The sequence below is a fragment of the Anomaloglossus baeobatrachus genome, chromosome 5 (genome assembly GCF_048569485.1).
Source record: "Anomaloglossus baeobatrachus isolate aAnoBae1 chromosome 5, aAnoBae1.hap1, whole genome shotgun sequence".
Taxonomy (NCBI): Eukaryota; Metazoa; Chordata; class Amphibia; order Anura; family Aromobatidae; genus Anomaloglossus; species Anomaloglossus baeobatrachus.
The window spans coordinates 513047610-513111955 of record NC_134357.1 but is presented as its reverse complement, the minus strand read 5'-3'; the positions used below and the strand labels follow the sequence as shown (position 1 = coordinate 513111955).

The 64346-nt window shown below is 46.9% G+C and overlaps 1 protein-coding gene across 1 annotated transcript; it reads left to right on the top strand.

Moving 5' to 3' along the window:
* The first annotated feature begins 16125 nt into the window (after window positions 1-16125).
* On the top strand, window positions 16126-31606 carry LOC142312016 (uncharacterized). The gene is made up of 7 exons (XM_075350887.1): window positions 16126-16163; window positions 16563-16707; window positions 16837-17016; window positions 17099-17222; window positions 17306-17403; window positions 24793-24883; window positions 29271-31606. The coding sequence occupies exons 2-7, from the start codon at window positions 16630-16632 to the stop codon at window positions 30605-30607; spliced, it is 1908 nt and encodes a 635-aa protein (XP_075207002.1). The 5' UTR covers window positions 16126-16163; window positions 16563-16629; the 3' UTR covers window positions 30608-31606.
* The last annotated feature ends 32740 nt before the right edge of the window (window positions 31607-64346 follow it).

Below are 64346 nucleotides of genomic sequence, written 5' to 3'. Positions count from 1 at the left end.
GGAGACCCCTCTCTGACACCATCTACTGGATCACCAAGCCGCTTGAACTGCGTATCGGTGCTCTGCACACCGAGAACATCGCTCTCTACGTCCTCCCGCATATGTCACATCAAATCCTGCTGGGCCTTCCCTGGTTGCGGACACACGAGCCTTCAGTCAGCTGGGGCACTGGCGATATCACTCGATGGGGCTCTTCTTGCCATGAGAAGTGTCTGAAGACCATACAACCTATCCGGCGACCTCCGGCCCCCGAGTCCCTACCGGGACTGCCTTCAGCCTATTGGTCCTTCGTAGACGTCTTTGATAAGAAGGAGTCCGAAGTACTTCCGCCACATCGTCCTTACGATTGTGCCATTGACCTGCTCCCAGGAACTACACCACCTCGAGGACGGATATATCCACTGTCTCCAGCCGAAACAAGGGCCATGTCTACGTACATCACAGAGAGCCTGGCTAAGGGATTCATTCGGAGATCCTCCTCTCCTGCTGGAGCAGGCTTCTTCTTCGTAAAGAAGAAAGAGGGCGACCTACGCCCATGTATAGACTACCGGGGATTGAACCTAATCACCGTAAAGAACAAGTACCCCCTGCCGCTCATCCCCGAATTGTTTGATCGGCTCAGAGGAGCTCGTGTGTTCACCAAGTTGGATCTTCGGGGTGCCTACAACCTGGTCCGTATCCGCTCAGGGGATGAATGGAAGACCGCGTTCAACACTCGCGATGGGCATTATGAATACTGCGTGATGCCTTTCGGCCTGTGTAACGCACCAGCAGTCTTCCAAGAATTAGTGAACGATGTGTTCCGGGACCTTCTCTACGTCTGTGTGGTGGTGTATCTGGATGACATCCTTGTCTTCTCTCCGGACCTCCAGACCCACCGAGAGAACGTGCAACTGGTTCTACAAAGACTGAGAGAGAACCGTCTGTACGCCAAGTACGAGAAGTGTGTCTTCGAACAGTCTTCTCTCCCCTTCCTAGGGTACCTCATCACCGATACCGGACTGCAGATGGATCCAAAGAAGGTCTCTTCCGTTCTCGACTGGCCTCCTCCTTCTGGACTGAAGGCAATCCAACGCTTTCTGGGATTCGCCAACTATTACCGCCAGTTCATTCCTCACTTCTCGGCTCTGACTGCTCCTCTCTCCGCCTTGACCAAGAAGGGGGCTAATCCAAAGGACTGGTCACCTGCGGCCAACGCCACGTTTGGCTCTCTAAAGCGAGCCTTTGCCTCCTCTCCTGTACTCCACCGTCCAGAGTTAAACCGCCAGTTCACCTTGGAGGTGGATGCCTCCTCCTCGGGAGCCGGAGCAGTGCTCATGCAGAAGTCCTCCTCCGGGAAGATGGTGACTTGCGGTTTCTTCTCCAAGAGCTTCTCCGCGCCTGAACGCAACTACACCATCGGTGACCGAGAGCTCTTGGCGGTCAAACTGGCTCTGGAAGAATGGCGCTATCTTCTGGAAGGAGCAGTGTACCCCGTCATTATTTACACGGACCACAAAAACCTGGAATACCTGCGGACTGCTCAGCGACTGAACCTACGGCAAGCCAGGTGGTCCTTGTTCTTTGCCCGGTTCGACTTCCAGCTTCACTTCCGACCCGCGAACAAGAATGTACGCGCTGATGCCTTGTCTAGGTCTTTCATGCCCATGGAGCAGGAGGAAGAGGCATCTCAACCCATCATCTGTCCAAGTAAGATTATTCCAGTGGCTCCTGTCACCCTGGCCCAGATACCGCCTGGGAAGACCTATGTCTCTGAGACTGACAGGCAAAAAGTGTTACACTGGGGCCATGCCTCGAAAACAGCCGGTCATGCAGGTCAGAAGAAAACATGGAGTGCGATCGTGCGTCATTACTGGTGGCCATCCCTTCGCACGGACGTCGCCTCTTTTGTCTCTGCCTGCTCCTCCTGTGCCAGGAACAAGACTCCGAAACACCTGCCATATGGCCGTCTTCTGCCTCTGCCCATACCCTCAGTTCCGTGGCAACACATAGCGATGGACTTTATTACGGACTTGCCATTGTCCTCCGGACACACAGTCATATGGGTCGTGGTGGATCGGTTCTCTAAAATGGCCCATTTCGTTCCTATGGCTGGACTGCCCTCTGCCCAGGAACTCGCGGACGCCTATATACAACACATCTTCCGCTTGCATGGCTTTCCATCACACATCGTGTCCGATAGAGGAACTCAGTTCACCTCCCGCTTCTGGAGGGCTCTCTGTAAGCATCTGGGAGTGACTCTGGACTTTTCTTCGGCCTACCATCCTCAGTCGAACGGCCAAGTAGAACGGGTCAATCAGATTTTGACTTCTTTCTTACGTCACTACGTCAACGCCCATCATGACGATTGGTCCACGCTTCTTCCTTGGGCTGAATTCTCCCATAATCACCACGTCAGTGAGTCCTCCTCCAGTTCTCCCTTCCATGTCGTCTACGGACTTCAGCCGTCTGTCCCATTGCCTGTATCCTCTTCCTCGGACATCCCTGCTGCTGATGCAGTACTCCGTGACTTTGCCTCCATTTGGGACTCAGTTAAGGCGTCCCTTGCACGTGCATCCCTGCGGATGAAGAGACACGCAGACAAGAGACGTCTGGATCCTCCGTGTTTCTCCCCGGGAGATCTCGTCTGGCTTGCTTCCAAGTACATCCGACTGAAGATACCATCCTACAAGCTGGGACCTCGTTACATCAGACCGTTTAAAGTCCTCGGCAAGATCAATGAGGTCTCCTACAAACTGCAGCTCCCGGCCACGATGAGGATACCCAACTCCTTCCACGTCTCTCTGCTCAAGCCGGTTGTCCTTGGTCCCTTCTCCGCTGCCGCCAGTCCGGCTCCTCCTCCTATTGCTGAGGACGACATCTATGCGGTAAGGGATATCGTGGCCATGAAGACCGTACGAGGTCGACAGTTCTTCCTGGTGGACTGGGAAGGGTATGGCCCTGAGGATAGGTCCTGGGAGCCCAGGGAGAACGTGGGCACTCCTCTGATCCGTGCCTTCCTGTCCCGGTTGCGGGGAGGGGGGCGTGGGGGGGGTACTGTCACGCTCCCCGGGTCCTCTGCTCCGCTCCCCGGGTCCCCTGCTCCGCTCCCCGGGTCCTCTGCTCCGCTCCCCGGCTCACCTGCCACGCTCCCTGCTCTCCAGCCTCCAGTGCCCGCGCTTCCCAGGCCTCCTGGTCCCCGCTCCCGGCGCCCGTCGGCTTCCCAGTCCATGGCCGGCTCTGCTGCGTCCTCCTCTCAGCTTCCTGTGTTGGCTTCTGGCACCCGGGCCGCGCGCATGCGCATTAGGGCGCGCGCGCGGTCACTGACCCTTTCTTAAAGGGCCAGTGTCCACTGACAGGAAATGATGCACACAGGTACAGGGTATATAGGGGGTTAATGTCCAAGGGAGCGGGGCCTGTTCTTCGTGTTTTCCCAAGCTAGGAGTCAGGTCTCCTTGTGTTCTGTGAGATACTTACCTCTCTGTCTTCTAGAGCCGATCCTGCATCGCCATCCGGTCCTGCTGTGTCTCGAACCCCGAACGCTGCCCATCTGCCATCCTGACAGTCCGTACCATCTCGGATCCCTGCGGTGACCCGTCATCTCGCTCCAACGGTTCCGGACCCCGCCTGACATCATCACGGCTTCCGAACCTGAGCTCCGTCACCCGGACCACCATCAGTGACCTCGTGGTCCCAGGGACTTCTCCATTGTCTTCCAGTGCACGGACTGTTCTGCTACCTAAAGTGCTCCGGCTACCGGACTCCTTTCCCTCATCAGGGAGTTCGGCCCAGTGGATCCACCTCCTGGGTCTGCCCGTCCATCTGGCCCTAACAGAGGCCAACTGCTCCTCTTCCAGGACATCTGGCTTTCCTAAATAAAGGACACCTGGGTTCGGGAGCTAGTATCTACAGGTTACAAGATCAATTTCACCTTTCTTCCTTCAAGACATTTCCTACAATCACGCATTCTCAAATACGTGGCCCAAAATCGGGCCTTGTCTCAGGTTATCGCAGGGCCTCGTGATGCAGGAGTCATCGTTCCAGTTCCCACCGGACAATGTTACAAAGGTTTTTTCTCAAATTTTTCATGGTTGCCAAAAAGGAAGGCTCAGCCCGTCCTATTTTAGACCTCAAGACGCTAAACAGAGCAGTGTGGACTTGCCCCTTTCACAGGGAATCTCTAAGATCCATGGTTGCGTCCATGGAACTGGGAGAACTCCTCCTGGCCTCCATCAATATACAAGACGCCTACTTGCACATTCCAATCTGCAAGACTCACCAGAGGATTGGCAAGGAGCACTTCCAATTTACAGCTCTCCCCTTTGGCCTAGCCACGGCACCTCGAGTCATGGCGGCTTCATCCCAGAGGTATTGTAGTCATCCCATACCTGGACGACCTACTCTTAAAAAGGACAGTCATTTCTTGCCTGCTCAGAGAGTGTGCAAATCTGCTTGGACACTCTCTCGAGGTTGGGATGGCTCATCAACCGCCAAAAGTCATCTCTACTCCCATCTCATTGTCTTGTCTTTTTGGGCATAGTCCTAGACACTTCTTGTGCCCGGGTGTTTCTCCCAGCGGAGAAACGGACCTCCCTGAAACAGGGCATTCAGGTCCTCTGGCGCACGTGCCACCTTCCTCTGCAGTTCGGGATGAGGATTTTGGGGAAGATGGTGGCAGCAATGGAAGCCGTCCCATTCGCTCAATTCTACCTTCGCCCTCTTCAGCTGGCTCTCCTTTCAGCGTGAGAATGGAACCTGGCATCCCTTGATCGCCCAGTTTTTCTTTCCCAGAGGGTGATTCACTCCCTCTTCTGGGGGACCCATCACTCCTCGCTCTCCCAGTGGAGATCCTTCCTCCCGAAGTGTCACGACAGATGCCAGCCTGAAAGGTTGGGGAGCTGCGTTCATTCATCACATGATTCAAGGTCGCTGGTCTCTTCCAGAACACTCCCTTCTGATCAACATTCTGGAGATAAGGGCCATATTTCTGGCTCTTCTAGCGTTCCTTCCACTTTTCTCGGGTCTTCTGGTTCGGATTCATCCAACAACGCCACTGCAGTGGCATACATAAATTATCAGGGAGGGACTCGCAGCCTGGCAGCGATGGAAGAGGTCTCCAAGATTCTTCATTGGGCAGAGAAGCACGCCTCTGTCATCACCGCGGTTCACATCCCAGGAGTAGAAAACTGGGCCGCGGACTTCCTAAGCCGACAGGGTCTGGCTGCAGGAGAGTGGTTCCTCCACGACGAGATAGTCCAGCAGATCTGTCACAGGTGGGGTCTCCGGATGTGGATCTCATGGCATCTCGTCAAAATGACAAGGTTCACACCTTCATAGCCCGCTCCCGTGAACCGCAGGCAATAAGCTACAATGCCCTGGTCCTGCCGTGGTCCCAGTTTCAGCTCCCTTATATATTTCCTCCGCTGCACCTCATTCCGAGGGTGGTCAAGGCGGAGGGAATCTCGGTGATACTAGCCAGATTAACCCAGGAGGGCCTGGTATTCTGAACTTGTCCAGCTATTAGGCGACACTCTCTGGTGGCTTCCTGACCGCCCAGATCTTCTGTCGCAGGGTCCGATTTGCCATTAGAACGCCGCTCAGCTACGTTTGATGGCGTGGCTGTTGAATCCTGGATCCTAGCCAGGACCAGTCTCCCTTCCCAGGTCATTTCCACTTGTTGAATGATAGAAAGCCCTCCTCGGCTCGCATTTTTCATAGAACCAGGAGATCGTTTCTCTCCTGGTGCGAACATGAAATCGCCGCTTACCTTTTCCTTTTCCAACATCGTGACCTTTTTGCAGGTAGTGATTCGGGGCTAGCTCTCAGTACCCTCAAGGAACAGGTCTCCGCCCTTTCATTTTTTTTTGGTTTTTTTTTCCAGAAGCAGCTAGCGACTCTGTCGCAGATTCGTACCTTTCTTCAGGGGGTAACCCATCTGGTTCCCCCCTATCGTCAGCCCCTAGATCCATGGGACCTCAATCTGGTTTTAGGAGTCCTTCTACAAGCGCCTTTGAACCACTGCAAGAAATCTCGCTCTCTTTGCTCTCCTTGAAAGTCGCATTTTTAGTTACTATCACGTCGGTGAGGCGAGTTTCGGAATTGGTGGCTCTCTCCTACCGGGTTCCCTACCTGGTTTTTCACCAGGACAAGGTTGTTCTCCGGCCCTCACCGTCATTCCTTCCAAAGGTAGTTTTTCCTTTTCTTCTAAATGAAGAAATAGTCCTGCCTTCATTCTGCCCTGCTCCGGTTCATTCATTTGAGAAGTCCCTACATAATCTAGATCTTGTCAGGGCTCTGAGGATCTATATCTCTCTAACTGCGCCATTCCGCAAGTCAGACGCGCTCTTTGTTCTTCCTGAGGGGCACAGAAAGGGTGATTCAGCCTCGAAATCCATGATTAACCATTGGCTATCCGAAAGGTGTACAGGGTCAAAAGGGTCACCCTTCCAGCAGGGGTAAAAGCTCACTCCACCTGAGCGGTGGGAGTTTCTTAGGCTGTTCACCATCAAACTTCGGCGGCTGAACTTTGCAAGGGCGCTACCTGGTCCAGCATCCACACGTTCACCAGGATCTACAGAGTGCATACGTAGGCATCTGCGGATGCTGCCCTGGGGAGACATGTCTTACAGGCGGCGGTGGCTCACCTCTGACTCAGAGGGATCCCGCTTTTCAGTTATTACCTACCTTTTATTGTTAAGGGTCAGTTAGTTTTTCTGACCTTACCAGATGTTAATGGTTTGGTTCCCACCCAGAGACTGCTTTAGGACGTCCCATGGTCCTGTGTCCTCCAATAAAGGCGAGAGAGAAAGTAAGATGTTTGCGTACTCACCGTATGCACCGGATGCAACGCAAGGCCATGCAGCACAATACGGTGCTAATGCAAGTCTATGCAGGAAAAAACGCAATCGGCGGCAAAAAAAAGGTTGCGTTTTTTCTGCAGAGCGCCGTATTGTGCCGCTCAGCAAAATCCGGATGTGTGAAAGCAGCCTTACTTCCTGGTCAGTCACAGGGTGTATACTGCAGAGGAGAAGCTAACTTTTTTTCTTAGTTTTGCCCAGTGTCAACCTCCTGGCAACAACAGCATACACCCATGGTCCTGTGTCCCCCAATGAAGGCTCAGAGAAAAAGATTTTACGGTGAGTACACAAAAATATTACTTTACTTTTGCCTTTTGACCAACCCTTTCACATGACTAAGGAATTCAATAAGCAGCCAATCAATTTACCATGAATTTAAGTTCTCCAAATCCACTGATTGCCCTGTACAGTCGAGTATGACACTCTCAGGTCTCCTAACACTGTATCCAACTCCTTTTAAGATTTAAGATGTTTAGCATGAAAATCCCCTTAGTAAAGTCAAAGTGACATCATCATGCATGGCTGTGGGTGATCAGATGGTAACTGATGGTAACAATTTGTCACGCTAGCTATTGGGAAATACCAAGCAAACAGGGAAAAAAGAGGAGAGGAAAGGGGAGGGGGAGATGGGGAGATGGGGACTACTAATAAATCCTTCCACTGACCCCTGTCTCTTCTAACACCTCTACATAGGTTGCGCACCTATGTGCCAAGCAGTATACCTGGCCCTGGCTGGCCCCTAACTAGGCTTTATGTAATGGACAGGTGGGTATCACGCTAGGTACAGAGGAGTACCAATTGAATGGCGAAAGAGAAGGTAAACTCTGCACCTTGGGAAGGAAGAGATGGTGACCCCAAAACAAAACCTACCGCTGGTCCCTTTGGTCCCTCACCACCCTAGATACGATACCTGACCCTAGAGCTTGGCCTAGATAGAGAACGGGTGGGATGAGCTCTTTGTAAACTCCACTAAATACTAAAGAAGACAAAGGGCGCACACACATGGAAAAAAGCGCAATGACAACTTATCTCCAGATACCTTAGGAAGAAGACCAGCAAAGAGCAGCAACAATCCTGCAGATGAATGCAAGCCACCTGCTTGCATCCAGAGCTTATAAAGGAACTGAATATCACCAGCACAAGTCCAGGGAAAATGAGAACATTTAAAGCCAAGGGGAAATACAGATTATTAGCAGCTGAAGGGAAGGGAAGCTTCGCAAGGTCCTAGAGGGAAACAAATGAAAACCCTGCAGAGGAGATATCTAGCACACTGAATACTAACAGGAGGAATAATAGACAGTCAGGGACCATTTTGCGCAGCCAAATGCTATGACCTTCTATTGCCGTGACACACCTCGTGACAGCAGGATGAGCTCTAGTCAACCCAACTAAGTACTAAAGAATACACAGGGAAAACAAACAGTTGAAAGCAAACAAATAATTTATGTCCAAGATGACTTAAGGCTGCTTCACATGCTTCAATTTCTCGTGCGATCGCATTTGTGATCGCACCAGCCCCCATCGTTTGTGCGATATGGGCAATTTGTTGCCTGTGTCGCACAAAGCCGTAAACCCCTGTCACACGAACTTACCTTCCAAACGACCTCGCTGTGGGCGGATAACATCCACTTCCTGAAGGGGAGGGACATTCAGCGTCACCGCGACGTCACACAGAGCCCGGCAAATAGTAGCGCAGGGGCGGAGATGAGCGGGACGTAAACATCTTGCCCACCTCCTTCCTTCCGCATTGCCAGCGCAACGCAGGTAAGCTGCAGTTCAGCGTTCCCGGGGTGTCACACGGAGCGATGTGTGCTGCACCGGGAACGATGAACAACCGGCGCAGAGAAGGACGTGCGATTTTTAGAAAATGAGCGACGTGTCAACGAGCAACGATAAGGTGACTATTTTTGCTCGTTAACAGACGCTCGTAGCTGTCACACGCTACGATATGTCAAACGGCGCCGGATGTGCATCACTTACGACGTGACCCCGTCGACATATCGTTTGATATATCATAGTGTGTAAAGCCCGCTTAAGGTAGAGGAACAGCAACACATATGGTTTCTCCACATGATTACAAGGCAACTGCTTGCAATCAGGACCAAAAGGAAACAACTCTGTCACCAGCAACATACCAAGGGGAAATGCAGGTATATAAATACACAGATGGTGAGGAATAATGATTAGCAGCTGAAAGGAAAAGATCTGCGCAGAGTCCTAAAGGGGAAAGCATAAACCCATAACAGAGAAGACACACACAACTCCATTAACACTACAGATGAAAGGATGGAATATCAAGGAGCCTTTTGTGTAGCCAAACTCAACGACCTTCTGCAGCCAGTCACCACAAAGTTGTCTGTCAACTTTGACACACCCTTGACATATAACACTGTGTGTTATAGAATGGTTGGTGTTTTTGGCTGTTTATATCTTAATATCTCTTTTTTTAGGTCATCAACATTGCTTACATATCCGCCTTGTATGAGAAAATACAACCACTTATGCTAATTTATACTGATGGCGAATTATATGATCATTGTCTCTATGTATCTGCCAGATATATACTCTTTTTCCCTTTTAAATGGTATAGGGATATATATGTGTGCCTTTCTTCTAATTAAAATGGTGGTGCTCGATATACAGTAGATGTATGTATAGTCTATAGATTAGATTATAACGCTGCTGTGTACCTGTACGCGCTTTACATACATTGGCATCACTGTCCCCATTGGGGCTCACAATCTAAGATCCCTATCTGTATGTCTTTGGAGTGTGGGAGGAAACCGGAGAACCCGGAGAAAACCCACACAAACACGGGGAGAACATACAAACTCCTTGAAGATGTTGTCTTTGGTGGGATTTGAACCCAAGACCCTAGCACTGCAAGACTACAGTGCTAACCACTGAGCCACCGTGCCGCTCATGTTGTATCTCTAAGGGTCCATGTATCTGTCTCAGATGATGTCCTGAATCATCTGATCAGTGACGCAGCAGCCGGGTTGGCGTCTGGGTGGTGCCATGGCAATGTGCGCGTCGTAAATGGTGCTGTGCTTTGATTGGACGCATCTGGTATTTAAACTTCCCTCTCCGGTCTTTGGCCATGCTCCCTGACGAAGGTCTCTTTGTAGCCGAAACACGTGTCGGGTGCTGGACCGTGGTGATCCTCTGCTATATGCTGCAACAAATTGTGCCTTGTCTGCTTAAGGTGCATATGTGTGTGCCTTAAGCGGGCTTTACACGCTACGATTTCGCTACAGCGATCTCGTTGGGGTCACGGATTTTGTGACGCACATCCGGCCGCTGTAACAATGTCGTAGCGTGTGACTCCTAGGAGCGATTTTGGATCGTTGCAAAAACATCCAAAATCGCTCCTCGTTGACATGGGGGTCCGCTGCCAGTTATCGCTGCTGTCGCAGGGGCGAAGTTGTTCCTCGTTCCTGCGGCAGTGCACATCGCTACATGTGACGCCGCAGGAACGAGGATCATCTCCTTACCTGCCTCCGGCCACAATGCGGAAGGAAGGAGGTGGGCGGGATGTTACGTCCCGCTCATCTCCGCCCCTCCGCTTTCATTGGGCGGCCGCTTAGTGACATCGCTGTGACGCCGAACGGACCGCCCCCTTAGAAAGGAGGCGGTACGCCGGTCACAGCGACGTCACTATGCAGGTAAGTATGTGTGATGGGGGTGCCAGATTTTGTGCACGACGGGCAGCGATATGCCCGTTTCGCACAAACGATGGGGGTGGGTCGCATGCTAGCGATATCGGGCCGGATATCTCAGCATGTTAAGCCACCCTTAATGGATTCCTATTATGGTTTCCATTACGGTATAATGAATGGCTAATTGGGCTTTGTGTTTATGACCATGGGGTTCGGTATATTGTGATCTTTGGTTTGAAAATGCCTTTAGTGACCCCTAGTGGTACAATATTGTAGTGTAGCACGAGCAGAATGGTTTATGGTTTATATTAGATGTGATCCCGGTATTAAGCATTTTTTTGATTTGAATAGATACATAGGTATGTTGCTAAACCAATTAATTTAATATATTATACATATTTTAATATTTTCCAATTCTAATAAAAATCTTTTGATATTGTAAACTATATGGGCATTTGGTCGTTTTTTTCTTTTCTGAATTACTTAGTTGTTTGCGATTTGCCCTGTGTGATTAGTCCCTACATGCCGTCATATGTGATAATTAGTGTACAATTATATTGGCTATGCGATAGAGATGCATGTTGTTTCACTGCAAACCTTTATTTACAGTCATCTATATGCAAAGTTCTAGAAAGACACTCACCACTGACTTGTTCAGGATTCTGCTCATTGAATTTAGAGACCAGACCGCCCCTCAGCCACCAATGGGCAAAAATAAGTCCAAAAAGAGAATTTGTCCGATAATTCCATAAAATCTTCAATTTATTATAAATTCATAAAATCCATATTAATGGTCAAGGGAGGTAGTCCAAGTTAACGCGTTTTGACCTGTTGTGGTCTTAGTCGTAACATGGTCTGCATTCACAGTAAAAGATTTAAAAATAAACCACTCCCATCACATGACATCATTAATTACACATTAACATAATTAATTACCTTCACTGTTCGTATTTTATACAATTCTAATAATACCTAAATTCATTAGTAAATGTACATTAAATCATTACAAAAATGTAAACCAAAAGGTATCCTGGTGTTAAAATGTAATATCCACAGCCCCTCTGCTTTCAGCAATGCTTTCCTCCAATCTCTTCCAGTCATCTATATCCTGTTGCAACCTTGGCCAACAAAAATGACGAGAAAGGAGGTCCGACGTTGCTTTACTACCTGGATGACCTATAAGTATGGTATTGTGATGTTTCCCAATTATTTTATGGTGCAAAATAAGTGGCACAAACAACCTTCTTAAAAGGCTGGAGGCCAGGACATCCCCCTGATCATCCAATACCTCCTCCTCCAGGTCTCAGCAGAAGGCCGAGATGACCACAAATGTCTTTAAAATAGGGATGGAATATCAATGAGCAGTTTGTGCAGCCAAACGCAGCGACTTCTGCAGCCAGACACCACAGGGCTGATAAACAACAGAAAGCGCTTAAGAAGTTTTTAGTTTTAAAATAAAAATTTAAATGTCCAAAAACTCTCCCTTTTTTGAGATCAGGCAGACCGTTCTCTCGAAAATCCAGGAGAGTGTCTGTAATTTCTTGGAATATATATATTTTTTTATTTCTCAAAAGTTTTATAAAATATAAAAAAAACCCCTTCAGATAACAATATTAAACTATTGTTTGTAAAATAATGACATGTAAATCTGATGTCAAGGCATTATAATGTTGTGGTTTCCTTATAACAAATGAACATTTTTTGAGTTATTAAAATCCCCAAGCATTCCACTTAAAGGGGTGGTTCACCCATATTTATTATTTGCTAAATCAATATTATATTGAGAAACAATGTTTCTCTCAAATACCTTATGTTGGCAATAGTGCCTGTGATAGGCGCTATTGCAGACCGCTGTTCCCCGCTCTGTGACCCCCGGCCACCGCGACCTCTGGGACCCGGTGATGTCACGTCAAGTTCCTAATCACGTGACATCACCGTAACTGGCCGCAGTCTTCCTGAGTCACTGGGTTGTGGGTGTTGTTTCACCGCTCATCACAGCCCAGTGTGCCAGCCCATCATCCCTCTGCTCCCTCCTCCCTCACAGCAAAGCGCTGCAAGCAGGAGACACGCTGGGCTGTGACGAGCGGTGAAACACCGCCCACAGCCCAGTGACTCAGGAAGACTGCGGCCGGCTGCGGTGATGTCATGTGATCAGGAACTTGACATGACATCATCAGATCCCTGAGGTCGCAGAGCCCGGGGGTCAGGCGATGGGGAACATCGGTCCGCAATAGCGCCTCTCACAGGCACTATTGCCAACATAAGTATTTGACAAAAACATTGTTTCTCAATATAATATCGATCTAGCAAATAATAAATATGGGTGAACCACTTCTTTAAGCACCTTGTTGATATGAGTCTGATGGGAATAACAATCAGTCAGTAAGGAAGAGACAAAGCAAACTCACTCTTTGGGGTGGGAGGAGGTAGAAGAGAAGACAACATACAAGAGGACTGAAAAGTTTTGGGACTGACACAGATTTTGGTTTTCACAAACTTTAATACTTTAGTTTTTTAGTGTCAATTTGCATCAACTCGGAATTGTAATGAAGGTGAATTGCAAAAAAACTCAATCATTCCTTGCTACTAAAATCAACTGAATCCCAAAAATCCAATATCCACATAATTCCAGCCCTGCTACAAAATTACCTGCTGACATAATTTCAATGATCTTCTCATTAAATTATTATCTCAGGATACATTGTTGCTTTAATATTGGGCTGATGATTGAAATCTTTGTTTTCTATTCTCTTACCCATATTGCCTCCAAGAAAACACATGCAATCATCGCTGATTTGCATTAAAAGGTTTTTATTGGCAAGGACATTGCTGCTTCTCAGATTGCCCCTAAATCAACCATTTATCAGATCATCAAGAACTTCAAAGAAAGAGGTTACATTTTTGTGGAGAAGACTTCAGGGTATGCAACAAAATTCAACAAGTGTCAGGGCTGTCTCCTAAAAAGGATTCAGCTACAGAATTCGTCCAACACCAGGGCAGAGCTTGTTCCGTTATAGCACCAGGCAGGTGTCAATGTATCTGTACGCACAGTAAAGGCCCCATTACACGCTACGATTTATCTGACGATATGTCATCGGAGTCAAGGTTTTCGTGATGCACTTCCGTCGTCGTTAGCGACGTCGTTGCGTGTGACACCCACGAGCGACTCCGAACGATCATAAATGTAGCAAAAATCGTTGATTGTTGACACGTAGTTCATTTTCAAAATATTGTTCGTCGTCTCGAGCGCAGCAGACATATTGCTAACTTTGACACCCTGCCAATGACGAACAACATCGTTAGTGCATCCATCATCAGCGACGCGGGCGTGTCGTTACGAGCAAGGCTCCACGCCTCCTCCGTTCTGATTGGTGTCACGCCAGGGTGTATGCTATGGACAATTCTATGCCTCTGTCGTTGCCGGAATCGTTGGGAGAAATTATGTGTGACGTTGTTCACACGACCGCCTTGGTGAAACAATATATCTCTGAACGATGTAGCGTCGTTTGTGAGATGTGTACGCGTGACCGCTACAAAACAACCTATGAGCGATCTCGGCAAATCGTAGCAACGATCTGGGCATGTCACATCGCTAGCGATATCGTTGTGTGTAAAGCGGCCTGAAGACAAAGACTTTTAGAGGATGGCCTGCTGCCAAGAAGCTCAGTAAAGAAGCCACTTCTCTAAAAGAAAGAGATATGACAGAGTGAAATTCTGCAGGAAGTACAGGGATTGGACGGCAGAGGACGGGGGAAAGTTATTTTCTCTCATGTACCTTCCTTCAGACTGTTTAGAATATCTGGAAGAATGATTGATTAGCCAGAGAAGAAAAGGTGAGCGCTATCATGAGCCCTGTGTCCTGCCAGCAGTAAAGTATCCTGGGACCATTCATGTGTGGGGGCTTTTCATCCATGGAGGGGCTCACTCACTATTTTGCCTTGAATAAAGAATGGGATCTAAACATCCTCAGGAGCAACTTCTCCCATCATCCAGGGGCAATGTCGTGATGAACAATGTTTTTTCCACCATGATGGAGACCATGTCACAAGGAAAAAGTAATAACTAAGTGGCTCAGAGAAAATAGACATTGGAATTTTGGCTCCATGGCAAGGGAAACTTCCTAGAGAACCAGGTCAATCTTCAAAAATCAGAAAGTCAAACAAAACACAAAATAAATGGTCATTTAAGCACTGATTAGGCAAGAACGGGTCATCATGAGTCAGAATGTGGCCTAGAAACAGATATTCAGCTGCCGGGAGGAATAGGGCTTTTTTGTTTTATAATTTTATTTCAACTAAATTACAGATTCAACAAACAATATGTTCTGCGCCCAGTAATGGGGAATCTCCACATCCCTCCACCTGCAGAGCCGCACACTGGATATAGGGTAGATGCTAGAGTGTACGGGCTCCTGCCAGGTATGACATAAGTTGTCATGTGATGGGGCATGTTCAAAATGCAGCCTGATGTTTCCAGACATTTCCATTCTTTCTCCAAGTCCAAGTGGGCATAGAGTTGATTATAATTGAAGCAGGGGGGGGGGGTGGGTGCTGGTGGTAAGACCACAGGAGGGGGGGTGCAGCGGAGGGGGCGAAGCCTGCATGATTATAGTGTACAAGAAGAAACATCGCCAAGCCCCCAACCAAGCCGGCCGCGCACAATAACCGGGCAGGAGCCCGTACATTCTAGACTCGACCCTAGATATATGGTTGCTCTGTGCTAAAAAAAAAAAAGCAAGTGATCATACATTATCTACCTCTATAACTATAGAACTATATATAGTTCTACCTCTGTACAAGTCACTAGTGCGACCGCACTTAGAATACTGTGTACAATTCTGGTCACCGATATATCAGAAGGACATAGCTGAACTGGAGAGGGTGCAGAGAAGAGCCACCAAGATTATTAGAGGAATGGGTGGGCTGCAATACCAAGACAGGTTATTAAACTTGGGGTTATTTAGTCTGGAAAAACGAAGGCTTAGGGGGGATCTAATCACAATGTATAAATATATGAGGGGACAGTACAGAGACCTTTCCAAAGATCTGTTTACATCTAGGCCTGCGACTGGAACACGGGGGCATCCGCTACGTCTTGAGGAAAGAAGGTTTAATCATAATCACAGACGAGGATTCTTTACTGTACGAGCAGTGAGACTATGGAACTCTCTGCCGCATGATGTTGTAATGAGTGATGCACTACTAACATTTAAGCAGAGCCTGGATGCCTTTCTTGAAAAATTTAATATTACCAGTTATGTGTATTAGATGTTATGACAGGGTATTGATCCAGGGAACTAGTCTGATTGCCGGATGTGGAGTCAGGAAGGAAATTTTTTCCCCATAGGAACTTGTTTGTCACATTAAGGTTTTGTTTTTTTTTTGCCTTCCTCTGGATCAACATGTTAGGCTACGGGTTGAACTAGATGGACTTAGAGTCTCCCTTCAACCTTAAAAACTATGATACTATGATACTATGATACTATGATCTAATTCTGATCTCCAGTGTATGCCTGCTCTGTGCTTACAGGACCTGTGATGATGTCATATGGAGGGGAGGAGTCAGGGGTCACATGATCAGCTTCTCTGTGTCCGCAGGATCTTGTGTCATCGCAGGTCCCATAAGCACAGAGCAGCCATATATCCAGTGTGCGGCTCTGCAGGAGGAGGTATGTGGAGAGTGCATTAACCCCCTCAGTGCTGCGCTCACACTCCAGGAGACAGAACGTGTTCCCGTCTGTGCGGCTCTATCAGGATCTGTCTGTATGGGATTAGATGGGGTCACTTCCCTCCTGACGCCGCTCGCTGCTCTGTTACTGTACAGTCTCCATTATGGCCGTCGCCCGCTCCATGTTGTCACTATCAGGAGATATTAATGTTCTAACATTATCTGTTACTGACAGCCCCGGTTCTGCCGTCCGATCTCTGTAGATGTTCCTGCACTTTATAACTTTTTGTTTTGTTTTGCCCAGGACTGGATGTAGGGATCATGTGAAGCCGGTAACAGCTCCAAAGATTTCTTACATGGGATCTTTCTGATGTTACATCGTCATCTTCTCCCCATTCAGGTCCCTACAATATCGGATCCTCTCAGATCTTCTATAGAAGAGAATTCTCCTGATTGACCCATCAAGGATGGATAGGGACAGGGACAAGATGGCGGAGAGGATATTACACCTCACCCTAGAGATCCTCTTCCGGCTTACTGGAGAGGTGAGAGATTCTGATGACGTCACATTACATCATTCTTATCTATGGGAATAACAGATGGACAGAACTGGAGAGGTGAGGACTCTGGAAATGTCTGTAGTGAGGTTTATTACTGTGTCTCTCCATATCCAGGATTACACAGTAGTGAAGAAGACCTCTAGTGAGCGCTGTCAGGACCCTGTGTCTGAGGGATGGGGAAGACCCCTGAGCCCAATCACGGGGCCTCCACCTCACCCCCCGATACATGAGGACATCAATGACCAGAAGATCCTAGAACTCACCTACAAGATGATTGAGCTGCTGACTGGCGAGGTGACACTGCTGGGAATGCTGGGACATTATACAGTAACGCTATGAAGGGATCGGGGGATGACTGTATCATTGTATGTGTCAGGTTCCTATAAGGTGTCAGGATGTCACCGTCTATTTCTCCATGGAGGAGTGGGATTATTTAGAAGGACACAAAGATTTGTACAAGGACGTCATGATGGAGGTTCCCCAGCCCCTCACACCACCAGGTAATAGACAGGGCTAAATACACACAGCCTATAATTATCTGTATGTAAAGAATGAATTCAGTCCCTGTATGTGTTTCCTCCAGTTCTATCCAGTGAGAGGACAACACCAGAGAGATGTCCCCGTCCTCTTCTTCCACAGGACTGTAAACAAGAAAATCCCGATGTTCCTCAGGATGATCAGGTAGATGGAGAAAAGGTGTCATGAAATCTCCCTATGATGTGTAGACGGCTCTGAAGGTCTTGTGTGCTCAATCTTGTTGTATCCCCCAGTATTATACACAGAATGGCCAATTTATTAGAGACACTGATGTGAAACCTATTACACACATGCAAGTGTAGTGCAGCGTATAATGAAGCGACCAATGTTCAGAATATGAGGATTGAACAATCTGACTTCAAACATGGTCACTGGTGCTAGATTAGCCAGGACCAGTATTGCAAACATTGCCAACTTAGTCAGGTTTGTACATGTAGTGATGGCAAAAGTATACTAAGAATGGTGTAATCATAAAATCCCCAGTGATATTGGATCCTGTGGATGTAAACATCTCATCATTTAGGTATCTGCAGCTGAATACAATGATGGTGATCATCTAATGTATTAGAATGCAGTCATCGTTCCTTAGCATAGATGGGCTATAGCAGACAATGACAAGTTCCATTGTCATTGCTGGCAGGAACATGACTTGTCAATCAAATCTTCTGTTTCCAGCAGAGGCACATATTTAACAGTTTTATACAGTGGCAGATAACTTATACAATAACCAGCAGTTACAGTCATTAGTATTCTTTGATGCTCCATCTTTCCTGACTCCTTTTCCATGCTGTCCTCTCTGTGTACCATACGTGCCTTGTCTTTGCTATCTAGACCTTTTTAGCCTCCATGTCCATGTTGCATGTAGCCTTTGTCCTTGCTCTCTCAGGGCATCCAATAACTGATAGCTACTTTTCTGGACTTTCAGCTCAGACCAACTAGAGTTGCTTTTTTTTCCTCCTTACCAGATCTCTGACCTGGCCCCAAGTCTTACCAGCTATACTCCAGTATTTCGGCCACTTACAAGTTTCATGGTCAGTTTAGAAGCACAATGTCCTCATCAGGGCCGCCATCAGGGCATTACAACTGTGACTCTTGAAAGGGGCCCCGTGAGCAGAAGCCAGGAGGGGTGCCCGGCCGCTGACAGCCCAGGCCCCTCCCCTTTTATTCCTCTGCTCACCAGGCCCCAGGGGGCGGGCCCGCCATCAGGACAATGAGGGGGGCTCGGGTCGCTCATAGAGAGCTACTCTGTACTGATTTATGTTATCGGTGCAGAGCGGGACAGGAAATGTACTGGACTAGAACAGAGGCTGAGGTAAAGGACCTGTCAGGTCATCTGACTAATCATGTGCCTGATCACATGACCACTGAACTGGCAGGTCCTGTAGCTGTTCAGCTGCTGCAGCCTCCGTACAGGTCCCTCTGGCTCCTCTCCTACTCTGCACCGATCATGAGTTACAAGATGTGGTAATGTATAATGTGTTTAACTGTGCATGTAGTCTGTCTCTCTCTGTCTGGATGTCTCTGTCTGTCTCTCTTTCCCTGTCAGTCTGTCTCTCTCATTCCCTGTCAGTCTGTCTGTCTCTTTCTCTTTCAGTCTGTCTGTCTCTTTCCCTTACAGTCTGTCTCTTTCACTGTCAGTCTGTCTCTTTCCTTGTCTCTGTCTGTCTCTATCTGTCTCACCACAGAAATCACAGTACCTCACACATAAGCTTCTTACGCTAACAATGTCCTTTGTTGCCTATAACAACCAATCACAGCTCCTATTAAGGACATGTAGCTCTCAGCTCCATTGACTTTAATGTAAGGAGGTGTTTTGGCGAATAACTGTAAAGCGCGGGGTTAAATTTTCCCCTCAAATCATAGTCTATGACGATCCTTGAGTCACATGAGGCGTCTTCAAAATATCGTGATTGTAAATGAAACGGTTCAGATTCCTTTAGCGGACATACACACATACATGCATACATATATACACACATACATGCATACATACACACACACACATACATGCACACACATACAGTACATACATGCATACATACATATATATACACATACACTCAGCTTTATATATTAGATATACGCATATGGCTGACGATTCTGTCTGGGGCACGTCATATTGATGACCCAAAAAACGGTGCATGCAGCTTTTTTCAGGCTGTCAAAATGACGACTAGCGGTTAATGTTTGTTGAGAACTGTTTGCAGAATTGGAGATTTTTGCAAGACTGATGGTGGGACTGTGGAAGGTTCGAGGTAAATATACAACGGAGGATCTCAGCTCACCCCGGTAAATGCATCACCTGGGTCCTTTCTCTGGGGGACGGTGCAAGGAGGGCAGCTCTGTGTTCAAAGAGGCAAAGTCAGGCAATAGAAAAACGTTGTTTCCAGCATCACGTCCAAGAAATAAGGTCAAAAAACAATTTTATTCCATAACTTACTTGTGCAAACCTAGCATGATATATCTAAGACTAAAGGGGGCTTTACACGCAGCGACATCGCTAGTGATCTCGTTAACGATGTGACACGCCCAGATCGTTGTTACGATTTGCCGAGATCGCTCATAGGTCGTTTTGTAGCGGTCACGCGTACACATCTCACAAACGACGCTACATCGTTCAGTGATATACTGTTTGACCAAGGCGGTCGTGTGGATGTTGTTCGTCGTTGGCAGGGTGTCAAACGTAGCAATATGTCTGCTGCGTTCCAAACGACGAACAATATTTTGAAACTGAACGATGTGTCAACGATTTTCACCCAATTGCGATCGTTCAGAGTCGCACGTAGGTGTCACATGCAACGACCGATAACGATGACGGAAGTGCGTCACGAAAACCGTGACCCCGACGACATATCGTCAGATAAATCGTAGTGTGTAAAGCGGCCTTTAGAACCTCTCTTAGGATTGAGACACGTAAGACATTGTATTATTCTTTGTGAGCGTCCATCCAACCTAGTGTTGGTTTTAACCTTATGGAATAAAATTGGTTTTTAACCTTATTTCTTGGACGTGATGCTGGAAACAACTTTTTTTTATTGCCGAAGGTTCAAGGGGTAGAGGCGGAGCTGTGGTGGAGTCTGAAGGGGGCCCCAAAATGTTAGTAGTATGGGGACCTGAAATTTCTGGTGGCAGCCCTTGTCCTCATTCTTCCTTATCACACATAGCCTGGTCCGGCCTTCTCTTTGCTTTTCAGTCTCTCACTTCCACTCTCAATCTCCAACTAAATACTTACAATAACAAAGATTTCCACAATGCAATCCAGCATTTCCTTTAAAATATTACAATAAATCTTCATTTCTTATCCAATAAAATAAGATACAGACAGACAAAGTGAGGTAGGAAAAAACCTACATGTGTTGAACTCATAGATTAATGTGAATTTACAAAGTGCGAACATTTAAAAGCAGTGATTATAGGAAACCTCAACTCTCTTTATAGCAGGGGTGGGGAACCTTTTTGCTGCCGGGGGCCATTTGGAAATTTCTGCCAACCTTCGGGGGCCGCACAAAATTATCAATGTGAAAATGAACCAACTATATTTGGTCAAACAGTTAATTAACTCACCCCTATTGTGGTGGCCGGAGCGGCTTCTCTTTGGTGCGGCTGTGATGTTCGGTGATACTTATGTTGCTTCTATCTTTTCCAGGTTTGTCTCGGTCTGGAGCGCAGGCAACTCTTTGTGATAATAAGATTGGTAGACTATATACATCACACAACAGACACAGGGACTGGAGTATATAAATCACAGGACACATACATCACTGAAGGGGCTGTTGGCATATACATCACATAGGAGACGCAGGGACTGCTGTATATACATCACATAGGAGACGCTGGGTCTGCTGTATATACATCACATAGGAGACGCTGGGACTGCTGTATATACATCACAAGAGACACCTACATCACAGAAGACACTGGGGGCACATACATCACACAAGGGGCTGGGGACATGTATATGCTCCCTCCCGTGATGTATATGCTTTCAGCCCCTCCTGTGAGGTATATGCCCCCAGCCACTCCTGAGAGGTATATGCCCCAGCCCCTCCTGAGAGGTATATGCCCCCAGCCCCTCCTGTGATATGTACAGCCCCAGCATCTCCAATGTGATGTATATACCCCAGTGTGTGATGTATATATCACAGGAGGGGTTGGGGCATACACATCACAGGAGACACTGAGGCATATCCATGACAGGAGGGGCTGGGACATATACATAACAGGAGATGCTGGGGAACACACATTATTAGGTCACAGGGAGGCATAAGCATTGCTGTGGGGCACACACATCACTAGGGCGGCACAGAGAGCACTAGGGGGGCACGGACATCACTAGGTGGGCACAGGCATCACTAAGGGGGGGGCACACAGACATCACTAAGGGGGGCACAGAGACATCACTAAGGGGGGGCACAGAGACATCACTAAGGGGGGGGCACACAGACATCACTAAGGGGGGGCATCCAGACATCACTAAGGGGGGGGCACACAGACATCACTAAGGAGGGGGCACACAGACTTCACTAAGGAGGGGGGCACACAGACTTCACTAAGGAGGGGGGCACACAGACATCACTAAGGAGGGGGGCACACAGACATCACTAAGGGGGGGAAGGGGCACACAGACATCACTAGGAGGAGACTGGGAGGCACAGACAGAATTTGCAGAGCACAGACTTCACTAGGGGGTACACTGCACTTGGGGTGGTAAGGAGCACTGGAGAGAACTCAACAGTGGGGGTGATCCACATCGCTGGGGAGTCTGCACACAGCACTGCAGGGGGCATGCTGCACCGGACAAGAAGGGGCAGAGAGCGGGCAGCACACAGCACGTGGAGCTGCACCGGAGAAGGGGCAGAGAGCGGGCAGCAAACAGCACATGGAGCTGCACGCTGCACCGGAGAAGAGGCAGAAAGCGGGCGGCACACAGCGCCGGGGAGCGGCAGCACACAGGACGTGGAGCTGCACGCTGCACCAGACAAGAAGGGGCAGAGAGCGGGCAGCACATAGCACGTGGAGCTGCACCGGAGAAGGGGCAGAGAGCGGGCAGCAAACAGCACATGGAGCTGCACGCTGCACCGGAGAAGAGGCAGAAAGCGGGCGGCACACAGCGCCGGGGAGCAGCAGCACACAGGACGTGTAGCTGCACGCTGCACCAGACAAGAAGGGGCAGAGAGCGGGCAGCACACAGCACATGGAGCTGCACTGGAGAAGGGGCAGAGAGCGGGCAGCAAACAGCACATGGAGCTGCACGCTGCACCAGAGAAGAGGCAGAAAGCGGATGGCACACAGCGCCGGGGAGCGGCAGCACACAGGACGTGGAGCTGAACGCTGCACCAGACAAGAAGGGGCAGACAGCGGGCAGCACACAGCACGTGGAGCTGCACCGGAGAAGGGGCAGAGAGCGGGCAGCAAACAGCACATGGAGCTACACGCTGCACCGGAGAAGAGGCAGAAAGCGGGCGGCACACAGCGCCGGGGAGCGGCAGCACACAGGACGTGGAGCTGCACGCTGCACCGGAGAAGGGGCAGAGAGCGGGCAGCACACAGCACGTGGAGCTGCACCGGAGAAGGGGCAGAGAGCGGGCAGCAAACAGCACATGGAGCTGCACGCTGCACCGGAGAAGAGGCAGAAAGCGGGCGGCGCACAGCACGTGGAGCTGCAACGGAGAAGGGGCAGGGAGCGACAGCACTGATTGAGGCACGCTGCACAGGAGAAGGGGTGTAGAGCGGGCGGCACAATGCAGGAAACGATGAAGCTGCTGTGGGACTAAACCCGCCCACAAAGTCTGTGCTGAGCATGCTGGCACCTGCCAGGGAAAGAGCTCATTGGTGCGCGCTAGCAGTGCCTGTGAAGCCTTAAAGGGCCGGCGCCCGATAAGATCACAGCAGTGGCCGAGCACTGCCACCCCCGGGAATCTGCCCGGGGGCCGCATAAAAGGTCTCGGCGGGCCGCATGCGGCCCGCGGGCCGGAGGTTCCCCACCCCTGCTTTATAGGCTCCTAAACTTTTTTCAGGTCTTGTATGTGTCACGCTAGTGACTCGCTTGTGGGCTTCGCCCTACTTAATGCAGTAAAGCTCCTCACTGAGTCTGACCTTCTCTCTGAGGTGTCTGTAGCAGCTCGTACAGCTCTACTGCATTCGCCTGTTGCTGATGAGTCTCCACCTGGCTATAGGGTGGAGTGGTTAGACTTTTCAGGAATTCTATTCACTGTGTCTTGTAGAGTTCTGTTCCATGGTGTCATGCCGGCCTGCAGGTGTTATATTAGACATCTCCTCTATGTATGAGTATAGTTTTTTGTCAGTTCCTCTCTTATGCGCTGACTGCCTGCATTCCTGCTTGACTTTCCTGGTACCAACCCAACTTTATCTTGACTTCTCCTCTCCTGATCTGGGCAACCTGCCCTGACATTCAACTCTGATAGCATTGTACCTGCTCCTTGACACGCAGATCGGATGTTGTAGGCTTGGGGGCTGCCCTGGAGTAGTACCTGGTGACTACCAGCATCTCAAGCGTATAGTCCTCATCAGAGGCACTAGTGAAGACCTGTAGTCATCTAGTTACCCTGATCCAGGGTGAGCCCATCCAGTGCTGCACTGGGCCCACACCCACCGCTGTTATAGTATCTTTATCATATTTCTAACAACATTAATACAAAAATACAAAAAAAGTAAGTATTTTTTACAAAAACTAATATATAATAAATATTTTGTAAAAAAAAAAAAGTATGCATGTTTTTTTTTTAATAAAAATGCTGTTGGAAATATGATCATTCAGAAGTGATAAATAGGTTTGTGGTTTTCTTCGATAATTGCTTTTAAATGTTTGCAGTTTGTGAATTCACATTATTTTATGAATAATATCTTGTAAAGCTTGAAACGCGTATGTTAGTTTTCCTAATCCACTATGGCGTCTGTAGGTCATTTTATTGGATATGAAAGAAAGATATTTTTTTCTTATTGTTTAAAAGGAATTGATGTATTTTGTTGTAGAACTTTCATATTATTGTACGATTTCCTATCTAATCTGAAGTTTTCTCCACTCCGACTTATTAAACACAACTGAAACAATGTCGGAATATACTGTCGGGTAGGCTCTACTAAATAAATATTTAATTTTTGATCTCTTAACAATGGTTCATTTATAGAACAAACCTCTTCCCTTCTTCCAGATTTTTTACATATCTAATATCACTTCTCAAGCGCTAAAACAGAGAAGTAAATGTTTCTACAACCTCTCTCTACGGAGCCACACATAGAAAATGGGCACTACAACCACAGTCTATTGAATATACAGATCAAGCTGATCATAGACATTAGATGTTGTCTGGATCTTCTCACAACTTTCTAGTTATGGAGACTGCTGGTCACAATTAGGAGGTGACAGGTTGGATTATAGAGGAGACCTGCAGCTCTGTGATATCTACTGCTGTCAGTTTTGATTGTCATGTTCAATTATGATCTTTTCTGTTCTTCTAAATAATTTCACGTGACTCCTCCATCTGTCTGTGACTTTTACAATATTTGTTTCAGGGTGAAGATCTAACCCATATTAATACTACAAAGACATATGTGAGGGGTGATGAGCTGTGTAAAGAGGAGATTCCTACAGATAACCGCACAGGTGAGTAGTGACCACTAAATGTAAAGAAGTCAAAGATTCTATTCCGTCCCTGGCTTCTATAATAACTTTTACATGTTGGAATATTTGTGACCGCAAAAAATCGATGTCGGAATTTTGTCCGTCTGGACCCCACAAAACGATTCCCCTTTCCAGATATTGAGATAGCCAAAATTTGAGCTCGATCAAACGACGTTAACCCGTGCCGCTCGTCGCTCAAAGTTTGAAAAAATCCAAATTTTTGGCCAAAAAGCTGACATATGGAGCCATAACTCCAGAACGGTAAATAATAAAAACACACTTAATATCTCAAAAGAAAGCTAATGTTGTTCTTCAAAATTTATATTTTATACATAATTGTTGTTATTTTAAGTCAAACTGAGTTACAACAGCTTTTAGCCCCAAGAATGTGACCTGGTACCACTAGGAGCATGCTTCGTATATTTTGTTAAGTGATAAATTTTGGGTTTTTTTTAGTATATTTTTGAGTTTAAAGTAAAAATATAACAAAAAAAACAAGTAATACTGATAAGTCTAATGACATTTTTTATTTTAAAATATAAAAATGATGTATATAATACATACAAAACAGATACAGAAAAGATACAGACGTAGTACCTACATGAGTTGATAATTTTACATAGTTATCTAATCTATTCTAGAGCTTTTGTTAAAGTAGTTTTTGAAAAGTCAGAATATAATGCTCGGCATTTGCTTACAGCTTGCAGGACATATTGCTTTTGTTCTTCACCTTTTGTCAGAAGGTCGTTAAAGTCGGTTATTAATTTAACACCACGCTCAGCCATATCATTAACTACTTTTAATGTTTTGACAATTTTCAATCCTTCTTGGAAGTCATTATTTTGAGGCCAGGTGTTTGGATTTTGTCTTAGGAAATCTGTTTTTATATTAAATCGGTCAAAGAATGTAAATGTTTCTTTGGTAAGTAAATTTACCAATCGTCCATCAACTACCTCTTTTAATTTTTCTTTCCTAACTTTTGGATTTACAACCCTAGCGTGCTCTGATGGTTCATCTGTGCTACTGAGCAATTTATTAGCCATTAACAACTTTTCATCGTCTGTTATGGTGGGATCAAAAAACGATAATCCCACCAACTCTGCATTCAAATACCACAAATGGTTCAAAAATTTGGTCAGGGCTATTTCTGCAATGTCGTTGTCAGATTCTTTATAGTCTAACAGACTATGCAAAATACCTAAATCTTGCTTTGGCGCAAGATGAGCTTTTGGAGCATTGAACCAAGCTTTCCAATAAATTTTAACTAGGAAAACAGAAATGGCACGCACAGAACTTTCTTCTTCTTTAGACATCTTAAATTGATGACGAAAAATGAACATTTTTAAGCAGTAAATAGCCTTTGCCATCCACCTAGCGTGATGAATGGCTCCTGGAGTTCTAAAACCCACAGCATTGCCGTCTAGTGATCCAACAAATACGAGAACCAACTGCAACAGCTCCTTGTAGTCATCTCTGGGGTGGCTCTCAGTTAGTTTGGTCTCGAATTCAGCAGTAACATTTGCAATTACTTCTGGAGTTAGCTGCTTTTGTATTAGATTGTCACTGATACCTGTGTTGTATTTTCCTTTGTCTATCTTGGGCCACGCAGTGAGGAATCTTTTGAAAATGTCTGGATGAGGTCCAGTGGTTGATCTCTAAAATAGAAATTACATTCACCCTGTGTGTAACATATAAATTTTGAAGAACAACATTAGCTTTCTTTTGAGATATTAAGCGTGTTTTTATTATTTACCGTTCTGGAGTTATGGCTCCATATGTCAGCTTTTTGGCCAAAAATTTGGATTTTTTCAAACTTTGAGCAACAAGCGGCACGGGTTAACGTCGTTTGATCGAGCTCAAATTTTGGCTATCTCAATATCTGGAAAGGGGAATCGTTTTGTGGGGTCCAGACGAACAAGATTCCAACATTTCCCCCCCCCCCATGAGATCCGGTCACCCTAGTATTCACATGTGGACTTCCTATCACTAAGCATGTGACTTAGGAACTTAATTGTAATTGTTTACATCAGAAATTTTTAGGGGCTTGATAAGGGTGAATACAATTGCACACAACAATTTTTTATTTATTTTATCACATAATTGTAATTTTTTTGCTTATATTTTTCTCACTTCATTTCCCAACTTAGAGAATTTAGTATTGGTGCATCACAGAAATCGGTTTACAAAAATATTTAAACACAATGTAACAAAATAGGTAAAAAGCCAAGGGGTGAATACTTTCACAAAGCACTGTATATGTGTGTGCATTTTCTCCATTTGTACATGCTTGTGTGCTATGTATGTCACATACTTTGTGTATGTAGCATCCATTTATGAACCCTGAATGCACATATAAGAGTTCAGAGGTGTTAACATGTCGGCAATCACCCAACGATCTAGCAAAATTATTATTATTATTTATTTTTATAGCGCCATTTATTCCATGGCGCTTTACAGTGAAGGAGGGTATACAGTGCCTACAAGTAGTATTCAACCCCCTGCAGATTTAGCAGGTTTACACATTCGGAATTAACTTGGCATTGTGACATTTGGACTGTAGATCAGCCTGGAAGTGTGAAATGCACTGCAGCAAAAAAGAATGTTATTTCTTTTTTTATTTTTTTTTAAATTGTGAAAAGTTTATTCAGAGGGTCATTTATTATTCAACCCCTCAAACCACAAGAATTCTGTTTGGTTCCCCTAAAGTATTAAGAAGTATTTCAGGCACAAAGAACAATGAGCTTCACATGTTTGGATTAATTATCTCTTTTTCCAGCCTTTTCTGACTAATTAAGACCCTCCCCAAACTTGTGAACAGCACTCATACTTGGTCAACATGGGAAAGACAAAGGCGCATTCCAAGGCCATCAGAGACAAGATCGTGGAGGGTCACAAGGCTGGCAAGGGGTACAAAACCCTATCCAAGGAGTTGGGCCTACCTGTCTCCACTGTTGGGAGCATTATCCGGAAGTGGAAGGCTTATGGAACTACTGTTAGCCTTCCACGGCCTGGACAGCCTTTGAAAGTTTCCACCCGTGCCGAGGCCAGGCTTGTCCGAAGAGTCAAGGCTAACCCAAGCACAACAAGGAAGGAGCTCCGGGAAGATCTCATGGCAGTGGGGACATTGGTTTCAGTCAATACCATAAGTAACGTACTCCACCGCAATGGTCTCCGTTCCAGACGAGCCCGTAAGGTACCTTTACTTTCAAAGCGTCATGTCAAGGCTCGTCTACAGTTTGCTCATGATCACTTGGAGGACTCTGAGACAGACTGGTTCAAGGTTCTCTGGTCTGATGAGACCAAGATCGAGATCTTTGGTGCCAACCACACACGTGACGTTTGGAGACTGGATGGCACTGCATACGACCCCAAGAATACCATCCCTACAGTCAAGCATGATGGTGGCAGCATCATAATGTGGGGCTGTTTCTCAGCCAAGGGGCCTGGCCATCTGGTCCGCATCCATGGGAAGATGGATAGCACGGCCTACCTGGAGATTTTGGCCAAGAACCTCCGCTCCTCCATCAAGGATCTTAAGATGGGTCGTCATTTCATCTTCCAACAAGACAACGACCCAAAGCACACAGCCAAGAAAACCAAGGCCTGGTTCAAGAGGGAAAAAATCAAGGTGTTGCAGTGGCCTAGTCAGTCTCCTGACCTTAACCCAATTGAAAACTTGTGGAAGGAGCTCAAGATTAAAGTCCACATGAGACACCCAAAGAACCTAGATAACTTGGAGAAGATCTGCATGGAGGAGTGGGCCAAGATAACTCCAGAGACCTGTGCCGGTCTGATCAGGTCTTATAAAAGACGATTATTACCTGTAATTGCAAACAAGGGTTATTCCACAAAATATTAAACCTAGGGGTTGAATAATAATTGACCCACAATTTTATGTTGAAAATTTATTAAAATTTAACTGAGCAACATAACTTGTTGGTTTGTAAGATTTATGCATCTGTTAATAAATCCTGCTCTTGTTTGAAGTTTGCAGGCTCTAACCTATTTGCATCTTATCAAACCTGCTAAATCTGCAGGGGGTTGAATACTACTTGTAGGCACTGTACATACAACAATCATTAACAGTACAAAACAGACTGCTGCGTATTCATTGTGTGATTGGATTGTTAATGGCGGGACGAAAAACAAAAATCATTGTTCTCAGCAGCAACATCTCCAGATGCAGACTACAGATGTGTTGCTGATAATATACTATATGAAAATAGATTGATGTATTAATGATTGTTCTGTGCCCATCATACTTAGTCCGCATGTGTAAAGAGGGTAGGAAATAAATGCCAAGCGACTTCAATGTAATTCCAATGGAGTGTTATTTTAAAATAATAAAATTAGGTTTTGTTCTTGGCAGATGATTGTATCAGGAGCTCGGAAAGACATCAGATACTCCCAGATTTTGCAACACATACATGTGAAGAACATATAATTATACCACATACACCTGAAGCCAAAGTCTTTTCTTCTGCTTCATCAAAGACAAATCTGCAAAATAAAAATCACAAAAAAGCTGTTGAACATAAAATAGCTTATAGAGGAGAGAAATCACTTTTATGTTTAGAATGTGGTAAATGTTTTTCAACAAAATGTGAAATTGTTCAACATCAGAGAATTCACACAGAAGAGGATCCATTTTCTTGTTCAGAATGTGGGAAATGTTTTTCTACTGAATCAAATCTTGTTCAACATCAGAGAATTCAGACAGAGGAGGAGCCATTTTTATGTTCAGAATGTGGGAAATGTTTTTCAATGAAAAGTGATATTGTTAAACATCAGAGAATTCACACAGGGGAGAAGCCATTTTCATGTTCCGATTGTGCAAAATCTTTTTCTAGGAAACCTAATCTTGTTTCACATCAAAGAATTCACACAGGGGAGAAACCATTTTTATGTTTAGAATGTGGAAAATATTTTTCAACAAAAGGTGAACATGTTCAACATCAGAGAATTCACACAGGAGAGGATCCATTTTCATGTTTAGAATGTGGAAAATGTTTTTCTACTAAATCAAATCTTGTTCAACATCAGAAACTTCACACAGGGGAGAAGCCATTTTCTTGTTTAGAATGTGGTAAATGTTTTTTTACTAAATCAAATCTTATTCAACATCAGAAACGTCACACAGGGGAGAAGCCATTTTCATGTTCAGAATGTGGGAAATGTTTTTCAACGAAAAGTGAAATTGTTAAACATCAGAGAATTCACACAGGGGAGAAGCCATTTTCTTGTTCTGAATGTGGGATATGTTTTTCTAGAAAACCTGATCTTGCTTCACATCAGAGAATTCACACAGGGGAGAAACCATTTTCTTGTTTAGAATGTGGGAAATGTTTTTCTACTAAATCAAATCTGGTTCAACATCAAAAAAATCATACAGGGGAGAAGCCATTTTCATGTTCAGAATGTGGAAAATGTTTTTCAACGAAAGCTGAAATTGTTAAACATCAGAGAATTCACACAGGGGAGAAGCCATTTTCTTGTTCAGAATGTGGGAAATGTTTTTCTACTAAATCACATCTTGTTCAGCATCAGAAAATTCACACCGGGGAGAAGCCATTTTCGTGTTCAAAATGTGGGAAATGTTTTATACAAAAATCACATCTTGCTAAGCATCATCTGAGTCACATAGAGAAAACAAGGAGTTTTCATGCTATGAATGAGGAAAATATTTTAAACAAAAGTCAGTTTTAATGTTGCATTCAAGAATTGGGACAGGGAAAATGCCATATTCATGTGTGGAAAATGTGATACAGAGAAATACTGTCTCGACTCGTTAGACATCTCATATCGCACATAGAGCAGAACCCATTTTCATGGTCAGAATGTCTAAATTGTTTTACAGAGTTATCATATCTTATACATCAGAAAATGCAGACAAATTGTGAGAAATGTTTTAGTCAGAAAACAAATCTTTTTATACATCAAAGAACGCACATAGGGAAGTTGCCATTTTCTTTTTATACTTGCAATTTTTTACATTGTAAATAAAACAAGTTATAGTAAAAAAAAGTGTTTACAAAGAAAGGGAACACAATTTAGGGCCCTAAATTAATAATCGGAAATGTATAAAATCACCAATGACCATTTGTATTTAAAAATAAATTAGTATCCAAATAATACACCTCTATGTGAACAATGTATATTGTGTATTTTACATTTGTATAACTGCAGCTTAAAAAGATTGTTGGTGACTAGAGATGAGCGAACCTGAGGTTCAATTTTGGAACTGAACACCAACTTAAAAAAAAAATCAAGGTCCGGGGTTCGGATGTGTTACATGTGAACTTTACTCACGCGGCTCACACCCACAGCAGAGGGTCATTAGCATATTGGTTCCGATGCTCTCGCATCTGAAGCTATGCGCAAGTGGAACCGAGCCCTAAATCCCATTGAGAATCTGTGACAAACCTTGAAAATTGCTGGTCACAGACGTCTCCATCCAGTCTCACTAAGCGAGAGCTATTTTGCAAAGAAAAATAGGTAAACAAAATTCAACCTCTAGATGTATCAAGCTGGTAGAGTTATACTCGAAAAGACTTACAGCAGTAATGGCAGCCAATGGTGGTCCTACAAAGTATTCACTCACATGGATTGAATAGAAATTATCAGCACAATTATCAGATTTATATTTTCATTATATATATTTTTTTAAACTCGTTTTATTGAAGGTTAAGTATGGCATTACATCAAAGATCAAATCAACAGTTTGTACAGTCAGGATATGGGAAATATTGATTAATATCTAGAGTGATAAAACATCCATAATCAAATCCACTTTCTGTTCTTTTAGGTTGGCATTGAAACAGTAAATACTTCAGATGTGTCTGTTCACAAGTTATATCTAACATGGGGTAAAGAACTCATATTGACAAGGAGTATGCAAACTAGGTGTCGGGGACCACGTCACACTGCAGATACATAGCTTTATAATCCATAGAATTCCCCTTTCATATCAACAATATGATAACAAAATTATTACGGCGACAACAATGTTTGTAGATTATTAGCCAGGGAACCGGGTGAGCCCCCAGTCAAGGGCGAACCCAACCATCTGCCCCAGATTTTGTCAAATTTATTTAAGGTACCTCTTGACTTGAATACAAATTGTTCTAGCGGTATTATAGCATTTACCAGTGCAATCCAAGAAGCCCTGGATGGGGGATGTATACTCATCCAATTTAGTATAATACCCTTCCGGGCCAGGAACAGGACCTTTTTTAATAATAGGTTCTCATCTTGGGACCAAGAGTGTACATCTACCACACCAAATAAGAACAAAATCGGGCTCATAGGAACCGGCTTTTCAAGTATGGAGCAAAGAGCCACTATAACCTCACCCCAATAAGAGTGAATGATCCGGCATTCCCATATCAAGTGCAAGAAATCTGCACCGTCTCTCCCGCACCTCGGACAACCCTCCCCCGCCGAGTTGTTCATCTTTTTCAGTCTCTGGGGAGGTGATATAACTCTGGTGTATTATGTATAATTGGATCAGTCTGTTATTAATTGCAGGAGAGACCAAAGTGTGGGATTCGACGATGTCGTCCCAAGCTATGTCATCTATTTCAGGAATCCTGGCTCTCCACCTATCCCGGACAGAAAGAGGGTTATTCATGGCTTTGGCCCGAATGAGAGAAGAGTATAGTTTGGAGATAAGACCGCCAGGGCCTTGTGATCTAATAATTCCGATGATTGGGAAGGAAGAGAATCTAACCCCAGGACCAGAGAACTGAGCCCAAAAGGCGTGCCTGATCTGGAGGTACTGAAACCCATGGGATTCCGGCAATTCGAATTCCGCTCGCAGTTGCGCAAAAGGGCGGAGTTCACCATCACGGCCAATTGAGCTTAGGGAAGCTATTCCGCGATTCCTCCATTCACCAAAGCCCGGCAGCCCACAAAAATGCGGAAGGTCCAGGTTACCCCATAAGGGGGTCTCAATTGGTACATCATGGAATCCAAAGATGGCTTTAGCCTCCTTCCAGACCCTGGCCCCCAGTTTGTGTATCGGGAGCACACGACCCTCAGGGGCTCTCTTGTAATCAGTCAATAGGGGCCATAGGAGATCCACACCCGTAAACTCTGCCAAAAATCCCTCCGGAGAGCCCATCATCCTAGGTAGCGTCCATTGACCCAGATATTTCAGTTGTCCAGCCAGGTAATATAAATAAAGATCTGGAAGGGCCATACCCCCCAGGTCTTTGGGCCTCTGTAATTTGGCCAGTTGGACTTTTGATCTAGTGGCGCCCCAGACAAAGGTAATCATTAAGTAGTCCAGGGACCGAAAGAAGGAGCGGGGGATCTGCACAAATACATGCTGGGTAATGTAGAGGCACTTTGGCTGTACTATCATTTTGAGAAGGTTAATCCTTCCCGCCACTGAAAGCGGGAGCTGGCTCCACATATTAAATTTCTCCCCGAGATGTGATAAAAGAGGGGCGATATTTCTTGCTATCATCTCCGAAGGGCTTTTTGTCAGTATAATCCCCAAGTATTTAAAGTGATCAACCACTAGAATCCTGCATATGTGGGTGTTCGCCATTTCCTCTCTTTCCCGGGACAAAAAGAGGAGGTATGAATTTGACCAATTTATTGCCAGGCCCGAGAACTCCCCGAATCGGTCAATAAGCTCCACAGCCCTAGGAATGGAGGAATCCGTACTAGAAGCGAACAATAACAAGTCGTCCGCATACAAAGACAGGCGTTCATCTCCCTTTCGGTGCTTCACTCCTTGGTAGATTGGGTCCGCCCGGATGCGCACCGCCAGCGGCTCCATGGCCAGGGCAAACAGGAGAGGGGATAGGGGGCATCCCTGTCTGGTTCCCCTCCCCAGAGAGAAAGTTTCCGACACCCCGCCACCCACCCACCCCGCCACCCAGCTGGAGGTGCTTTATATATAATCTCAATCCATCTGATGAAATTGTTGCCGAAAACGAATGCCCGCAGCACCTCCAGCAGGTATGGCCATTCTATAGAGTCAAAGGCTTTGGCCGCATCCAATGAGCCCAATCCTCCTCTAACTTGGTGCCCATCTGTAAGATCACCTGCGCCCTCCTCAGATTAACCGCGGTACTCCTACTGACTGGTCTTCGTGTATTATGGAGGAGATCACCTTGTCAAGTCTAGTTGCTAATATTTTGGTGAGTATTTTATAGTCAGAGTTCAACAAAGAGATCGGCCTGTATGAGCCACAATCCAATGGATCCTTGTCGGGTTTCAGTAGCAGAACGATGGTTGCCTCATAGAAAGAGTCGGGTAACCGTCCCTTACGGAATGAGGCCTCAACCGTTTCCAGGAGGGCTGGAGCCAGCCCCCCCTGATATTTACTAAATACATCAATCGGGAGTCCGTCAGGACCAGACGCCCTACCTTTATTAAGTGCCCCCATCGCTTCCACAATCTCCTTTATAGTAATGGGCTCATCCAGAGCCGATCTCTGAGCCGAAGTCAATCTGGGAAATTCCAGACCTCGCAGGTAATCAGCAATTTCCTCCTCCGACACAGTCAGTCTGGACTCATATAGGTTCCTATAGAATTCCAAGAACACTTCCAGAATGTCATTGAAGGAAGTGACTGGTTCGCCACTAGGGGCTCTAATCTTAAGGACCGCAGGTGAGCTATTGGACTGGTGTACCAAAAACGCTAATAGGCTACTAAATTGGTTCCCTTGCTCGAAATACCTCTGGTTCGTGAAGAAGACATGTCTCTTGGCCTTATCCTGTAAATATAAGAGATATTTCCTCCCAGCTTGTAACCATTGAGCTCTGTTTTCCTCAGATGGGTCCAAAGTAAATCTATGTTCTAGTGTTCTATTTTGAGTGGCCAGTTCCTCTTCCTCTCTGGCCGCCTGTTTCTTAATATATGAGATGGAAGATTGACAGCATCCCCTCAAATACGCTTTAAGTGAGTCCCAATAGACCGAGTGATTTTCCTCTATGGAGTTTGTGACGACATGGACTCTCATGGGTTAAAGTTTCTTAAAATTCAGCCAGACAGCATGATAGATTGTCTATAGACGGGGGAGAAGTCCCTCATTGTTTTTACAAGACTCTTGTTGACTCAATGTAATTGTGTTGGCCACTGAAAGCCAGACGTATTGTTCTCCAGACTTTTCCAGTAACCATTGTATTGTAGTTGTGTATTGCTAATGTGATTACCTTAGTAGCCATTGTTGAGTCTGTGACTTGCAGACTCCATGTAGATATCTTCAGTCTTTCTGTAGACATCATTTGGATGAACATTGTCCATGCAGCTTGAGATTCATCCAATGGGAGAGGCGCTCTTGTCCAACCAATCGATGAGGACGCAGTGTATCTAAGTGGAAGGTTGATGGATGCTGATGGATCCAGTCTAAGCTCTTCGGAGCTGACTAGAGGATCAGGATATCTTATGGCTTCAATCTAGGGACCCCGGTTCCGGTTGGAGACCATATCCACAGCCTAGGGATTTCGACTCCGGCTGCCAGGATTGTATCATCATACCAAGACTACCTAAGAAGGACACTCAGGTTGGGACAGTTCAGTCACCTGTTACAGACTTTGCAGACCTCAGCCAGCTTCCTAAATCTGGCATTATTCCTTTCTCGGTGGGTGCCCGCCAAAAGCGGGGTGCTGCTGGACTGGAGTAAGCGGCTCTGGAACCTCTGAGGCATGGACATTCTAAATCCCTGGTGAGCCAGCGGAAGGGTGAGACTCTGTTGCCTGTTACATTTGTGTGTTTTGCTGGTTATGTGTTATGTGCCGTTAATTGTTTGGGGATCCAATAAAGTCTAATTATTGTGGTTCCCTCACCCTGTGTTGTCTGAGTAGTGTTACACCCACGGTTAAGGAGGCCGGCGTTCAGTTGGGATGAGCCCTGAGCCACGCTGTCTTTCTAAAGGCGGCGGGTTTTAGTGGACGAGAGCACCCACTGAGCCCCGTGTCTCCACAAATGGTGAGTTCATCTATGTATGTACCATAATTTGGTCAGGGATCCTATCGTTAGTTCCGAAAAGTGAAAGCCACCAAGGGTTGATTTTCCGTGACACTCTGTGTGATTTACATCCCTCCCATTTAATGCCGACAAATACCGGGGAGTGGTCTGATACTGATCTGGGCAAGTGGCATACCATTTGTATATGAGCACAGACTCTCTCATTCCCACAGATGTAGTCAATCCTGGATAAAGAGTTTTTCCCGGGAGCATAACATGTGTACGCTCTCAATGCTGGATTATTGAACCGCCACATATCATGCCATCCCACCTCCTGTAGGAATGCGCTCAGTCTGGTTTGTATCGTATGAGAGATCGAAATCTGTCGGGCGCTGAATCTATCCAGTCCTGGATTATTAATCAAATTAAAGTCCCCCATGCAAAGCACCAGAGCTTGTGGGAATTGCGAGGCAAACTTAGCCGCCTCATACAGAATCGAAATTCCCATCGCAGGGGGCATGTATATGGCTAGAATCACTATCATTACCCCATCAATGTGAGCTTGTATAAAGACATATCTCCCATCATTATCCTTTATAAGCCTACCCGGGTCCCAGCGCAATGTTTTGTGAATTAGCACTGATACTCCCCTAGAATATGAGGAGTGAACAGAATGGGCTGACCATTGGACCCAAGGCTTTTGGAGCACTCTAGTGGTCTCTGACAATAAGTGGGTCTCTTGTAAACATACGATCTGACCTTTGGATCTTTTGATATGTGCAAATACTGCCGCCCTTTTCCTGGCTGTACCCAGTCCCCTAACATTCCATGTCATTAAATTTAAGGCCATTGAAAGATATCACCTGCTAGACTAAATGAAGTATGTCAAGAACTTAACCTGCAGTAGAACTTGGGTGAACGTACCCTTGAATGCAAACAACCGCTGCACTTACGCTACCGACAAGGACTGGTCCAATAGTGCGACCAGGAGAGATTTTCCCTAGCAACGACTAGGGTGAACCAACGTGGCTAGATAATATATTTGGTATGGGGGTGTCCTCAAACAAGGACTTGAGCGGCTCCTGCAGTCCAACAGCTTAAATTTGTCAATTACCTTGCTATACAACGTATAACATGCGTAAATAAGAGAAGGAATAGGGGGGTATGGAGATAGGGGGAAGAGGGGAGAACGAGAGAGAGTAGGGGAGAGGGGAAGAAAAAAAAAAGGGGGGGGAGGGAAAGTAAGGGGAGGGCAGGAATTAGGGGGTTGAGCAAGAGAGGGGGGGAAAGAGTGGTAGCATGGAGGAGGCTAGAGAGATAGTTGCAAGTAGCCTTAGGTTATGAGATACTATAATGCATGGTAGCCTAAAAACTTTCATAAAACTCTACAATAGCAATCACCATTATGAGCTTAGATGTGTCACAAAATAATTCGATCCCAAATGGAGACCCATACCGGACCGAGAAATACAGGATGACATGAGCCTGCTTGAAGGTGCTTTTGGTGACGCAGCAGCGGTCCGGTCCAAGTCCCGTCGGACCTCACCTCAGTCCGGGCCCCACAAGCGACGTAACTGCGACCGAAGTGGCGGTAATCCGGGACTCTGGGACACAAACTGAACTCAGCAATGATCGCAGGACGTGTCATATTCGAGAACGCAGCCCCGGCCCACCTCCAGATATCCAGATGCGGGGTGGAGGTTAGACAACTGGCTCAGTGGAGGACCCATATTGATCGCATCTGGGGGCCCACAAGTGTCCGGAGGGTCGCAATCGCAACAGCGCATCTTCACATAATCACCAGCTTATCAGCAATCTGGAACCAGGAGATCGGGGAGCGGGCGCAACAGCGATCCCGAACCTCTCTCCACTCACAAAACAGGAAAAAAGGAGGAAAAATTATTTCTCGCCTTAAATAACGAGGGACGCAGGATTCCAACAGTGGATGATCAAATTCTATCGCAACAGCGATTTCAAACACAATGCCCCAGAAACTGGAATCGCATTTCCGTCCTCACTCCGGAAGAGAAAAGGGGAGGTGGGTCAAACCGCGATGCAGACACAACAACGATCACCAGGGTGTCCACCGAATCAGCAGCGCATCAGCGTTTCCTCTTCAGCGAGTTGATACAGTCATCCGCTTCCGCAGGAGAGGTGAAGAATAGGGAACGCTCTTGATGAACCACTCTAAGACGAGCTGGGAAGATCATGGAGTAGGCAATCTGGTGTTCTCTAAGGCGTCTTTTCACTTGGATGAAGGATGCCCTTGTTTTCTGGAGAGACGCAGAGAAGTCAGGGAAGATCAATATGGAAGCGTTATTATGTGAGATCGGGCCCTTGCGTCTCGCCGCATTTAGGATCGCATCTCTATCCCTGCTGCTCAATAGTCAGGCCAAGAGGGGTCTGGGCTGCGCTCCCGGAGGAGGAGGTCTGGCCGGCACCCGATGGGCTCTTTCTATGGCGAAGGCAGCAGACAACGTCGCATCAGGGAAAGTTTCGGAGAGCCATGTTACCATAAACTTACAAGGGTCGCTCCCTTCTGTTCTCTCCGGCATCCCAAGGATTCTTAAATTGTTGCGACGCAGACGATTTTCTAGGTCATTAGCTCTCTGTGCCCAGTTGTTTGCCGCACTTTCTAAGGAGGATAGTCTGCCCGGCGTCGCTCTTGTGTCCTCCTCTAGCGGGGAGATCCGCTTCTCCGTCTCCTTTACCCGCTCTCTTAGGTTTGGCAAATCCAGCCTGAGGAGACCCACATTGATCTTAACCGCCTCGATTTTGTCCGTCAGCGACACTTTCGAATGCTTTATTTAATCGTATGAACGTATATCTTACCATCATAAAAAAATAAACACCAGACAATAGACAGTGATTTGAAAAATATCAAAAGGATAAAAATCAAATTTGAATATCAAGATTTTCTATATATGCAATAGCGTTATCATTTACAATATAGAAATCCTTCTTGTCACCATGGTAGGATCTCAGGGGGCACTCCTCAACAATGTGCTGGATAGTTTGACGATCTGCTCCACAGTCACAGGTCGGAGAGTCATATTTTCCCCACTTATACATAAAATCTGCACAGACGCCAAAGTTTGTTCTGATACGATTTAGAGTAACCCATGTTTTCCTTGGTAGATTGAAGCCTGGTGGAGGGTTTTGTAAATTAGGGAACATTTGGGGATCACCGTCTACTACATTGACCCAAAGTTCTCGCCATTTCTCCTCTAAATTGAAGTCTTGTTCATGCAAGGTGATTGCAGTTCGGATGGGTGGGTGTCTTGATTTCAATCGTTGTATTGTAACATCTCTGACATTCTGACAAATTAGGGAACATTTGGGGATCACCGTCTACTACATTGACCCAAAGTTCTCGCCATTTCTCCTCTAAATTGAAGTCTTGTTCATGCAAGGTGATTGCAGTTCGGATGGGTGGGTGTCTTGATTTCAATCGTTGTATTGTAACATCTCTGACATTTTGGTGTATTGGAAGTTTTTCATTATTCCCTACTTTAGTGTATTCTGTAGGAGCTTTTGTCTTCTTAAATTTGCGGGTGCGATATGACTCAGCACAGGTAACCAGTGAACAGGTGTAGGTCTAATAGCACCAGATATTATATGCAAAGAGTTGTTCAGCTGAGTGTCAATTAAGTTTACATGACAGCTATTTAACCATGCTAGAGCACAGTATTCTGCAGCAGAGTACACCAGGGCAAGAGTAGATGTTCTCAAAACAGATGTTGCCGAGCCCCAGTAGGATCCACAAAGTTTCTGAATAATATTATTACGTGCTTTCAGTTTCTGTGCCAATTTATCCAGATGGGATTTAAAAGTTAGACTTCTATCAAGGGTTACACCTAAGTACTTAGGATTGAAATTGTGTTTAACAGATTGGCCTTCAAATTGTACTTTAAGTTCAGTCTTGGCACTTGCATTGTGTAAATGAAAGCAACAAACTTCCGTTTTTGATGGGTTAGGTTTTAATCTGCATTGTCGGAAGTACTTTCCCATTACACTAAGATCTTTTGTACGAACATCCATTTCGAATCCTGGATCGCTGCAAGTAATTGCGTGGTGACTTGTTGCAAGGTCATCTCCTGCGATCCCTTAGATCCAGCCTCCATGTCCTCCTCCTCCTCCGCTTCGCTGGCTTCCCGCTCTGCCTGTTTGCCGGCGCCATCTTGCTGGGGGTCCCGGGCAAATTTCTTTAGCTTCTCGGCCGCCGCAGCGCTGCGACCTCTGCTCATATTACCGGTCAGGATGATCACCGCACCACAGGTAATCCGGAGGTGTATTTAGGCACCAATTTCGGCAGGATTAATGTAATAACTCAGCGTTGGAAAGCGGAGCTGCTTTCAAGTGTGACCGCTCATGCTGCCTGCTGGCCACGCCCCCCCTATTTTCATAATATTTAGAAAACAATGTATCATTTTCTTTACATCATGTCATAAATACTTGCTACTTAATGTTGTTATATCACATATAATCCTAATAAAATATGTCAAAATTTGTGGGTGGAACATTAAAAAAAAGTGCAAAAAAAGGTTCATGGGATATGAAAACTTTTTTCAAGGCAGTGTATGTATGCAGCACACTCTGATGACTCTTATAAGGAGGCTGCTTATTATTTCTCATCCAGCAGGGGGTGACAGCGAGCCATTCTTCAGGCACAGGTAGGGCGCCGCATATGCTTCATTTACAGGTTGGTATTAATCCGTGGGAAGAGAAACACAAGCAGAAGCTGCCTATTATTCCCATCCACCAAGATTAGCTCTCATATTCAGACCCATATATACTGTCCTCTCATGGATGCTACAGGGGTCTCACATCCCACAGCTTCATGTACATCAACTTGGGTCTTTAGGCTACTTTCACACTTGCGTTGAACGGTATCCGTTGCATTGCGTTGTGTGACGGATGCAACGGATGTGTTGCATATAGTGGCGCAACGGATGCTGCAAAAAAATGCAATCCGTTTTGGGTTTGTTTACAGTCTTACCGTCGGCAGACTATTGTGAACGATCAGCCGATCACTCACAGTAGCCGGCCGCCGGGTGATCAGCTGATCGTTCGGTCGCCGACAATGTGTGCGGGGGGCGGAGTGCGAAGTGAGTGGAGCCGAGCGGGGCCATGGCTGAGGACGTCAGTGCCGTGGGGACTGCATCGCTGGGGGACAGGTGTGTGTGTGTGTGTATACATACGGAGTGCGGAGGGCGCGGAGCCGAGCGGGGAAGTGTCGGGCTCTCGGCACACATAACCAGGGTTCCTTGGTTACCCGATGTGTACCCTGGTTACGGGTGCAGGGAGCCAGAGAGAGCATGCGCAGTGAAATCCAAAGGATTCGCTGCTCAAAAAAACGTTACATGCTGCGTTCCTTCGCCCGATGCAGCGTCAAAATAACGATGCTGCGTCGTCCGGCGGATGCAACGCTGACACTTGCATTATAGTGCGTCATCCATACAAGTCTATGGAGAATAGCGCAGTGCGTTAACGGACTGAGCTATTCTCCATAGTGACGGACTCCGCTGAACACAAGTGTGAAAGTACCCTTATTCGGCTTAATTCACACATCCGTTTGTTTTCTAGGCATGGTATTGGTTAAGGACAGACGACATGGTTGTATGAGGGCTTGTTTTAATAGTTTTGAAATACACCATTCATTTTACCATAGAAAGTGCTGGCAAACATAAAAAAGGGGTGAAATTGTAACAAAAATCCACAGTTTGTTTCAGGGTTTGTTTGTTTTTTATTTTTAAAGATTTCAGTGTTCAGTAAAAATGATCTAGTAATATTATTCTCCAGGTATCAGATTATTTTACTGACTTTAAAAAAAAAATCACTGTGCTCAGGTACGCATGATGCTCAGCCCTGTGCAAGGCTCTTGCAGTGTTTGAACGGCTCGTACTGGGTGTAATATCAGCATGATTACATGTAGTGTGGAACCCAAAAAATTGTTTGAAAAAACCTGCCCATCCTTCACTGTAAGTGATCTTCTTATGGCTGGCTGTTTGTGGATGGAGACTTAAACTGCCAATCAGTTACTTGCTCCTGGGTTCTGGTCAAGCTTGAGCCAGTGGAGGCTTGGCTGCTGGAGAAACGAACGAACCTCCACGGAACCGCTCATCTCTATTGGTGACCCTTACTTCCATTCTATTTAACATCGATCATGCATGGACGCTACTATACATGATCAAGACAGTTGCCAAGCTAATCATCCAATTCCCAATGTATGTCATGTAATTAATAAGGTGACCTGATAATCTGATGAGACCAGGGGCGTGCAGAGAAATTATAGGGTCCCAAAGCTAAAGTTTTTAACTCCTTCAAACCACTCACCCCTAAATAAATAAAACGATTACCGTATTTTTCGGACCATAAGACGCACTTTTTTTCCCCCAAATGTTGGGGGAAAGTTGGGGGTGCGTCTTATGGTCTGACTATAGGGCTGCGGCCGGGAATGAGGGTGCTGCGGGTTATCGGGGGCACGAGCAGGCAGCAGCAGCGCCTGCTCGTGACCACGTGGGCCCGCTCATTACATATGCACGCCCATCCTCCCGCCCATCTCTCAGCGCTGAAGCCGGCACTGACAGGTGGGCGGGAGGATGAGCGGGGACGCGCGCATAGCAAAGAGCCGGCATGATCACCCCTGGCAATTACAGCCTGGAGTGATCATGTGCGGCTGTATTCACTGCCCCCCGCGCGTCATTACCAGCGCGGGGAGCAGTGAATCAGTACACTCACCCGTCCCCGTGTGTGGAGCCGCCCCCCTGCTGCACGCGATGACTTCCTGTCTGTGCCGGTCAGCTGATCTGTGCCGGTCAGCTGATCTGTGCCGAGCTGGTCAGCTGATCGGCACAGACAGGAAGACATCGCGATGTTGCAGGGGAACGGCTCCACACACACAGATCAGCGTGCCAGAGAGGAAGATGATCGGTGCTGCAGGGAGTGAGGAAAAGGTGAGTATAAACGTTTATTTTTTTCTCTGTGCTATAGGATACAGGCCATATACCAGAATGGTATATGAGCACGATGGGAGTATATGAGCAGGCAGGATGGGAGTATATGAGCAGGCAGGATGGGAGGGCATGTGAACAGGCTGGATGGGGGGGTATGTGAACAGGCTGGATGGGGGGGTATGTGAACAGGCTGGATGGGGGGGTATGTGAACAGGCTGGATGGGGGGGTATGTGAACAGGCTGGATGGGGGGGTATGTGAACAGGCTGGATGGGGGGGTATGTGAACAGGCTGGATGGGGGGGTATGTGAACAGGCTGGATGGGGGGGTATGTGAACAGGCTGGATGGGGGGGTATGTGAACAGGCTGGATGGGGGGGCATGTGAACAGGCTGGATGGGGGGGCATGTGAACAGGCTGGATGGGGGGGCATGTGAACAGGCTGGATGGGGGGGCATGTGAACAGGCTGGATGGGGGGCATGTGAACAGGCTGGATGGGGGGGCATGTGAACAGGCTGGATGGGGGGGCATGTGAACAGGCTGGATGGGGGGGCATGTGAACAGGCTGGATGGGGGGGCATGTGAACAGGCTGGATGGGGGGGCATGTGAACAGGCTGGATGGGGGGGGCATGTGAACAGGCTGGATGGGGGGGCATGTGAACAGGCTGGATGGGGGGGGCATGTGAACAGGCTGGATGGGGGGGGCATGTGAACAGGCTGGATGGGGGGGGCATGTGAACAGGCTGGATGGGGGGGGCATGTGAACAGGCTGGATGGGGGGGGCATGTGAACAGGCTGGATGGGGGGGGCATGTGAACAGGCTGGATGGGGGGGGCATGTGAACAGGCTGGATGGGGGGGGCATGTGAACAGGCTGGATGGGGGGGGCATGTGAACAGGCTGGATGGGGGGGGCATGTGAACAGGCTGGATGGGGGGGGCATGTGAACAGGCTGGATGGGGGGGGCATGTGAACAGGCTGGATGGGGGGGGCATGTGAACAGGCTGGATGGGGGGGGCATGTGAACAGGCTGGATGGGGGGGCATGTGAACAGGCTGGATGGGGGGGGGCATGTGAACAGGCTGGATGGGGGGGGGCATGTGAACAGGCTGGATGGGGGGGGCATGTGAACAGGCTGGATGGGGGGGGCATGTGAACAGGCTGGATGGGGGGGGCATGTGAACAGGCTGGATGGGGGGGGCATGTGAACAGGCTGGATGGGGGGGCATGTGAACAGGCTGGATGGGGGGGGCATGTGAACAGGCTGGATGGGGGGGGCATGTGAACAGGCTGGATGGGGGGGGCATGTGAACAGGCTGGATGGGGGGGGCATGTGAACAGGCTGGATGGGGGGGGCATGTGAACAGGCTGGATGGGGGGGCATGTGAACAGGCTGGATGGGGGGGGCATGTGAACAGGCTGGATGGGGGGGGCATGTGAACAGGCTGGATGGGGGGGGCATGTGAACAGGCTGGATGGGGGGGGCATGTGAACAGGCTGGATGGGGGGGGCATGTGAACAGGCTGGATGGGGGGGGCATGTGAACAGGCTGGATGGGGGGGGCATGTGAACAGGCTGGATGGGGGGGGCATGTGAACAGGCTGGATGGGGGGGGGTATGTGAACAGGATGGATGGGGGTTTATAGCAGGATCATATACAAGGCAGGAGGATCATTACCAGGATGGGGTACCTTAGTAGAGAATTTGGGGACATTACCCCCATAACAGTGTCAGCAGCAGATCCTCGCCCTATAACAGTGTGTCAGGACCACATTTTTTGCTTAAAGTTTTATTTTCCCATTTTCCTCCTCTAAAACCAGGGTGCGTCTTATAGTCCGGTGCGTCTTATAGTCCGAAAAATACGGTATTTAGTGTGGTCATGAAGAGTATACAGTCAGGGCCAGAAATATTTGGACACTGACACAAGTTTTATTTTAGCTGTTTACAAAAACATGTTCAGAAATACAATTATATATATAATATGGGCTGAAAGTGCACACTCCCAGCTGCAATATGAGAGTCTTCACATCCAAATCGGAGAAAGGGTTTAGGAATCATAGCTCTGTAATGCATAGCCTCCTCTTTTTCAAGGGACCAAAAGTAATTGGACAAGGGACTCTAAGGGCTGCAATTAACTCTGAAGGCGTCTCCCTCGTTAACCTGTAATCAATGAAGTAGTTAAAAGGTCTGGGGTTGATTACAGGTGTGTGGTTTTGCATTTGGAAGCTGTTGCTGTGACCAGACAACATGCGGTCTAAGGAACTCTCAATTGAGGTGAAGCAGAACATCCTGAGGCTAAAAAAAAAGAAAAAATCCATCAGAGAGATAGCAGACATGCTTGGAGTAGCAAAATCAACAGTCGTGTACATTCGGAGAAAAAAGGAATTGACTGGTGAGCTTGGGAACTCAAAAAGGCCTGGGCGTCCATGAATGACAACAGTGGTGGATGATCGCCGCATACTTTCTTTGGTGAAGAAGAACCCGTTCACAACATCAACTGAAGTCCAGAACACTCTCAGTGAAGTAGGTGTATCTGTCTCTAAGTCAACAGTAAAGAGAAGACTCCATGAAAGTAAATACAAAGGGTTCACATCTAGATGCAAACCATTCATCAATTCCAAAAATAGACAGGACAGAGTTAAATTTGCTGAAAAACACCTCATGAAGCCAGCTCAGTTCTGGAAAGTATTCTATGGACAGATGAGACAAAGATCAACCTGTACCAGAATGATGGGAAGAAAAAAGTTTGGAGAAGAAAGGGAACGGCACATGATCCAAGGCACACCACATCCTCTGTAAAACATGGTGGAGGCAACGTGATGGCATGGGCATGCATGGCTTTCAATGGCACTGGGTCACTTGTGTTTATTGATGACATAACAGCAGACAAGAGTAGCCGGATGAATTCTGAAGTGTACCGGGATATACTTTCAGCCCAGATTCAGCCAAATACCGCAAAGTTGATCGGACGGCGCTTCAAAGTACAGATGGACAATGACCCCAAGCATACAGCCAAAGCTACCCAGGAGTTCATGAGTGCAAAAAAGTGGAACATTCTGCAATGGCCAAGTCAATCACCAGATCTTAACCCAATTGAGCATGCATTTCACTAGCTCAAAGACGGAAAGACCCACAAACAAGCAAGACCTGAAGGCTGCGGTTGTAAAGGCCTGGCAAAGCATTAAGAAGGAGGAAACCCAGCGTTTGGTGATGTCCATGGGTTCCAGACTTAAGGCAGTGATTGCCTCCAAAGGATTCGCAACAAAATATTGAAAATAAAAATATTTTGTTTGGGTTTGGTTTATTTGTCCAATTACTTTTGACCTCCTAAAATGTGGAGTGTTTGTAAAGAAATGTGTACAATTCCTACAATTTCTATCAGATATTTTTGTTCAAACCTTCAAATTAAACGTTACAATCTGCACTTGAATTCTGTTGTAGAGGTTTCATTTCAAATCCAATGTGGTGGCATGCAGAGCCCAACTCGCGAAAATTGTGTCACTGTCCAAATATTTCTGGACCTAACTGTATACATATTTGAAGACAAATTCACAAAAATACATTTAAACAGACAAATATATACACAGTCATATACACTGACATACATGCAGACACAGAAGCATTACAGATGTTAATATGGAGAAGTCACAAGCAGCATCACTCACCTCCCCCGCTTGTTTCCGTCCAGCTCCTCCAGGACATATGGCTGTGTTGCATGATGGCTATCACTAACAGACATGACTGCACACCGTGCACACTGACACAGCACTGCTGTATATACATCACAGGAGGGGCTGGGGCCTACAATATATACATTACAGGAGTGGCAGGGGGCATAGACGTTACTGGGGGGGTCATAGATGTTACTGGAGTGGCAAACAGCTCTGGTGGCGTACACATTACTGGGATGGGTGGCTTATCGCTCTGGGGTGCCGCACAGACTGCTCTGATTCATATATACACACACACAGCTCTGCTTCACACACAGACAGCTCTGCTACACACACACACACACACACAGCTCTGCTACACACACACACAGCTCTGCTTCACACACACAGCTCTGCTTCACACACACACAGTTGCTTCACACACACACACAAACACAGCTCTGCTTCACAAACACACACACACACACACACAGCTCTGCTTCACACACACACACACACACAGAGCTCTGCTTCACACACACACACACACACACACAGCTCTACTTCACACACATCTCTGCTTCACACACATCTCTGCTTCACACACAAATCTCTGCTTCACACACATCTCTACTTCACACACACACAAAGCTCTGCTTCACACCACACATCTTTCTTCAGCTCTGCTTCACACACACACACACACACACACACACACACACACGGCTCTGCTTCACACACAGCTCTGTTTCACACACACACACACACACACACAGCTCTGCTTCACACACACACAGCTCTGCTTCACACACACACAGCTCTGCTTCACACACAGCTCACACTGCTCTGCTTCACACGCACACACAGCTCTGCTTCACACACATAGCTGTGCTTCACACACACACACACACACACACACACACAGCTCTGCTTCACACACACAGCTCTGCTTCACACACACAGCTCTGCTTCACACACACACAGCTTTGCTTCACACCACACATCTTTCTTCAGCTCTGCTTCACACACACAGCTCTGCTTCACACACAGCTCTGCTTCACACACACACACACACAGCTCTGCTTCACACCACACATCTTTCTTCAGCTCTGCTTCACACACACACACACACACAGCTCTGCTTCACACACACACACAGCTCTGTTTCTCACACACACACCACACATCTTTCTTCAGCTCTGCTTCACACACACACAGCTCTGCTTCACACACACACAGCTCTGCTTCACACACACACACACACACACACAGCTCTACTTCACATACACACACAGCTCTGCTTTACACACAGCTCTGCTTCACAGACACACAGCTCTGCTTCACACACACACACAGCTCTGCTTCACACACACACACACACAGCTCTGCTTCACACCACACATCTTTCTTCAGCTCTGCTTCACACACACACAGCTCTGCTTCACACCACACATCTTTCTTCAGCTCTGCTTCACACACACACACACACACACACACACACACACACACACACACACACACACACAGCTAGGCTTCACACCCACAGCTCTGCTTCTCACACACACACACACACAGCTCTGCTTCACACCACACATCTTTCTTCAGCTCTGCTTCACACACACACACAGCTCTGTTTCACACACACACACACACACACACACCCACACACAGCTCTATTTCACACATCCACACACAGCTCTGCTTCACACACACAGCTTTGTTTCTCACACACACACACACACACAGCTCTGTTTCATACACACACACACACACACAGCTCTGCTTCACACACACACACAGCTCTGTTTCTCACACACACACACCCCACACATCTTTCTTCAACTCTGCCCTTACCTGCTCTGATGCCATCCTCCTGCTGCTCCGGTATAGGCCGCCGTCCTCCTGCTGCTGTTCCGGTGCCGTGGCCATCCTCCTGCTCCAGTGAGTCTCCTCTCCTGTCCGCGGCGTCGGTCTTCTCCTCCGCGGCCACGGCGTCGGTCTTCTCCTCCTGATGTGACATCCGCGGCGTCCTGCTGTGACGTCCGCAGCATTGGACGCCGCAGCAGAGCAGGGAGCAGGCACACGTCTGACCCCGGAAGTACAAACACTGGTACTTCCGGGGTCAATCAGCGTCCTGCTGGGGGCCCCCTTGGAAGCTCTTTTGGTGGGGGCCCCGGGGCTGAAGCCCCGCCTGCCCCGCCTATAATCCGGCCCTGCGGACAATAAAGGGTGCTTTACACGCTGCGACATCGCTAGCGATTGCTATCGATGTCGAGCACGATAGCTCCCGCTCCCGTCGCTCGTGCGACATTTGGTGCTCGCTGCTGTAATGAACATTATCGCTACGGCAGCATAACACACACATACCTGGTCAGCGACGTCGCTCTGACCGCCGAACAATCCCTCCCTCATGGGGGGGTGTGTTGGGCATCATAGCGACGTTACTGCGGCGTCACTAAGCGGCCAGCCAATAGAAGCGGAGGGGCGGAGGTTAGCGGGACGTAACATCCCGCCCACCTCCTTCCTTCCGCATTGCCGGTGGACGCAGGTAAGGAGATGTTCACCGCTCCCGCGGTGTCACACATAGCGATGTGTGATGTCGCAGGAACGACGAACAACATCGTACCTGTGGCAGCAGCGATATTAAGGAAATGAACGACGTGTCAACAATCACCGTTTTTGAACGATTTTTTGATCGTTGATCGTCGCTCATTAGTGTTACACGGTGCAATGTCGCTACCAGCGCCGGATGTGCGTCACTAACGATGTGACCCCGACGATATATCGGTAGCGATGTCGCAGCGTGTAAAATACCCCTAAGACCTTCCCACAATTGTGCTCTGCGCAATATCATGACCCAAAGATGCCTCTCACACAATATGTCAACACTACACATCTTATCTTTAAGCGCCACATGCACAGTATGATGCCCCCCATACTGCATTTCCTTTCGCAATATCACCCCCTCCCCCACAGTGCTTCCACAGGGATTGAAGCACCTACACTGTCCTCAGTGCAGTATGAAGCCATCCGTCTTCTCAATAAAGAATGAAGCTGCAACTGTGCCCCCAGTGCAGTATGAGGCCACTATCTTCCCCCTAAGGCTGGAATCACACTTGCGAGTGTAAAATCGGTCCGATTCTCATGCCAGAAAGTCGGACGATTTCTTCTCACATTTCATCAGTGTGCTGTCAGTGTGCAATCAGTTTTTACCCTCAGCAGCTGCTACTCATGTACTGTTATGTACAGGAGCATTTACAGTGTTCTCTGCTACATAATAGAAATCTATTGAGACGGATGTCACTAGGATGGTCCGTGTGCCGCCCGTGTGACATCCGTTTTTTTTCACGCACCCATACACTTGCATTGAAGAGACTAGCGCGAGAAACTCACCAAAATGCAGCATGGTGCGATTTTTTTTTCTCAGTCCGATTTGGACTGAGAAAAAAATAGCAGATCGGAGCTGCCTCATTGATTAACATTGGTCCGAGTGCAATGCGAGATTTTCTCGCATTGTACTTGTGCGAGTTAATCGCAAGTGTGACTCCAGCCTAATACAGTATGATGCTCCAGGTGTGCCATACAATAAGTCCCCATTGGGTTTCCTAATACAGTTTATTACACCCACGGTGCCTTCCGATATAAGATGAGGCAAACAGTGCTCCTTACTACAATTTGGTGTTAGTTTTACAAATGTAGAAAAATGCACATGTCGTGGGCGGAGAAGGGTTTTTGGGGAACGCCGCTCGCCTGGGGAATCTCTGGCGCTCGGGTCTGGTGCTTCTGCTCCTCGGTGGCTTGAGCACGGGGCCGGACCTGGGGGCTCAAGCAGCGCCTCCTCGCCCACGAGTGAAAAGGGGGAGGTTTAGTGGTGGGATGTCGGTTGTGACGCCACCCACGGGGTTGTGGTGATGGTGGGCACCACCGCTGCTGGTGACGGGGGTTCCCGGGAGCAATGGCGGATGGCAGCTGAGGTGTTGGCCCCTCCGTGGGTAGGGGCGGTTGGTCCCGGGGCCCCGGTTGGGGGGAAAGAGTTTGGATGTTTGGTGGGTAGGGGCAAGGTGCAGGTGCCGGTGCGGGGAGGCAGCGAGGATGCAGGGCAGCAGAGTGATCAGGTAGTCAATGACAGGGTCTCTGGTAAACCAAATGGCTGGATGGACGGGGCCCGCAGTCGGCTGCGGTTTCTTCACCTTTCCCCGGACGGGTTGGTGGCGGCTGTCTTTCCCTGCACCTGTGTGTAAGTGTTTGACCCCTATGGATTCCCACGGGTGGTCCGCTCCCCGGCTTCTACGTGTCAGGAGAGTCCGTTTTGCCCGCAGGCGCTGGCCCTTGGATCTCTGGCCGTTGGCGGTGGCTCTTATCCGGATGGGTTGGGCTGTTGCCTTCTGACGGGACTTGGGTGGGAATGAACCCCTGAGGTCCAGACCGCAATCAGAGAATTTGACCATTACGGCGGCTTCTGAGCCTAGTCGGGGTCTGAGTACCCTGCCTTGGTGCTTAGCTTCACTCCGCTCCCCGGTTCGGTACCGGCGGGCCACCGCCTGACCCCGGTCCTACGGTTCCGCAGACGTCCACTAACGCCTGCAGACGGCCACCACCGTCTGCCGACCTTGCTGACTGTGCCTGGGCGCCGACCCAGACACACACAGTCTCTCCATTTCAACCTCCTCTCAACTCCCAAACTCCACTACTCTCCACTCCAAACTTGACTGACTCACTTTTCCCGCCACCAGGCCTGTGAACTCCTCGGTGGGTGGGGCCAACCACCTGGCTCCGCCCAACCTGGTGTGGACATCAGCCCCTGGAGGGAGGCAACAAGGGTTTTTGTTTGACGGGTGTTTCCTACCAGGGAAGGGGGGTTGTATGTGTATGATGTTATTCTATGACCCCTGGGGTCCAGGGCGTCACACATAGACAATAGAAGAAAATTGCATAGACATGTTTCTATGATGTGCTGCTCAAGTCTCTGCTGTTTGTGGACTGAGGCTCCACACAGAAGGCACAATAAGGCTGCTTTCACACTACGTTTTTTTAACATGCGTCCTGAACGTTTTTTTAACGCAAAAACGGATCCAGTGCAAATGCATTTTCATTTCAATGCATTTGCAATGGACTCGCGTCAACATGCGTTCACATGCGTTTGCGTGCGTTATAGTGAGGATCCAGCGAGTTGCAGTTTTTTAACATGTTTCAAAAACGATACTTGTAGCGTTTTTGAGCTGCGTCCAAATACTGCAAATTGCTGGATCCTGACTATACTGCATGCAAACGCATGTGAACGCTGACATGCTGATAGACAGGATCCTGCTTGCTATACTGAGCATGCACAGAAACTAGCCTCGGGTGATCAGTCTCTCCCCCTCCCTCTCTGTCTCTCTCCCCCTCCCTCTCTGTCTCTCTCCCCCTCCCTCTCCCTCTCTCTCTCTCCCCCTCCCTCTCTGTCTCTCTCTCTCTCTCCCCCTTCCTCCGTCTCTCTCTCCCCATGTGAACGCTGGCATGCTGATAGACAGGATCCTGCTTGCTCTACTGAGCATGCCCAAAAACCAGCCTCGGGTGATCAGTCCCTCTCTCCCCCTCCCTCTCTGTCTCTCTCCACCTCCCTCTCTCCACCTCCCTCTCCCTCTCTGTCTCTCTCCCCCCTCCCTCTCCTCTCTCTCTCCCCCGCCTGAGAGCTCCGGACACTCGTAACCAAGATAAATATCGGGTAACCAAGGAAATCGCTTCTCTTAGTTACCCGATGTTTATGTTGGTTACGTGTGCAGGGAGCCCGGCTCCTAGCAGCTGCAGACGCTCGTAACAAAGGTAAATATCGGGTATCCAAGCAAGTTACCCGATGTTTACCTTGGTTACGAGCCTCTTCAGCTGTCAGAAGCCGGCTCCCAGTCTATCATGTTCAGTTTCACTGACTCCCGATCACATGACTCCAATGCCCGCCCATAAACTTAAAGTGACAGGATCCTGCAAAATAACACCTGCGTTTGCATGCGTTTTTTTGCTGTAAAAGCAGGATCCGTTTTTACAGCAAAATACCGTTCATGACGCATGTTAAAAAAACGTAGTGTGAAAGCAGCCTAATTGTGGCTTCAGCGGTAGAACTGATATGCAGTGGCTGAATGGTTGAGAAATTAGCGGATTGCTCCCTGTTGTATGCAAATGTACATACATTCTGAGGATGCAGATAGCATTATTGAGATGATGGAGAGGGCCATTCAGCACTGACCCTCTCTCTTAACCCCTGAATCACAGGCTTCATAACAACAATGGATAAGAATCAAATAGCTGTCTTGTCAACTATTCCGATCATGCACTGTAGAGTGTCACAAAGCCAGATGCCAGATCAAGTAAATCAAAAAAGCATTGAGCAATCTATGTTCAAACTTGTTACCAATCATTACCAGAAAAGCAAGGGATCAGCAAAGAATATCTGAATAATATGTCATGCAGTGACTACTGGGGTTCCACAAGGTACACGGGAACCCCCGGCTAGCACCGCAACACACAGAGTACACCGAGAAAATGATTTGTTATGGGCCCTGGCACTGGGGAAAGGGGAGCAGGGTCACCTAAACTCACCTGAGGTTGATCCCTGCACTCCCTAATGTCCCTATATGGGTTCTTTCACCCTGTAGCCAATCACGTGCCTATCCTTGGACTTAGTGCTGTCTAGTGAGCAGGGCAGTGGGAATGCTAGTCCCACTCTAGGTTAAAGACACAAAGAGGATTAGACAGACATGGGTAAAATAAACAGCAATCATACAAAACATTCCAAAGGACAGGAGTAATTAAGAAGTATCAGACCAGTGAGGCAAAACCAAAAAGGAATAAGAAAGGGAAAAAACAACTCAACTTTCAAACACCAAACTCCAGTAATGGATCTGTGAAAAACTTTCTGGTCCACAACTAACAGGTTTTCTTCAGAAGCAAGCTAAGGAGAAGCTACCCTCAGCAATTACCTGGGCTAGGAGAGGCATCTTCAAAGCAGAGTTAATTAGCTAGCAACACAGAACAGCTGGCTATAGCTTCCATCCAGAGTTTAGGAGACCAGAAGAACTACTTAACCCTAGCATCACTGGTTAAAGGAGAATCTGCATAGCCAGCTGTATTAATCTAAGAAAGTGTGTATGTCATCCTGCGCTGCACTTTCTTGACACGAAAAATAGGAGAAACCTCTCTCCGTAGTGGAACCCTCATGACAACATAATTAGAAATGGATGAATCAATTCACTGAATTCCAGTCCCTCGGTCAGGTCAGTAATTTGTGATCTCTAGACGGGAACCCTGTGAATCTCCTCACCTCCTGGCAATCCAGGCTTCTCTTTATTAGCTGTACTGGATCGATCTCACCCACACAATGTCTAGCAGGACTGGTTAATGAAGAGAGGATGTGGAACTGTTGGGCGGTAAATAGATTCGCAGGGTTCCCAGTCAACAGTTACAGATTAAAGACCTTGCCAGATTGATGCTTCATTATCTAATTGGCACTACTTCGGTGATTCCTTGTTCCTCTGATCTGTTCAGCATTTAAAATCATATCCAGTGTGTTTATTTACTCTATGTGGTTTTGACATCTATATAATCAACTATATCCCATACTAAGTAAAGGTTTATACACTTCCTAGCAAATGAAACCTACAAATACTATAAGTTAGGTTACCTTATAGGAACTTTTCTTCATGATGGCATCCTTCCATTATTTTTTATTATTTTTCGTCGTTTGATATCAGGTGATATCCTTCTTGTTTGCCAGGTAAGTTACAGTGCTGGCCAAAAGTATTGGCACCCCTGCAATTCTGTCAGATAATACTCAGTTTCTTCTTGAAAATGATTGCAATCACAAATTCTTTGGTATTATTATCTTCATTTAATTTGTCTTCAATGAAAAAAAAAAATAAAAGAAATTGTCATAAAGCCAAATTGGATATAATTCCACACCAAATATAAAAAAGGGGGTGGACAAAAGTATTGGCACTGTTTGAAAAGTCATGTGATGCGTCTCTAATTTGTGTAATTAACAGCACCTGTAACTTACCTGTGGCACCTAACAGGTGTTGGCAATAACTAAATCACACTTGCAGCCAGATGACATGGATTAAAGTTGACTCAACCTCTGTCTTGTGTCCTTGTGTGTACCACATTGAGCATGGAGAAAAGAAAGAAGACCAAAGAGCTGTCTGAGGACTTGAGAATCCAAATTGTGAGGAAGCATGAGCAATCTCAAGGCTACAAGTCCTTCTCCAAAGAACTGAAAGCTCCTGTGTCTACGGTGCGCAGTGTCATCAAGAAGTTTAAAGCCCATGGCACTGTGGCTAACCTCCCTAGATGTGGAAGGAAAAGAAAATTGACGAGAGATTTCAATGCAAGATTGTGCGGATGGTGGATAAAGAACCTCGACTAACATCCAAACAAGTTCAAGCTGCCCTGCAGTCCGAGGGTACAACAGTGTCAACCCGTAGTATCCGTCGGCGTCTGAATGAAAAGGGACTGTATGGTAGCATACCCCACTTCTTACCCCGAGATATAAAAAAAAGCCAGGCTGGAGTTTGCCAAAACGTACCTGAGAAAGCCTAAAATGTTTTGGAAAAATGTTCTCTGGTCAGATGAGACAAAAGTAAAGCTTTTTGGGAAAAGCCATCAACATAAAGTTTACAGCAAAAAAAAGAGGCATTCAAAGAAAAGAACACGGTCCCTACAGTCAAACATGGCGGAGGTTCCCTGATGTTTTGGGGTTGCTTTGCTGCCTCTGGCACTGGACTGCTTGACAGTGTGCATGGCATTATGAAGTCTGAAGACTACCAACAAATTTTGCAGCATAATGTAGGGCCCAGTGTGAGAAAGCTGGGTCTCCCTCAGAGGTCATGGGTCTTCCAGTAGGACAATGACCCAAAACACACTTCAAAAAGCACTAGAAAATGGTTTGAGAGCAAGCACTGGAGACTACTAAAGTGACCAGCAATGAGTCCAGACCTGAATCCCATAGAACACCTGTGGAGAGATCTCAAAATGGCAGTTTGGACAAGGCATCCTTCAAATCTTAGGGACCTGGAGCAGTTTGCCAAAGAAGAATGGTCTAAAATTCCAGCAGAGCATTGTAAGAAACTCATTGATGGTTACCAGAAGCGGTTGTTTGCAGTTATTTTGGCTAAAGGTTATGCAACCAAGTATTAGGCTAAGGGTGCCAATACTTTTGTCTGCAGAGAGAGGTAGTAGAACGGGGCTTTAAAGAACCGCGCCAAGGATCCCAGATGTAATCTTGAATTAATGTAAACTTTTTATTTTGGCACAGGTCAGCTAATACTTTTGTCTGGCCCATTTTTGGTGTGTTGTGTGAAATCATCAATGATTTGATTTTTGTTTCATTCTCTTTTGTGTTTTTTCATTGCAAGCAAAATAAATGAAGATAATAATACCAAAGAATTTGTGATTGCAATCATTTTCAAGAAGAAACTGAGTATTATCTGACAGAATTGCAGGGGTGCCAATACTTTTGGCCAGCACTGTATATACACTTCTCAACATTGAAATTACAACACCAAAAAGGGCAAGCCATAACGTTGTTCAACTGAAGTGCTAAAATTGTATAATGCTGGATTCATTCATATTGAAAATATCTTAATTGCCGGCACAGGGAGAAATAGTGAAGAGGGTAAGCTACTGTGATGAAAATAATACGTTTAAGGCAGGAAAGTATAAAAATGCATCTCAGTCTTGAACATCTAGTATAAATAACGTCATGTTGTCATCATAGTACTGAGCATATCCTAATATGATCAATAGTTAAGACATCCAGATTAGATAACCGCTGTTAATTCCAGATATGCAGGGAGCCAAACAAACAACCAATGATAACTGGATCAAAGAGAACCTACAAGTAAACAAAAAGCAAAGAGTTAATAAAGCTGGTGTCACACATAGCGACAACGACAACGACGTCGCTGCTACGTCACCATTTTCTGTGACGTTGCAGCGATGTCCCGTCGCTGTCGCTGTGTGTGGCATCCAGCAACGACCTGGCCCCTGCTGTGAGGTCGCCGGTCGTTGCTGAATGTCCAGCTTCATTTTTTGGTCGTCACTCTCCCGCTGTGACACACACATCGCTGTGTGTGACAGCGAGAGAGCGACGAAATGAAGCGAGCAGGGAGCAGGAGCCGGCGTCTGGCAGCTGCGGTAAGCTGTAACCAAGATAAACATCGGGTAACCAAGGGAAGACCTTTCCCTGGTTACCCGATATTTAAATTCGTTACCAGCCTCCGCCCTTGCTGCCAGTGCCGGCTCCTGCTCTGTGCACATGTGGCTGCAGTACACATCGGGTAATTAACCCGATGTATACTGTAGCAAGGAGAGCAAGGAGCCAGCGCTAAGCAGTGTGCGCGGCTCCCTGCTCTCTGCACAGACATGTAGCTGCAGCACACATCGGGTTAATTAACCCGATGTGTACTGTACCTAGGAGAGCAAGGAGCCAGCGCTAAGCGCGGCTCCCTGCACATGTAGCACAGCGACGTTATGATCGCTGCTTCTGCTGTGTTTGACAGCTAAGCAGCGATCATAACAGCGACTTACAAGGTCGCTGTTACGTCACAGAAAATGGTGACGTAACAGCGACGTCGTTGTCGCTGTCGCTTAGTGTGAACCCAGCTTAAGTAAAGTACGATGGTTGTTCAGGGATAATAGGCATGACATTAATTCCCAAAAAACGGTCTTAGATTAATTCTTCAGTCATGCTCCTTTGGGCGACAGTGTGCAAATTAAAACTCCACCTAGATTCCCACTGTAAAAGTTGTGTAGAGAGATTGCCACCCTTGATAACAGCTTATAAACTCTGTAGACCAACTATGGAGATGTTGTGACACTTAAGGTACCATCACACTAAGCGACGCTCCAGCGATCCCACCAGCAACCTGACCTGGCAGGGATCACTGGAGCGTCGCTACACGGGTTGCTGGTGAGCTGTCACACAGGCAGATCTCACCAGTAACCAATGACCAGCCCCCAGCCAGCAGCGACGCGTGGAAGCGATGCTGCGCTTGGTCACTAAGGTAAATATCGGGTAACCAACCCGATATTTACCTTGGTTACCAGTGCATACCGCTTAGCGCTGGCTCCCTGCACTCCTAGCCAGAGTACACATCGGGTTAATTACCCGATGTGTACTGCAGCTACATGTGCAGAGAGCAGGGAGCCGGCACTGGCAGCGTGAGAGCGGCAGACGCTGGTAACGAAGGTAAATATCGGGTAACCAAGGAAAGGGCTTCTTGGTTACCCGATATTTACAGTTAGGTCCAGAAATATTTGGACAGTGACACAAGTTTTGTTATTTTAGCTGTTTACAAAAACATGTTCAGAAATACAATTATATATATAATATGGGCTGAAAGTGCACACTCCCAGCTGCAATATGAGAGTTTTCACATCCAAATCGGAGAAAGGGTTTAGGAATCATAGCTCTGTAATGCATAGCCTCCTCTTTTTCAAGGGACCAAAAGTAATTGGACAAGGGACTCTAAGGGCTGCAATTAACTCTGAAGGCGTCTCCCTCGTTAACCTGTAATCAATGAAGTAGTTAAAAGGTCTGGGGTTGATTACAGGTGTGTGGTTTTGCATTTGGAAGCTGTTGCTGTGACCAGACAACATGCGGTCTAAGGAACTCTCAATTGAGGTGAAGCAGAACATCCTGAGGCTGAAAAAAAAGAAAAAATCCATCAGAGAGATAGCAGACATGCTTGGAGTAGCAAAATCAACAGTCGGGTACATTCTGAGAAAAAAGGAATTGACTGGTGAGCTTGGGAACTCAAAAAGGCCTGGGCGTCCACGGATGACAACAGTGGTGGATGATCGCTGCATACTTTCTTTGGTAAAGAAGAACCCGTTCACAACATCAACTGAAGTCCAGAACACTCTCAGTGAAGTAGGTGTATCTGTCTCTAAGTCAACAGTAAAGAGAAGACTCCATGAAAGTAAATACAAAGGGTTCACATCTAGATGCAAACCATTCATCAATTCCAAAAATAGACAGGCCAGAGTTAAATTTGCTGAAAAACACCTCATGAAGCCAGCTCAGTTCTGGAAAAGTATTCTATGGACAGATGAGACAAAGATCAACCTGTACCAGAATGATGGGAAGAAAAAAGTTTGGAGAAGAAAGCTAACGGCACATGATCCAAGGCACACCACATCCTCTGTAAAACATGGTGGAGGCAACGTGATGGCATGGGCATGCATGGCTTTCAATGGCACTGGGTCACTTGTGTTTATTGATGACATAACAGCAGACAAGAGTAGCCGGATGAATTCTGAAGTGTACCGGGATATACTTTCAGCCCAGATTCAGCCAAATGCCGCAAAGTTGATCGGATGGCTCTTCATAGTACAGATGGACAATGACCCCAAGCATACAGCCAATGATACCCAGGAGTTCATGAGTGCAAAAAAGTGGAACATTCTGCAATGGCCAAGTCAATCACCAGATCTTAACCCAATTGAGCATGCATTTCACTTGCTCAAATCCAGACTTAAGACGGAAAGACCCACAAACAAGCAAGACCTGAAGGCTGCGGCTGTAAAGGCCTGGCAAAGCATTAAGAAGGAGGAAACCCAGCGTTTGGTGATGTCCATGGGTTCCAGACTTAAGGCAGTGATTGCCTCCAAAGGATTCGCAACAAAATATTGAAAATTAAAATATTTTGTTTGGGTTTGGTTTATTTGTCCAATTACTTTTGACCTCTTAAAATGTAGAGTGTTTGTAAAGAAATGTGTACAATTCCTACAATTTCTATCAGATATTTTTGTTCAAACCTACAAATTAAACGTTACAATCTGCACTTGAATTCTGTTGTAGAGGTTTCATTTCAAATCCAATGTGGTGGCATGCAGAGCCCAACTCGCGAAAATTGTGTCACTGTCCAAATATTTCTGGACCTAACTGTACATTAGTTACCAGCGTCCACAGAAGCCGGCTCCCTGCTCACTGCACATTCAGTTGTTGCTCTCTCGCTGTCACACACAGCGATGTGTGCTTCACAGCGGGAGAGCAACAACTAAAAAATGGTCCAGGAGGGTGTCCTGGCTATGAAGGAGTGAGGACGTGACTTGTCTTAGCTCCTGCCACTGGACTTTATAACTGATGATCCACGCAACTGAGGACTCTGCAACACAGGCTATGCAGCGGAGGAGACGAGGGAGATCCCAGGGGTGCAGCAGCAGAGCTTCACAATCGGAGGAGAGAGGGATCAAGCACTTTTTATCCAGGCCGGGGCAGAGAGAAGCTTCACAGGTGGCACCCAAGATGGCTGCTAAGGCTACACACGAGGTGAGCTCAGCATGCAGCAGTGAGATGGCAGCTATGGAGATGCAGGGAAAGGCTCAGCAGCTGACGCGACTGAGAGGAGAGACCACCCGGAGTGAAGAGGAGATACAGAAGATAAGGCCAGACAGCCCAAGATTGCAGGTACAGGGGAAACCCGGAGTGAGAAGCACGGGGGAAGTGCCTGCTGATACAAACAGTAGCCCTGAAGCCTGGAGGCCTCTGGAGGGGGAAGTAACGTCCTTTCCTATAACACACATGCAGGAGTGTGAGGAATTTCAGGAGGGGGGACACTGCACTGCAAATGAGTTACAGGTCCCTGACAGAAGTGAGACTATACCCAGGGAGAAGCACAACATAAATCTAAAGTTACCAGATGCAGACAAGCATGCAGGGACAGGGCCAGCCATAACAGAAACACAAGAGTCAGGAGTTCTGACAGAGCTTAATGAGATGCGGGCACGTTTCTCAGCTATACCCACCAGGGAAGATATGGAGGCATATATAACCAGGCTGGAGCAGGCGTACCGCACAGAGCTGTCAGCCCTGAAGGGGGAGGTGGAGAGAGTGGACACCCAGAGTCAAGTGCAGGCAGCTAAAATTCAGAATATGGAGGACACTTCACAGGCCCACGGGGCACTATTAGAACAACACTCCCGCCAAATACAATACGTGGTTGAAGCAATGGATGATGCTGAAAATAGGGGCCGAAGAAACAATCTCAGAGTGCGCGGCCTGCCTGAGTCTGTCGAGTCCAAGGACTTACATGGCACCCTTCAAGTGATCTTCAATAATATTCTGGGTGAACCATCAAGCCAACCCCTGGAATTGGATAGAGCGCATAGAGCGTTGGGCCCCAAACCAGCCCAGAACGACCGACCTCGGGATGTGATCTGTAGGGTCCACCGCTATGTTATTAAGGAGGCCATTCTGTTTAAGCTCCGCAGGGGAGTATCACCATCATATGAGGGGAGCCAAATCCAGATTCTACAAGATCTATCCCGTTTTACCTTACAAAGGAGAAGAGCTCTTAAACCTCTGCTGGACATTCTCCGCTCATACGAGTTTCCATATAGCTGGGGGTTCCCCTTCCGCCTGCAGGTTCGGCACGCGGGACGAATGCATGTTCTTCGGTCTCCGGCGGATTTACCCTCGTTCACCGCGGCCTTGGACATTCCATTAGTGCCTATAGAGGACTGGCCGGACTTTCCAATGGGGGGGGGAGTCACCGTCCCAGCCGGTGATCGGATGCGTGGCTCTCGTAGAGAAAGAGGAGGGAGGCCGGTCTGATGTATAAGAGAATGGTGGATTAAATTGTTCTAGTATGTTTTTGGTTATAGGATCACAGTACGATGGAGTCTATCCCCTGGTCCTGATGGGAATTTCGCGTTGTGGGGTTATTGTATCGCCCTGGACAGGGGGGTGGGGGGTTCCCTCCTTTCATCCTGGGTGTAATGGGGGGCGCCCCTCAACATTATAAGGTACAATACCCTCTCAAAGCCCCTTCTCCCTTCTTTATACAGAGCTTTAGTTGCAAATCAAAATATATATAGTTAAAAGTTGTTTTTTAGTCCAGGGCAGGGGGCTCCTTTGTGGAAAGTTCCCTCCCTGATTGGGATAACACGCCACAGGGTAGTGGCGTAGGATTAACATCCCTGGTATATAGAGATTCTTATTTTTCTGCATTTACCTCTAGTCTATTTGACCAAGTATAAGGGTCACGTTACGACCCTACAGGCAAGAGGTGCTTTGACCTTTTTGCCTACGGTACTCTCTCTTTGTTTGTAGTTTCCTTTATATACTTAATCCTTCTACCCCCCCCCCCCTCTTTTTTTTTTTTCTTTCTCTCCCCCTCTCCTAACCTTCTCTATTCTCTCCACCCACACCTCTCTTCCCATCCCCATCCTCTGACCCTACTTCCCGGTTCCTCACCGTTCCTCCACCTCAGAATGACGCAGATTACCTTTGGCTCATTGAATGTGAGAGGCCTCAATGTCCCGCAAAAACGGTCTCAGGTATTCTTTGACATGCATAAGAAACGAGTCCATATATTATTGATTCAGGAAACACATTTCAAAACTGGTCACCTCCCTAACTTTAAAGACAGATATTACACCAAATGGGTCCATAGCACCAACCCAGAGTCAAAATCAAAAGGGGTGTCTATAGGCATCCATAAAGCCCTGGTGCACACGGTTCTGGACACGAGAGTGGACACTGAGGGAAGATTCATTTTTCTGAAAATTAATGTTAATTCATCTATCTTTACCATTGTCAATTGGTATTTACCAAACAGAGATCCGGCGACGTCCTGCTCCTCTCTCCTGTCATCATTGGATGAATTCGCAGAAGGGACCGTGATCGTGGGTGGCGATTTAAACTTCACTTTGGACCCTAAGGTAGATACAACTTCGGGACACAATTTTCTCTCTCTCAGAAAGCTAACAAAAGTTAAACGCTCAATACAAGAGCTTCGATTGGTAGATGTGTGGAGAACGTTACACCCAGTGGAGCGTGACTACACATACTTCTCCCCGGCTCACTCCTCGTACAGCCGCATAGACCTGTTTCTTGTGAGCCAAAAGGCTCTGACTTGGCAGATACAGGCCTCTATAGGCAGTATATCCTGGTCTGACCACGCTCCTATATTCCTGAGCCTTACTATCCCAGATGGGGCAGGGAGGCCGTGGTCTTGGCGGCTGAACGATAGTCTGCTTGGGGATCAGGGGTGCATGAAGGATCTACAGAACACGATTGATGAATTTTTAGAAATACACTCAGAAGACCCCACAGCCCTTCCCGTGCAGTGGGAGGCACTTAAATGTGTGTTGAGAGGGGTTTTGATCAAACATGGGGCTAGGCTTAAGAGAGAGAGAGCCCAAACCATTTTGTCCCTACTTCAGAATATTTCAGATCTGGAAAGGGCCCATAAGAAGACATTATCACCTTTGACACTGGCGGAGCTAGTCAAAAATAGAGAGGAGCTTAAATCGATTCTCGACCGACAGTATGAGCGACATAGGACTAGAATAAAAAGATTCCTCTATGAGTATGCAGATAAATGTGGTAGACCACTAGCTAGGATTCTACACCCTAGGGGAGACCCCAGCCACATTCCCATGATTAAACAAGCAGACGGCTCTTCGACTCAGAACCCAACTCTCATCGCGGAACAGTTCCAAAAGTATTATAGAGACCTATATAACATAAAGGGCAAATTTGGAGACATGCCACATGACGCATTAGAAAATAAAATAAACGACTACGTATCCAGAACGGCCCTACCGGTTATACCCAGCGCTGAGGTTGAAAATTTAGAGACGGACTTTACAGAAGCAGAAGTGGCATCTATCATTAAAGAATCTCCCTCAGGCAAAAGTCCGGGTCCAGATGGGTTCACCCCTAAATTTTATAAAATATTCCAAACTCAGCTATCCCCGTTCTTGACTAAAGTATTTAATTCCATCTCAGAAAATTCCCAATGGGTGGCGCAATCTCTCGAAGCCCATATATGTGTTATCCCCAAACCGGGGAAGGATCACATGTTAGTTACAAATTACAGACCCATTTCACTGATCAATCTAGACCTAAAACTTTTTTCCAAAGCCTTAGCCAACAGACTTGCTCCTTCCTTGCCCGGGATAATACACACAGATCAAGTGGGGTTCGTACAAGGTCGGGAGGCGCGTGACAATACCAACAAACTGTTCCTCCTGATGACCCGGTCGAGGGCTCATTCTCTTCCCATGTGTTTACTCTCAGTGGATGCGGAGAAGGCCTTTGACCGGGTCAGTTGGAATTTCATGATGGCCGCTCTAAAGCAGGTGGGTTTGGGCAAAAAATTTTTAGATAGGATTGCGTCCCTTTATTCGAGACCCTCAGCAAAAGTTAGGACGGATGGGTTTCTGTCGTCATCGTTTCAGGTCCACAATGGAACAAGGCAAGGATGTCCATTGTCACCTCTGCTCTACGTCATTGTCATGGAGCATCTTGCGGTCGCCATAAGAAATAATGCTAGTATCCATGGGATAGAGGCCGGGGGAGGGAATCGCAAGTTAGCTTTATTTGCTGACGACCTTCTCATGTTTATTTCCCAGCCACACATATCCTTCCCGTCTTTGCTCAAAGAGTTCGAGGAGTTTGGTAACTTAAGTAATTTTAAAGTGAACTTCTCTAAATCAGAGGCTATGAATGTGACCCTGTCGGCGGAAGATCTAGCCCGTACAACCCAAAATTTTCCCTTTAAGTGGCAACCGTCAGCTATAAAATATCTGGGGGTAGTTGTACCTCGGGATCCAACAAAAATTATGCATCATAATTTTCTACCCCTGTTAGAGAGGACAATTAGGGATTTAAAGAAGTACGACAAAAAAAGACTATCGTGGTTTGGGCATATCAACGCTATTAAAATGGATGTTCTTCCTAGGTTTCTTTTCTTGTTCCAAACGGTACCTATTCAGCTGCCGGGGAGTTACTTTTCCAAAATTCGGACGGCTTTGTCAAGGTTCGTTTGGGGGAATAGGAGACCTCGGATAAGCATAAAAACTCTTACCAGACACAAAAATAATGGAGGGGCAGGGCTCCCAAATTTCCAGTTATACTACAGGGCAACTATTCTAA

Coding starts and splice junctions, on each gene's coding strand:
- LOC142312016 (XM_075350887.1), top strand. CDS start 16,630: ATGGATAGGGACAGGGACAAGATGGCGGAGAGGATATTACACCTCACC. Junction 16,708..16,836: donor TCTTCCGGCTTACTGGAGAG/GTGAGAGATTCT, acceptor CTCCATATCCAG/GATTACACAGTAGTGAAGAA. Junction 24,884..29,270: donor TCCTACAGATAACCGCACAG/GTGAGTAGTGAC, acceptor TGTTCTTGGCAG/ATGATTGTATCAGGAGCTCG.